The 66,872-nt window shown below is 39.1% G+C and overlaps 1 protein-coding gene across 5 annotated transcripts; it reads right to left on the reverse strand.

Annotated features, from left to right (window-relative positions):
- Positions 1-549: 549 nt before the first annotated feature.
- On the reverse strand, positions 550-45,744 carry LOC140917763 (phosphatidylinositol-binding clathrin assembly protein). Of its 5 annotated transcripts, none has more exons than XM_073361251.2 (21): positions 45,236-45,744; positions 32,917-33,059; positions 29,951-30,026; positions 28,863-28,965; positions 28,583-28,676; positions 28,344-28,455; positions 26,874-26,980; positions 26,202-26,243; positions 20,974-21,059; positions 18,299-18,422; positions 16,211-16,347; positions 15,568-15,671; positions 14,265-14,411; positions 11,676-11,786; positions 10,539-10,655; positions 10,400-10,430; positions 9,394-9,514; positions 4,136-4,159; positions 3,933-3,989; positions 3,549-3,656; positions 550-2,574 (listed from the first exon to the last, which is right to left on the reverse strand). In XM_073361251.2, the coding sequence occupies exons 1-21, from the start codon at positions 45,363-45,365 to the stop codon at positions 2,560-2,562; spliced, it is 1,989 nt and encodes a 662-aa protein (XP_073217352.1). In that variant the 5' UTR covers positions 45,366-45,744; the 3' UTR covers positions 550-2,559. The 5 variants fall into 5 exon arrangements, with proteins under 5 accessions (XP_073217352.1, XP_073217350.1, XP_073217351.1 ...); XM_073361249.2 differs by having other exon boundaries at positions 14,265-14,456; XM_073361250.2 differs by lacking the exon at positions 4,136-4,159 and having other exon boundaries at positions 14,265-14,456.
- Between the last annotated feature and the right edge of the window lie 21,128 nt (positions 45,745-66,872).

Below are 66,872 nucleotides of genomic sequence, written 5' to 3' on the forward strand. Positions count from 1 at the left end.
CTATTTTTGACTGCAGGAAGTACAGAACAAGTACATTCTAGCTAATGAGAATGTAGCTCTTCAATAAATTTACAGTGAATGTATGCTGTCTGCCTGTTAATTCATTTGAATAATTTAAAATGAATCGTAAGAGGGATATAATTTAAAATGGATTTGAACAGTACTACAAAATAATCTGCTACAGGAAAAAAAGTCTTGATATTTACTTTACAGTGCAAGACAATACCTGTTCAAAACCTCTGAGGATTAACATTACTGCTTAACTATTTTAAAAAACACATACTAGTCTATCACAGGTACTGATCTAAACTGGATTTAAGACAGAAGAATTTGTTGGAAGCAAGATCTTTAAAGGCTGAGTAAACTCAATAGAATTCATCCCTATATCAAATAAAGTTTGAAACATTATGACTCACTTCAAGTTATGGGTATGTTTCCCCAGCATGTGGAGGGCCACTCTGTGCACTGGAGAATTCACTGGCTTAAAACTAATTATACAATATTTTTGGTCAACCCAGGAAGAGGGGATTAAAGCCAAAAGCCTTTAAATTCAAATTTCAATATTTAATCATTGTATGTTAGTCCAGTTTATATCTTTGCCAATACATGTCCAGAATTTTGGCTTAATACATCTGTTCCATTTGCAACATTTAATTTCACAGAAAGTTAGTGGTTACAAATTTCAAATACATGTGTCAAAAGGACTTAAAAATTCTCATTTCGTTTGACAAAAAGTATATTTCTTTTATGAAATAAGTATATTTCCCCTTACACTCTTGGCACAAAATTAACAAACAAAAAGATACCTAGAGAAAAGGGTATTATAGAATTTAAGTGCTGTATTTCAAAGGTTTGCTCTAGAAGAATTTGGCAAGATTACTAAATGACATGTTGGCATCTGTAAATTACCCTTAATGATATTATTGCTAACGTAACAGCCCCAAGACAAGACAGTCACTACTATACTGATGTAAATAACAAGGACGCTTATTTTCCTTTTATGATGACCCAGTTTAAGATTATCCCACAGTGAGATTTAAATGATATAATAGCACTTTTCCCTTTTCTTCTATTCTCCCACTAAAGTTCTGGAAACATGTTCTGAATTGTATGTATGTCAAATTATATACTTTTTTCATGTTATCATTTTTATTCTTCAGGTGTTCGAAGATATGAAAGATCAGGCTGTATTTTTTAATCCAACATTCTAAGGTATTTTTATGGAATATTTTATTCAATAAATATGAAAGTGAAACTTTAATTTTTGAAATCATTTTTGCATATGCGTAGCTAAACTGCAGTAATATTTTTCATAGATTAGATAATGGTTTGCAAGATTTTTATTGTAAAAGAAATGTATGTACATTTCTTAAGCAATACAGGATTTCTATTTTGAAAATTCAACAGAAAAACAAACTGCAGCATTAAAGAAATGTACTTAAAAGCTAACACATTTACACATTTAAAAATAATTACTTTTTTGCAATTTGTAAGGACTGGATTTGTTGAACAAGTGGCAAAAGCTATAGTCAAGGGCTGGACAATATCTTGAATATAATTCCTAGTCCGAAAAGATTTTTTTTTTTTTTTTTAAAACTGCCAAACTACTCAAACGTGGACATTTCTCCTCTTTAGTGGTCAGCAACAAGGTTTGCTAATCCCTCCAATTTGCTGCTGCTGGATGTGTCTGCAGTTCTACTGTGACATAAAGGCAACTCCTGCTAGAGCTAAGAACGACGCTGCTATGTGCACAAAAGATACTGTAAGGAAGTGCAGCTATCACTTGGAAGCTGCACATGCTATTCTGTAACATACTACTATCTTCTCCTGCTTGGAGACAGATCTCAAGCCTATGCCAAAGTCTGAATCTCTTAGTTGACAATATAACACACTGTCATAATGCCAATGGACCAGTTTTCCATTAATTGTTTTTATATATAGTTAGTTGATTCACAGCATTTAAAACTCACAGTATAAAATTTGTGAATTATAAGAAGCTATTCTAATATGAGAAAGCTGTCTGATTTCACACAATATTGGCTTTATATGATAATACAAGCATTACTCTATCAGAGTACTTTATTAGAGCATATGAAAGTTTTATTGCTCAACTTCATTTGAGTTGTGCCTTGATTACAACAGCCACACAGTTTAGGGAGAAAATAAAATAAATAGAAATATTATGCCCTCAGTCAACTTTCTACAGGCCATCTGTTGATGAATAAAGTTGCAAAGCTATTATGTAAGTAAGCCCCTCTTCAGAAGGTATAGGTCCTTAAAGTCAGATTCTTCTCGTCTTCTAAAATGACCTTTAGCTTCAAAGATTTTGGTTTTCTACTGAAGCTAGTCATACAGTCTAAAACCAATGAACAAACATGATTCCATACCATAGTGACTGTTATAAACAAGAATCCCTAAAGCATTGCAATTAGAAGTAATTTTATATTACACAGGGAAAGTGGATGCCCTGCTGAAGACTGCACTGTGAGAACACTGAATTTTCAATCTCTTCTTTTTACCAGTATTTGGTCGTCAATGTATCTTGCTGCTTTGGCTGCTCTACATAAACTGTATCTGTAAGACAGAAATTAAAGTTTAAGTCTGTTTACTCAATGCACTATTTCTACAGAATAATGAATCAATTCACGTATTTACAAGCAGAACAGTTAACTTGGTTACTTGACAACCGGGATTTATTTGGGGGGGTGAGGTAGAAGACAGTGCACTACTTATTTGGTTTCTTATGGAGAGTTATTTAAAATCACAAAACGCAAACATTTAGGGTTATGATACAAATAGATGGAGTTAAATTCACAGCTGAGCATGAATATATGTTATCCCAATGGAGCACATAAATTAATGAGAATCTTCTCCCCACATAAAATGTGGTCTTTATACATTTTATCATTCCAACTGTGGGCCCAAACCAGCAGAAGACATCAATTCATTGCCTGCTGTGTTGTGTAAGGCTGAACTCATCCAGGGAACGACTGGCTGGCTAGTCCTAGAAGCCAAACACTGCCCTCACATCTCACCTACGCCTGAAGTTTCTAGGCAAGGATTTTCACAGCAAAGTTGACCAGTAACCTGTGCTCAGTTGTTCTCCATTCATTTACCTCCTCCCTTTCTTCCCCTCCAGGCTGTAGTGCCTACAACGAGTTGCTACACAGATGAGAGTAACCCGTACAAGCATGGAAATAGATGGCTGTAGCCCTAATGAGTTCAGAATTGCAACACTGGTTGGGAAGGAAGAAAGTCCAGTTTTACTTAGCATTGTATTATTTAAGGTATCCTTTTAGATCGCAGTGTTAAATCTTTATGGCAATTTTTTTCTGAACAGCATTAAACCTTGGAGACCTATACAATATGAACAAAAGCTGGACTTGCCTTTTTTAAAGGCACACTAGGAGGTCATCGGTGTACGCTGGGATAGTTCACTGAAGTGCATTATTTTTTTTTTAATCATTCCCTTACTCCCCAAGACTGGAACTTTTCCTTAATCTTTTAAGTTCACATTGAAAAAAATAATTAAAAAAAAAAGTGTTTACCTGTGTTCCAGGGACAGGCGCAAAGGGATTAGTTGGCCGGAGACCTGGCTGTGTATAAATCATTGGCTGGGGTGCCATTAAAGGAGCAGCACCAATCTGAGGAGGTACCTGTAAGGTATAGAGAAAGACAGGGAAAGAGTTAATCAAAGAAGTATTTTAAACTCAAATTAATCTTGGAAACTTCATATTTAATATTTTGTGCTGTATGTTATATACTGGAAATCAGCACAACAGAACTAACAGGTATGTAGTCTCAGGTCTTTTAGTTGGTTTATGCTCCTTTCTTTACACAAACAAATTAGCATATTAAAACATGGCAAACAATTAAAATATACAATAACATTTACAAAAGTGTGAAAATACAGTTAACAATGAACTCCTTACCATTCCATACACAGGCACTTGAGGTGTAGTCACTGGGTAGGTCATTGGAGCAGGTACCTTTAATAGCAAGAAGAAAAATAATGCTTGAAATTATCTAAAATACAGTTCTACTAGTAACATTTAGTAAGGGACTTTACAAAATATAAAGGTATATTTTGTAAAGTACTTAAAATAGGTTACAAGTTTACAAGAAAGTAACTTACATATCCAGGATAATGTACTCCATTCTGGCATACCAAAAAGGAATAAGGACAGAAAATTATTGAAGTGGTACTGAAACCAGACAACTTAACCCAGGAATGGGTTATGATATAGTACTGAAATTTAGCTATCTCCATGCTTTTCATTGTGAATAGAATATAGTCTTTAACTAGAATGGATAAATGTACAAACAATATAATGCAGTGTGCTATAAAAGCAAAAGCAGCTAATTCAACAGGCTGTACCATGTAACTTGGATAGAATTTTTCTTTTCTAACATGCAAAGAATAACTAGTTTCAGGCTAATAACAGAGGCCATATTTGAAACCTTTATTTGCTTTTCAGACCTTAAGGAAACAGGCACAGTATAGTTATTTTAGGAGAAGAGGAGGAGAACAGAAGAGAGCAAGAAAGGCTCGATCACTCATGAAAAGCAGTGAGGAATGGAGAGGAAGGGATGCTCAAGTAGCATAAAAGATTCTTAGCCTAAAGACAGCTTCCATATGTTTTCTGCCCTACAATAAGGAACCAGGTGTCTGAAGTGAGCCCAGAGACTGAAGAGCAGGAGCAAGGGGAAGAGGAAATCAGTGCCAGGAACAACCATCTAGGGATTCATTTCTACACAGGGCTACATCCATGGTCTTGTGGTCCCATTGTGACCTAATGGGAAGTGTGCACACTATTAACAGTTGTTAAGTTATAGTGGATATTAAAATCACTACTAGAAGATTCCATCTGCATGACAGATATGAAAGAGTATGTGTTTTGTACATGGGCTTGGGGAACACACAGTAGCTCTCCAAATCCCCTTGGCCATTTGATAGGTTTTGATTGTTTTACTTACTAAAATAAACATTCTAGTTCTACTTCTTTAACCAGGGCAGCTATTTCAAGGATACAATTAGCACATTTGTATGCAAGGGTAGGAAGATATTCTGTGTTCCTAAAATGTTCAGGACAAGAATGAATAAATCCAAGAACATTTCCCATTATTGGTTCTACAACAATCAGGCTTTTGCAGATTTTAATAGATCCATAGCATCTTTCCATATCTTTTGTTGAACATCCAGAATATTGACAGGAAGTTATTACTGAGAATGACGAAGATGCTTAGAACTATTCCTTGAATTTTTGGGGGTTGCTTTATGGAATGTTTAACTCAGGACTTTCCACTTACTGTTCAGTTCTGGCATAGCTATTTTGCCTCAGCCACTGGATGATTTACAGTCCGTCACAAAGCTTGACCAGATTTAGGCTGGGCATAACAAACCATAAACCGACAAAAATTGGCATTTGCTCATCTTTCCAAGAGTATAATCTATGTATTAAAGGCAAGAGGCATAAAATACATAAACCCAAGAACATTTTCCTTAATACCCAAACCCCCCAAAACAGCTTAAGGCACACAAGTTTCAGAAGTATTTAAATAAATAAGGAACCTTGAAGATGGGAGTTAGGCCCTTTTGAAAATTTTATCCAAGACCTGGAATTGTATTTTTTCTATACAGGCTAAGTATTTCAAATACTCAATAAAAAGAACTTTAAATGATACATTAAAAACATAGAAATGTACTAAATGAAGCAGTGAACTGTCAAATCCCCCTCTCCCAATCTACCCTTGCCGCAATGTCTCTTGCATACTCTCAAGGGATTTGTTGAAACTCAGAAGTTATGTTTCTAAACCATGGATGCAACAGAAACAGATGACAAGTTTAATTAAAGATCAGTCCTAACTATTTAATTGTTCCCTTCATTTTATTAGTTTGTCTAAACAAGGAGGGATAGATATAACCTATGGGTGCTTCCCGCTCTTCGTCTATTGGTTTAACATAGTTGTAACTGAATATTTCAATTTATAATTATTTGGGATTTATTTCTGGCAGTCATATTTCCTCAGTGGTGAGTCAGCTTATTGCCATGTGAGAAACATTTCTAGTATTTATCTGAATAATTAATGCATCCTAGACAACAATAAGTTTCATTACTGAAGTGCTTTGAGATGGTTTAATAAGACAGAGTGCTATACCAAGAACTACACAAAGACGACTATAAAATGCAAAGTATTATCAGCAATGAAGTAGTTAAACAGCCCTGTTGAAGCCTGACAGGGACAAAACAAGTGGGAATGGCAATTATTACATGTGAGATGTGTCCTCTCAGGATTCAGCAGCAAGATGGACTAGGTCCCTTCTTAACAAACCTAACTATCCCGTGAGATATGTTTTACCTTAAGACAACTGTACCCTCTCCAAAAAGCAAACAAACATTGTTAATTTCTGTCCTTCTCAAAAATGAAAAACTGGAATCTAGATTTTTTTTTTTTAAATGCCCTTAAATGTAAGTTTTTCAATGGTATGCAGGCAGGCATACTAAAATCAATAGCTAATATTCCTGCAAGTCATAGAATCATAGGACTGGAAAGGACCTCGAGAGATCTAGTGAAGTCCCCTGTACTCATGACAGGATTAAAATTATCATCTAGACATCCCTAGGCATGTCTCTAACCTGTTCTTAAAAATCTCCAATGATGGAGACTGCACAACCTCCCTAGGCAATTTATTCCAGTGCTTAACCACCCTGACAGTTAGGAAGTTTTTCCTAATATGTCCAAGCTTAACTGCTCTTGCTGCAATTTAAGCCCATTGCTTCTTGTCCTATCCCTACAGGTTAAGGAGAACAATTTTTCTCCCTCTTCCTTGTCACAATGTACTTTTATGTACTTGAAAACTTGTGTTCCCTCTCAGTCTCCTCTTCTCTTTATGAACAAACCCAGTTTTTTCAATTTTACTTCAGATGTAGGGCCCTACTAATTGCATGGCTGTGAAAACCATGTCACAGACACACAAAATCAACCCTACCCTGTGCAATCTGAGCTCTCCTGCTGCTCGGAGCCCAGCTCTAACCTGCTAATGCGGCCATGCTAGAGAAAGACAGGAGTTGTCCTTCCCCTGCATGGCTGCTCTTGGTGGGTAGATCAGACCCACCTCCAGAGGAAGTGCAAAAATGAGGGTGGTATACCCTCACTTCCACGCTGCAGCAGTTCAGGAGCTGGCCTCCAGGCTTCAGTTCCCCCCCGCAACTTCCTCCTGCAGCTCTAGGTCCAGGCACGGCTTCCTCCTGCAATGGCTTCTGCCGGGCTGGGGGCTTTTGCACCTGACGGCTGAAGCTGGGGCAGCCCGGGCTCTGAAGCTTCACCACTACCCCTCCAACTGAGGATCAGGGCTCCCCCCTTCCAGCCAGAGCTCGGGGCTTCCGCCTCCGTCCTCCTGCCAGGGCTCCAGGCAGCCTGAGCTCAAAAGCTTCTTCCTCTGCGGCACATACCAGGGCTCATGGGGAACTCGTAGGAGCTTCTGCCCCTGGGGCACCCATTTTTCCTGAGGGACCCCCAAATGTGGCACCCAGAACTGGATACAATACTCCAGTTGAGGTCTTATCAGCGTGGAGTAGAGCAGAAGAATTACTTCTCATGTCTTGCTTCCAACACTCCTGCTAATACATCCCAGAATGAGGTTTGCTTTTTTTGCAACAGTGTTACACTGTTGACTCATTTAGCTTGTGATCCATTATGACCCCCCAGATCCCTTTCGGAAGTACTCCATCCTAGACAGTCATTTCCCATTTTGTATGTGTGCAACTGATTGTTCCTTCCTAATTGGAGTATTTTGCATTTGTCCTTATTGAATTTCATCGTATTTACTTCAGACAATTTCTCCAGTTTGTCCAGATCATTTTGAATTTTCATCCTATCCTCCAAAGCACTTGCAACCCCGCCCAGCTTGGTATCATCCACAAACTTTATAAGTGTACTCTTTATGCCATTATCTAAATCACTGATGAAGATATTGAATAGAGCCAGATCTAGAACTGATCCCTGATCCCAGAACAGATCCAGAACTGATCCCTTGATATGCCCTTCCAGCTTTGACTGTGAACCACTGATAACTACTCTCTGGGAATGGTTTTCCAGCCAGCTATGCACCCACCCTATAGTGGTTCCATCTAGGTTGGATTTCCTGAGTCTGTTTATGAGAAGGTCATGTGAGAGTATCAAAAGCCTTACTAAAGTCAAGATATACCACATATACCATTTCCCCTAACCACAAGGCTTGTTACCCTGTCAAATCATAGAATATCAGAGTTGGAAGGGACCTCAGGAGATCATCTGGTCCAACCCCCTGCTCAAAGCAGGCACAATTCCCAATCCCCCCCCGCCGATGGCCCCCTCAAGGATTGAACTCACAACCCTGGGTTTAGCAGGCCAATGCTCCAACCACTAAGCTATCCTCCCCCGCCCCCAAAGAAAGCTATTAGGTTGGTTTGACACAATTTGTTCTTGACAAATCCATGCTGACTGTTACTTATCACCCTATTATCTTCTAAGTTTCTGCGAATAGATGGCTTATTTATTTGCTCCATTATCTTTCCGGGTACTGAAGTTAAGCTGACTGGTCTGTAATTCCCTGGGTTGTCCTTATTTCCCTTTTTATAGATTGGCACTATATTTGCCCTTTTCCAATTCTTTGGAACCTTGCCCATCTTCCATGACTATTCAAAGAGAATCGCTAATGGCTCAGATAACTCTTAAGTCAGCAAGTTGAGTATTCCATGATGTATTTCATCAGGCCCTGGCGACAGGAAGACATCTAACTTGTCTAAATAATTTTGAACTTGTTCTTTCCCTATTTCAGCCTCTGATCCTACCTCATTTTCATTGGTATTCACTATATTAGATGTCCAATCACTACTAAACTTTTAGGTGAAAACGGAAACAAAACATCATTTACAACTTCTGTCATTTTCAGGTATTGTTTTTCCCCTTGTCATTGAGTCTTGACAAATACACTCCCCACTGGCAATTAGAAGACTTTTCCTGGTGAACAGGGAACTTGCTCACCAGTTTCTTTTGCTGCAAAGCTTTTATTTAAGAAAAGCTTCTAGTCCTTATAGACCTTTCATATATTAACAAAGGAAACCAATACAGTGGGTCTTCTTGAATCTGTAGACAATTTAAAAGAACAGAGTTTTAACTGCACAATCCTAGTCTCAGCACAACCCAAAAAACCAGGAGTTTCTGAGGCAGAGGAGAAAAAGTTGACTCCCCTTCAAGTCACTGAGTGTGGAGCTGCTCCATAGGCAATTCTCCCCCTCAATTGGAATAGCCTCTGGTACTTTTTTTAAAAAATTCGTATCAGTGGAAAAGGCAGTGTATTTACTTTCATGGTGCACAATTTGAAGTCAGAAATGGAACACCACCACTTACCATATGTGGAGCAGGAGGAATGGGGGCATGATTCCATGTAGTTGATGTGCTTGTTTTTGCCTGCCAGTTTGTTCCGCCAGTAAGTTTCTTCTCTGTAGGCTGATTCCACTGCATGTCTGACCTAAAAAGAAATTACAGAACTAAGCTTCCCCATAGAGTTAACAGGCTCTTGCATAAAAGTATAACAACTTTGACCGGAAACTGAAAAGAATTTCTATATAAGCAGATAATTAAAAATCAGAGGACATGTAAAACTGAACACTACTACAGATGAAAACTCATGTAGGCACCAGAAATTTACACAGATTCTGATATAGGAAAATCTCATTTCCACTGCTAACTTATTCCAATTGTCACTGATCTGTGTTCTTGCTCTTACGACAGTTTCCACTGCTTTTGGAGCAAGATAAGATGTAAACTTTCTAAACACCATCTAATGCAATGTAGCTCAATGGTTTTTCAGAGAGCATGTTACAGAAAATGATTTGCCAGAGCTATTTATTCAGTGGCTCACTTGTTTCAGATAATGCCTTATCTGACATTAACAAGCAAGGCTGCTCAAATCTCCAAGTCTAATTTAGATACTTAAAAGGATGCCACTGAACCAGTAGGCTACTTCATCCTCATCTTTCTTTTTTCTAAATTCACACAGTATTTTTTTTTTTTTTTTAAAAAAACAAGGACTGGATACATGACAGTTCTCCATCTTACAGTGATTTAATTAATCTTACTATCAAATGCAATTTAGAAACTGTCCATATTATGGTTGAAACCCTATTAGTCACAATTATGTTTGAACATGGTTTTTGATAACAAGATTTCCTGATCAATGTAGATGGTATTCAGAACAAAGACCTTAGTTAACCAAAGATCTTAGTGATGGATCATGTTTCTTAGTCTATAGCATGGTTTTATGACAAGGAATTATTTTAAAAAGAAAACATTACTTTTCACACTGCATAATTTTAAGAGCTTAGTCAAGAGTACAAAAAAGAAAATATCTTACTTTTTGGAAGGGGTTCCTCCAAAGCCAAGATCTGTAACAAAAAAAAGATAACCCCCCCCCAAAAAACATGTTTAATTAGCAAAATATGTTCTCTTTAATAGAGAAGGAAAAATAAGTTTAAAAAAACCCTCACACTTACTTCCTACTAAGTTAGCAAGTGATGAATCAAGGTCATTTGCTAAAATTTTTCCACTCTGCTGATTGATTAGAACGGCTCTCTGACATTGTGTCGGTACTGTTGGTTGTAATACATCCTCTAGAATAAAAACTGAAAACAGAACATAGAAACGATGTCATTAAAACAACCACATTTTGGCTGATACAGAAAACAGACAAACAAAACTTCCATTCTCCAGAAAGCACTATTCTCATATGACACTACCAGTAGTTTGGGTACAATTTTAACACGCCAAAGAGGTATTCAAGGGGTAAGCAAAATTTAGGTTTATTTTTTTTTCCCCCTTGGCATTCTGAATTCTGTGTATAATTCTAATAAAATACTAGAACATGTATGAGTTTCATCTAAAGGGTTACAGGCAGGAATCTTAGAAAGCTCCTACACTAAGATAATTTGATCTCAAAAGATACGTAAGCTGAACCATTCCTGACTTTCAGTGAAAAAAAGCTACCTGACAGAGGAGTGTTACAAAATAATCTAAAAGTGTTCTGTCACAAAAGCATGGCAACATGATACTTCCTTGGGCAAGTTACTATTAATAACTTTTGCATATAAATTGTAAAAAATAACCTCTTCATCTTTCAAGAACATATCAAGCTACTAATGACCAGCAGAAACTGTATTAAAATATTTGCGCACAGAATGTGTTATCCATTATATTACCTTTACCTGGATTTTGGAACTGTTTGCAAGAACTAAATATCATGTCTTATCCCGCAAACACAATAATCATGTTTGAGATAAACATAACATGCTTCAAACAGAACTAACAAGATGACAGCTTTTATGCAACACCACTACAATTCAACTTTAAGTGTTTAAAACAGTTTGATATATAAACTTACCCATTAACAGACATCCAGTGGGCCACAATGGACAATTGCATTTGAGAGGGAGGGGAAAAGAGAAGAGACATTACACAATGTTTTAGACGAATGAAAGCTAGTTAAGTATTCTATTTTTAAAGTAGAACTCAAACAAGCTAGCTATTATGGAAGTGATTATTTATTAAATTACCAAACCCTTGTTCAATTTATAAGTTCAGTTTTGCATTCTCAGAAGTCATCTTAAGTTTGTTAATATAAAGATAGTTTTTACCACTTGTAGTCCTGTACTCATTTGCTGTTGACTTTCCTCCAAATACAGCATCAAAATCCACATTAATTATGGAAGAAGTGGTGCTCTGAGGAGCCGAATGAAGAGGAAATCCTAAAATATAAATTTAAAAATTAGATACACAGTAAAGCCATCTGTACTGTCCAAAAAGTTACCATCAATTGCCAAAGGAAAACACACAAGTGTATGTAGGCTTATGACCACTAAATTCATCTTCATGCAAAAAAGAAAGAAAGGAAATTTAGATTTGAGAAAAGAGAATAACAAAAACCCTGAAAGTTAATTGTTACCACAGACTTGAAATTTTGTTTCAAGAATAAAAAGGAAGAATCCAGTACCTACCAAATATATAGCTAATCTGGAAACCACAATTAATACGCAAAAAGAAAAGGAGGACTTGTGGCACCTTAGAGACTAAAATTTATTTGAGCATAAGCTTTTGTGAGCTACATCCGATGAAGTGTGCTGTAGTTCACGAAAGCTTATGCTCAAATAAATCTGTTAGTCTCTAAGGTGCCACAAGTCCTCCTTTTCTTTTTGTGGATAAGGACTAACACGGCTGCTACTCTGAAACCTGTCAATTAATATGTTCATTCCTGAATTTTAAAGATTGATGTCCAAAGGAATTTTGAGAGAAAGGCAGTAAAAACCAATGAATGCAGAAATGTTCAGATACTTGAACACATCACATAGAGAAAAAAAAATAAACCAGATACTTTCAAATCTAGAAATATAATCAACATTTAAAAAATGAATATTTACTTGCATTACAAGATCTGAAACTAAAATATAATCATTTGGTTGAAATTATGGCAATCCAAAACAGTTTTTAATTAGGACTGTCAATTAATCGCGGTTAACTCACATGATTAACTAAAAAAATTAATCGCGATTAATCGCAGTTTTAATCGTACTGTTAAACGATAGACTATGAAATGAAATTTATTAAATATTTTGGATGTTCTTCTACATTTTCATATATATTGTGTTCCATGTTGTAACTGAAATCAAAGTGTATATTATTTTTATTATAAATATTTGCACCGTAAAAATGATAAAATAGTATTTTTCAATTCACCTCATACAAGTACTGTAGTGCAATCTCTTTGTCATGGAAATGCAACTTACAAATGTCGATTTTTTTTGTTACATAACTGCAATCAAAAACAAAATAATGTAAAACTTCAGAGCCTACATGTCCACTCAGTCCTACTTCTTGTTCAGCTAATCGCTAAGACAAACAAGTTTGTTTACATTTATAGGAGATAATGGTGCCTGCTTCCTATTTACAATGTCACCAGAAAATGAGAACAGGCATTTGCATGGCTCTTTTGTAGCTGGCATTGCAAGGTATTTACATGCCAGATATGCTAAACATTTGTATGCCCCTTCATGGCCACCATTCCAGAGGACATGCTTCCATGCTGATGATGCTCATTAAAAAAAATGTGTTAATTAATTTTGTGACTGAACTCCTTGGGTGAGAATTGTATGTCCCCAGCTCTGTTTTACCTGCATTCTGCCATATATTTCATGTTATTGCAGTCTCGGATGATGACCCAGCACGTTGTTCGTTTTAAGAACACTTTCACTACAGATTTCACAAAACGCAAAGAAGGTACCAATGTGAGATTTCTAAAGACAGCTACAGCACTCGACCCAAGATTTAAGAATCTGAAGTGCCTTCCAAAATCTGAGAGGGACGAGCTGTGGAGCATGTTTTCAGAAGTCTTACTTTAACACTATGATGCAGAAACTACAGAACCCAAAAGCACCAAAACAAGAAAAATCAGCCTTCTGCTGGTGGCATCTGACTCAGATAATGAAAATGAACATGCATCGGTCCACACTGATTTGGATTGTTATCAAGCAGAACCCATTAACAACATGGATGCATGTCCCCTGGAATGGTGGTTGAAGCATGAAGGGACATATGAATCTTTAGCGCATCTGGCACAAACATCTTGCAATGCTGGCTACAACAATGCCATGAAAATGACTGTTCTCACTTTCAGGTGACACTGTAAACAAGAAGCAGGCAGCATTATCTCCTGCAAATGTAAACAAACTTGTTTGTCTGAGAGACTGGCTGAACAAGAAGTAGGACTGAGTGGACTTGCAGGCTCTAAAATTTTATATTGTTTTATTTTGAATGCATTTTTTGTACATAAAATTCTACATTTTTAAGTTCAACTTTCATGATTAAGAGATTGCACTACACTACTTGTATTAGGTGAACTGAAAAATACTATTTCTTTTGTTTTTTTTTTTTACAGAGTAAATACTTGTAATCAAAAAATATAAAGTGAGCACTGTACCCTTTGTATTCTGTGTTGTAACTGAAATCAATATATTTGAAAATGTAGAAAACACCCAAAAATATTTAAATAAATGGTATTCTATTATTATTTAACAATGCTATTAACTACACAATTAAACATGATTTTTTTTTAAATCACTTGACAGACCTATTTTCAATATTAGAATGGATTGGAAACATACGAAGAGTTATGCAACCCAGTTTGCTATCACTATTGTCTCCATTTGGAAAGAAATTAGAGGAGGTTTTACCACTAAACTGTTCCACTGTTTGTTTGGAGGTAAAGGTGGAAGAGACGAAAGGGATAGTAGATTTTACAGCTTCTTCAACTGGCTTCATGTCAAAGATGTCCAGATGGGGTGGAGAACCAACACAACCATTTGAGGACGAGAAAGGACCTTTCAGATATAGCAGTAAGTAATAAAAAAAGGAAAGAAGAGAATCTAGAGTTCAAATAGCACACAGAGAAGCACAGAGATAGTGAACATTACAATATGAAAGTTTCCCAGAACTAGGGCTAAGCAAACTTATTTGAAATGAATTTCTAGCTATAAGTTTTCCCACATGGTGTTCTGCCCAACTCAGACAGTTTTACTGAAACTCATACCAGTTTCCTTGCCTCAAAGGAGAATATTTAATTCTGATGTTTTTCACATCATTCTGTTAAGAAAAAGGACATTTACTCACCTGTGAACAGAATTCCCAGAAGGCATTAACCTATGGACACACATTCCTGGGCCTCCGAACTTGGCAAATGGCACTAGGATCATTCACAACTCCACTGACTAACATACTACCAGTTTTAGTGGTGGCAACATTTCCTTATTTAAGTGTTTATAAAAACTGCATCTTGTTAGTTAACAAATTCTTCCCTCAGGTAATTCAATTACAGTTGTGCGTGTGCAAGTTGAAGTAACTTAAGTTAATGAGAGATGTGCATCCACATGGAAGGACAGAATTTGGCCCTGTGTTTTCCCAGTTAAATTTGCTTGGTTTACCATGAAGTATCAATTTTTACCATCATCAAACATTGCAAAGCCAAGTGCTGTAGCTGCAGTGGAGCAAGCTGTACTCTATTCTACTTCACACATTATCACCAAAACAGTCATCTAAATTTTAATTCCATACTGTGGTTACTATGGATCTACTAGAAGAATGCTCAAGTCCATTGTTTGCAGTAAAAGAATAAAACCAACTCTAGATTTCACATATTTCTTTTCAGAGAAATAATTTTTTTTTTAAGTTTGCAAGTTTAAATGGGAGTTTGTTAACTGTGCTCCAAATCTGTTTTCTGCCTTAACAGAACAACATTTGTAATTTCTCTAAAATACAGAATTCAATGCTTTTTAATGCATTTAAATTTAATGTCAACTCTAAGATGACCAGATTCATCTCTTATCAAGGTAAGTAGTAATATTTGGATTTCTGACAGTTAACTGAACATACAACTTAATCCTTCAACGTGAGTTTTTGTTTTAGTAAGACAACGATAACTGATGAATTCTCAGATACTAAGAATATTATCTATTCTGTTAAACTACAATAGTGACTTACCTCCCCATGCACTGCTTGCTGATGTTGCTATAGCTGGAGTACTCTGTACAGTTGGAACAAATGCAGGTTGAAGATCAAAAAGATCACTGGATAGGTTAGGCATGCTGAAAATAGAGAGAAAAAAATACGAGCTACACAAGTTAATTATAAAGCATCATTTGGTCTGTTATCCAATTTAAATTTCCTGAGCAGATTAAGCAAGAATGGAGTTTGTTTTTTGTTTTAAGTTTCTGCACACACATCCCGATTCCTAGCTAAAAATATGTCCAATATGCATTTAATGCAATTTTTAAAGTATGTGGTATGCACAAAATATTTGTTTGCTACAGCCTCAAAGATTCAATTTCATTTTACTGGACTATTAAAATTACAGAGCAAATACGTATGTTTCCAAGTTTACTTTTCTAGAAGTCATAGCGAAGGTCAAGAATGGTTCTACAGGACATAACTGTTTTTTTTTTTAAATTAAAGTGAAGCATTGCAGTTTGGTATCTAATTGAATATCAAGAAAATCTCAGAGTCAGCCATAAGATTTTGACTCTTGAGAAATATATTCTGTGAAGTTTATCTACGCCTTTCAGTTTTTCAGGCAATTAGCCAATGCAGTGTTTTACACGTGCTTAGGGAAGAAAGTGTCCCTCACCTACTGGTTGTAGGTGCTGGTGCTGCAAAGAGGTCAACAGCTGTAGTGGTATTCACACTTTTCCCTGATAAGGTGCTTGGAGATGCTGATGTAGAAGTGGAATTTGATACCACAGAAATCTCTTTTAACCGCTGCTCCTGAAAGATAAATTAAGAGAGACAAACTAATTAAAATTTAACTGTACTAGAATTTAACTCTTTAATCTTCAAAAGTACTATTTTTTAAGAAGGATTTTTAATAATAAAGGCTTGATTAACACCAATCACACATTCTTTTGGGATGCCCAAGAAACTGAAATATAGCTAGCTGAAATATTAAGGGAAAGAGGTGCTTTCTATGCTTTCTAAAGAGATTCTATTAAAACAATCTCAAAATTATGTTGAAACGTCAAGAATCTGACAAAACGAACAAATGCCAGTATGTTTAGTTTTGAACCTAGCACACCATACTTGGCTCACGCTGTTGGTCCCATAGTACATGCTTATTGTATACTGTGGCATGCATTTATACAGCACCTATCACTGCAGGATATGTATATGCTTTACTTAGCAAATGTTTGTAATGTAAGCAAAGTAAAATGAACTAACTTCTCTTGCAGGGAGGTTCCTAACCTCTGGAACATTACAAACTTTACAGGACCGATGGAAAAACCTTGTCAGTAAAATAAATATTATGGTCCAGGCCAAGCAGGTAGCCAACACTAGACAGAGGTGTATCTTTATAACCTATCCTGTATAGGGTGGAGACAAACTGATTATGAATACACTTCTCCAAAAACTTGTTTGTACTAGACATTTCTGATGACTATCTACTTTAGGTTTTTACACAGCTGTTCATCATTGTTGAATTTGACAGCGTTCAAAGTTCCTAGAAAACTTCATGTAGTCTACCCCTCTTTCCTTTTCCAGACAACAGCTCTGCTTGGGTGCATGTTTGTTTTTAAAATCCTATTTAAGTAAATGGAATTCTATGCAGGTCAATTGGCATTTTGAAAAATAAATGAGAGTTATTTGAAGAAAAAAACCCAAAAACACATTGATAGTACTAGGAGAATTCTAAAAGCCAATTGCCAGCAAAATTTTATTTCTGCATTTAAATTAAGATATCTGCTCCATATCAACAATTTAACCTGCCCCCTTCTCCCATATAAAGGGAAATCTATCCCAGTCAGCCAGCAACCAAGCCTAGACTTCAAATACAGGAAACCAGCCAACAAGTCCTACCAAACTTGATAGCAAATTCCAAGCACAGAGAAGTGCTCCTTTTTTGCCCCCAAGGTTAATTAACATCAATAAGACAGACATGTCCCAAAGATACTCATCAGCTCATTTAATCTCACCAACCACATGTCTATACTAGCCATGTCTCTCTATATTACACCACATTCCCCAGAGGGATCTGCTACAAAAATAGGATTTTGAAGGACTAATGTCCAGTTCTCCAACAATAGTGGGAGGCTGCCCCGGGGGCCTCTGAGCAAGTAACAGAGGGCAAATAAAGGAAGAGAGTCTTTAAGGAACCAAAAGAGAGAGGTGGGAAAGAAAAGAAAAAACAAGCTCATTTTCCTGAGACAGGACACTACTTTAAAAACTGTAATTTAAAAAGGACACAGATGTGCCCCGGGACTGAAAAATAAACTGTGCTGCAAGATCAACTCTTTCCCCTTTCTATATTTTCATGGACAGGGGAGTCGACTATTGTCCTGTCCACACTGCAGCATTATGAGTAGTAATATGGCTGTTGCCCCAGGATTCTTGCTTATGGGGACAGGAATCGGTTTCCTAGAGCTATACTTGCTAAATCATCCTAAATATAAAAACCTATGTGGACAACATGTATTCTGACAAAACGCAAACCCAATCAATTTTAGAAGTATAGGTGAATAAAAAGTGTTCAGATTTTAGTTATCAAGTTATGCAATCACAGTAAGAGCCACCATTTACTGGAAGCTACCATGCACATTTAGGGGAAATCCTGGTCCCACTGAAGTCAGTGGAAGTTTCCACTGACTTCAATGGGGCCAGGATTCCACACACAAAATATTTAAGCATCGGGTCTTGGAACACCAATCCTTAAAAGATAGAATACCTTAAGTGCTTGCAGTCTAGCTTGTTCTTCCTCCAAAGCTTGCTGTTTCTCTTTCTCATCCATTTTGCTAAATGACATTCCTGTGTTGGCAAGTGTGGAAACAGCACTGGATAGGGTGCTTGCTCTAAAATAAAGTTTCATCAGAGAATGATTTTTTTAAATTGTGACCTTTCATTTGCATCCAAAAGGCACCTGAAATGCTTCATAGATAGTATGCTATTTGTCTCTGGACTCAGCACTAAATACAATCACCTTTTGGTGAGGAAAAACAGCAAAACACATAATACTATACATTTTGGGGCAAGGGTAGAGAAGGGGACAAGTGTAGAATTAATTGTTCTTCCATAGTTTCAGCTGAAGAGATATCAGATCAATAATCAGGTACAGAATTTCATATAGATGTTTGTGATTCTGCCACACAATTTATGTACCTGTCGTAAATATGATATTTTAAATAAGTGGAACAAAATTCCAAATGGCATACATAAACAGGTATGTGTTAGTATTTTATACTGACATGGGAAACAGCACTTTTAAATCTGTAAGGATCTATCTAGCTCACATGCATGCACACACACTTGATGCTGTAGAGCCAAATCCTCCCAGCTACTTGTTAAAAACTGATGTAAGAGGCTCAAGTGATGACTCTGCCGCAATGCAGAAGCGTGGTTTTCTGCTAAATATGCACATTTACGTTGATTTCATCTCTCAAAAAAGGGGTATGCCAAAAAAGGGTGTTTTGTCCAACTATCACAAACACTGATTGTACATATTGTTGCATATTTTGGTGAAGGAACTAAAACAATACCCAGCTCTTCCTCACCTCATCGTTCAAGTGACAATACATCTTTCACTAGGAAGAATAAATGGACTTGCCATCATCCCATCCAAAAAGCACACCTTGGTAAGGAGCCAAATGGGGACAGTGGTATGAAACACCATAACATGCCCCATTTTAAGGTGGGAAGGTAGTCAGCCATTCAAAATTCTATTAGCATGATTTTTCTGCCATATATGTAGCAAGTATGGCTTGCCTATCTGTGCAGCAAAAGCAACATGGCATTCCTGATTAGTGGCTGTTCTATGAAGGCTGGTTACCGGGGATTAGCACAGTAAAAGTTGGTGACATAGGCCAAAAGTGCTAATATCTTCAACAGATTGGGTCTAATAACTTGCTGCTTGGACTGGGAAGTGTATCCCATGATGGGGTCCTTATATTTCTTAATTATCATGATGGATACTATACAGAAGGAGTATTGCCAGGTCCTGAACCAGTCTTATCTAATACTCAACAAGAAGGACAATGATTGTGATGTCATGAATAAATATTACTTAACACTTAGCATTTTGCATGCTCAAAGCACTGTACAAATATTAGGTAGTCACAATACCCTGTAAGATACGACTGCTGATTTTGCAAGTTGCAAAGTAACGTGTTCAAGGCTATAGAACAAGTCAGTGGCAGAATTTGGATTAGAGCTCAGGACATCTTGATTCCTGTTCTCTCCAAATTCAAGAAAAAAAGAAGGGAAGAAAAAAAATAGAATTAAGGGATGTTACAGATCAAATAAGAAAAGACTCCTTACCTGTGTTTAACACCCCTTAAAGACTACTGAAATTAAAAATCTTTACAAATCTATTTTTGTTCTTCATTCATCATGAACAATTAAAACAGAATAATCTGCTTCAGTTTCTGATTCTGCACATTAAGACAATTCCACAGGGTTTCTGCTGCCAACATTGAGGAGGAACATTCAAAAACTCCAAGGTGGTGGTGGTTTTTTTAATTGAAAAAATATGTATCTAATTTTCCTAATATTGGGTTTCTAAACAAAACTACATGAAACTCCTTAGGATACTAGGAAATATTTCACCACCCACTATAAGTTTCTCTGAAGAAATTTTCAGTACCAAGCATAAAGGAAGTAACAGTTCAGAAACCTCTAAGAACTTATTTTAAGCAACCACAATGCCACAAGAGAGCAAAATAAATAAGTACGGTAGTAGGGTAATCCATATTTTGGGGTTAAGGAATTTACACAGTAACGTTAATTGACACAACTAATACATCTTTAGAAGAACTTTTATTCTGCAATATACACACCAGAGAGTAAGCATTGAAGGCATATGTGTACTTTAAAAGCCAGTTAAATTCTTAAAAAGAAAAGGAGTACTTGTGGCACCTTAGAGATTAACAAATTTATTAGAGCATAAGCTTTCGTGAGCTACAGCTCACTTCATCGGATGCATTCAGTGGAAAAACTCTTGTGACTTGTCAGACTACTTTAACAGATAAGGTAAAAATATTTTGAGGAAAGCTACTACATGTGGCCTCAGCTCAGCACTTCGCTATTACAGTTGTATGTGTTAAAATGCACAGTTTAACAAGGAGTTTGGTGACACAAAGATAAGCATGTAGGTGAAGTCATGTGTTTTTGTCACTAGATAAGAACATTTAATGTACATTCAAGTGATATCCTCTAACAGAATAACACTATTAATAAAAAACTTTTAGTCTATGCTTTCCACACTTACTAGAAAAGGAAAACAAATGGTTTCCTTTCACTTACTTCTAGAGTATCTCAAGGAAGACCTCAAACTTACCAATGCTCAAAATACCTCAATACAAAGAGAATTAAAATTTAAGACATCTTTGTGATCCACCTGATGCTTACCTGCTGGCAGCTGAGACTTCTTTTGTTTTTTTCCCCTCTAGAGAAGCCAAATGCTGCTCCAATGCCTCAAGCAAGCTGCTGGGTGCCTAAAGTTAAAGTTCTTGTAAAACATCTGCTTGATAACAATGCATTATCATCATCTTGTGTACAGATTAACTCCCCCATCCACCAACTAAACAATTATGCATTTCTTTTTAGATCATGCAAATCGAGTTCAAGTGTAAGATTCATTTTTTGGCAATATCCCCTTTTCAATCAAAATATGCAAACATGATCACTAAACGCTGGTCTACGAAAAGAGAAAAGTTCCCCCAAACTGGGCATGTGTATAGAAGCAAAGATTGGAATTTTCTGGCAACAGCATTAGTTGTGCTAAGCACTTGAGTAACAAGGCAGGTCAGTTAATTATACTCAGCTCTAATTACCACTCCCCAAAACTGTGAGAGCACTTACAGAAAGTGTTAATTCTCTAGCGACAGTAGCAAAAAGGCAGGATATACTTTAATTTGTCTGAAATCCATAAACAAATTTAAATCAGATGATGAATCCTTACAACCAAAAGCCCCCAGTGTGAGCAAATGCAATTATCTCAGTACAATGCGGAACTAACTACCTTTCAGAAACTAAAGTAAGATCCACTTAACCACTTTACTGGTAGCATCAAAATAGTTTTACTGCACTCACACTAACAGACTATTAATTGCTATTCCTTTACCACTGATCATATCTTTATGGAAAGTTAACATTCACTCCCTCTTTTCTCAGATCCATCTGTGAACTAAATCAACACATGAAACCAGCAGTTCTTATAATCTAGACATGAAAACTGACCATATGGTGATGCTTTTGTCCTGATTGAAAACTATTATACATGAAATGTTCTTAATTTTTTTTTTTAAAAGTAGACTTCTTCAGCATTCTACTATCCCTAGAAAAAAGCTAGGTTTTAAAATTCCATAGAACAGACATTTTAAAAAAGTGAAATAGCTCAACAGTAGACATCAGTAAATGTGTTTAAAATACCGCAAATAAATTTACAAAGTCTTTCTATATCTGGAAACCTTAATCTCTCTCTGAAGTGCTTAAGATTGAGTGAATGAGGCATCTGAACTACTGACAAATGGATGAGCAGAAGCAAGAAGCTAATAAAGTAGAAGAATAAACCACTTCAAACCCAGTGCTGATTTGGTTTTTAGTAAGATGTAGGAAAAAGTAGCCAGCCACTGATTAAAAGCCTTGTCTTTTGACATTTCCCCTCAGCACTGACTGAGACACAGTTTAACACCTTTAACAATGTTTCAGATGATCCTATTTGTGGCTAGGTAGGATCCTAGCCTTTTTGAACACCTCCTTGAAAATAAACCTGCCTTTAAGGGCAGGGCTGCTAGTCTGGCTTTGGAGAGAGCATTTTCTCTCCACTGTTTTACCTGTAGGACTCTCTACTGTCAATGCAGCCACAGTTCCATATATTGACCGGATTATAATAGACATAGACTCTCATAAACAAGAGAGCAAGTCCAGAAATGGGGGTTTCTTGGCCAGTTACAAGTCCTCATCTTTGGTCTCTAGAGATTTGATGGCCACTTCCACAGCTGCCTATGAAGTATATACCAATAAATCGTTGAGAGGAACTAACAAGTGTCTAGACTGGTACAGAAGATAGACAGAACATGTTTCTGATGGTCCACTTAGACCAGGCAAAGAGAAATAAACTATTTCAAGTTTCAGAGTAGCAGCCGTGTTGGTCTGTAGCTGCAAAAAGAAAAGGAGTACTTGTGGCACCTTAGAGACTAAAATTTATTTGAGCATAAGCATAAACTATTTCAAGAAATCCAGATTTCTAAAATGGTGTTAATACAATCTATATTCATCATGGAAAGCAGGTTTTACTCATGTTGCCTGAACATGATTTTTAAAGGCAGGTTTACCTACAGGACAGGATTTCCATAGAAATACTTTGTAAAGAAAGTCTTCTTGTAACTGCTTTGTTTGATTTTCCTTCTGCCTGTTTACTGGTAGGTGTGCTGCTGTTCTCTTTTGACCTAATACCATGTTAGTATCGGATTCTCTAAATAGAAATTAGCAGTTGTATAGCATCCTCCCCCTCCTCCCACAAATTCCCGCCACCCTCACAATGGAAGATGCCCTTCTAAGAAAAACAGATGAAACCCACACCCCCTACAGATGTCCCTCTGGAAGTCTACCAGACATGCTAAACACACATACTGGTGGTAGGGGATTTGAGCATCAGAAACATAAGCAAGTGCAAACACCTACAAGGTGTTAGACTATTTGATATCACAATTCATTATGACAGTCTTTTAGAAGGAATCACCTACAGTGATGGATCATTTTGATACAGGACAGCTAAGGTTAACGTGGCAAAAAAGTAATATTGAAAATCTGGTAGAACCGTATAATACAATCATGGAAAAAAGCCTTGCTGAAATGGTAGCAAGGTTAAAAGTATTCTTCCTGCTATCGTTTTGTACTAGAAAGGACACACTGAGAATGAACATACAATTGGTTAAAACTAAGTTTTGGAAAAGCAGGCAAGTGCTGAGGAACATACAATTGAACTATTCTCTTTGGGACAACAGATGCACATATGAAACTGTCTCACAGTAGGGCTAAGACAATGATGGGTACATGGTGGGGTGGGGTAGGAGTAGCAATCCTTAAATTTCAGCGAAGAGAGAGGAATACATCCATTACAAATAAAATCTACAATATACCTGTGGAAGTAGCCTAAAGCAAAATGTGAGAGTTGGAATATCTGGTACTGGGAAACAACCAAGACATCTGGCATTTCCAAAATATACTGGAAGAAGAAAACCCAATTTTCTGCCAGAGTGGTGTTTTAGCCAAAGTGAAAGGTGTAGAGATGTGGGGGAAGAGGGGAGAAAGGGACAGAATAAAATATTCTATTTAGACTATCAAAAGAAAATTATGAGTACAGGTGACCACAACACAGAACATATGGGGGTAGGATTCCTGCCTCCCAAACAGATAAATGAGGATAAAATTGAAATGTTATTGCAGATCAGGGAGGCAATAAGATTTACTAGAAAAGTAATAACGGTCGAGTTCAGCTTCCAAAATATAAATGGTTAAAAGTTTCTTATGGACATTGCTGGGAAAAGATACCCGGGGTGCCTATCTCAGAACAAGAAAGAGTAAGAACAACATGGTCAAACAGCAGGTATAAGAATTGGAGACAAAGACACAAAATATCAAAAAGTGGTAGAGCAGAACTTCAGTGGGTAAAATGTAGATTAAAGGCCAAAATTTTATCTCAGCCTAACTAGATCACCATTTTTCTTGGTACAAGTAATTTAGATTACTTAAACATAACAGTACCCTCAAATGAAGGATTTAAGTGATCTAAATTTGGACAGCAAAACTGAATGAGTAAAAATGGAGGCTATGTTTTGAAAGTTTGGTACTAACAAAGCTTAAAGGCCATGTAAACAAATAGCTAAAAATGACTCAAAAATGTACGATGGAGTTCTATTAGAGAGTCCATGAATTCACTAGGGAATAAAGGTGTAACGCTGTCAGAGGCAAAGGTATCAGCGATACGAGGTGCTAAAGCACACAAGAAAACTGCAATATCTCACTGGGACTATATGGTAGTCACTTGAGAGTTCTAAAGTAAGTGAACTACTAAGAAAAATACTAGAAACATGTATGATTTAACAGTAGCTGACCTTTTTAAAGGTTAAGTTTGGCCAATACTTTACTCATCAGTTTTTGAAGGAGTTAATCTAGAGGAGGGGGAAAGTGGTAAGGGAACAAAATTAGATTATGACAATTTATTTGGGTTAGTCAAGACTAGGGAAGACTTTGAAGAACACTAGAATAAACTAACAATACAAGTTAACTGAACAAATGATGGCAAAGAAAACTCAGTGTTGACAATTACAAGATACAAGTACTGCACGGAACAAACTATTCAGTCAATAGATTTTTAGTCTTAAACTTTATTAAAGGGATTTCAGCATATTGCTGAAAATCCACTGAAAATATGCTTTGAACATGCAATGACAAGCTAAAGATACTCCTTAAGATAGTAGGGTATTAAGAAGTGAACAGAGTGTAATACAGAAAATAATCTACTGTGCCCACAGATTATACATCTTCATCTTGGTGACTGTATTCATATTTGGTCTCTTTATTACAAACAAAGAAATAGCAAAGTCCCCAAAAAGGGTAATTAATATTAACAACATTCATAGGGGTGGGAAATTTTCACAAAGAAAGATTAGAGACTAGTCCTATTTAGTTTGTAAAAGCAATGAGTACAAGATCAGATGGAGGTATACTATACAAAGCAATGAATGGCATAAAGACAGACAGTTGGGTGCTGTAATAACACTTTCCATAATAAAATGAAACTGTGTGTTCTTATATGGATGGTCAGTGTTCCTCTAAACTGATTATACACATTGTTTCCATCTGTACTGTCCCTACTCCAGTTCATCAAGACACCTAGAATCAACCTAGCTTATTCTGCCTTGTAAATTATCCTCACCACCCGATTTCCCAGTGTCTCCCATCATTTAAGTTGTTTGGGACAGGGACTTTATTTGTGCGCATATCTTACAGTGCTGAGCATATAGCTGGTGCCAATATAAATATCAGTAGACCTACACTGTCATCTTTGTGGACTTTGGAAAAGCTTCCATAGCTGAATAACAAAGCTTAAGATACAGGTATGTACTGCTGTGTAACTCTGAATGAAACTTGAATGGAGTTACAGAGAAGCAGCCATGTTAGTCTGTATTCGCAAAAAGAAAAGGAGTACTAGTGGCACCTTAGAGACTAATTTTCACAAAGAAAGACAAATTGGTTAGTCTCTAAGGTGCCACTAGTACTCCTTTTGAATGGAGTTGAGTGTCGTCGTCCCCCAAGATGTGGCACAGTATGCATGTGTACTTAAGAGACAGATTCACAAAGGATTCAAAGGAAAAACCTGTGTTTTAGTAAAAATACCCGTATAAGCCAGATAAACTTCACTGCTTTAAAACAGAACTCTTATTTAAACAATTGCAGAACTGTTTAAGAACTGTGTACATGTATTAATCTATGGAAAAAGTGAACATGTATATTTCCATATATAAATATATGGAAGAGAATATATTCTCAGGATGAATATGATACACATTAACCATTAAAACACAAAGGACAAAAGAACTGGGTTAAATTAATATGAAATGTACACTGACCTGAGTAAGATCTGGAATGTCACCCTGATCAATTCCAACTTGCTGGGTTCACAAAAAAGGGGGGAAAAAAAAAAGTACATTACTACATGCAGCGGCAATGAAAAGAAAAACTGTGGGGTCTGAATGTTACACAGAAGCTAAGGTATCAAAAGGGACATGTATAACTTTCTGAACTGGTACATGGTTCATGCCAATTCTAACAGACTAGTTCTAAGCTAGAATTTCAGTGTATATATCAAACAAGCTCAAATCATATTTCTATTTGGACTATTTCATGCAAAGATGCTAAGATTCACTGTAAGAGCTGGAAATAACAGCTTGCTTGAATTTATGCTCTGTTTTGAGCAGAAATATCAAAGGAATACTTTATAAATATTTATAATCATCATCAAGCCCAATCATTTTCATGTACTAATCAATGTGTAAAAGAAGATTCTCAGTAGCACTTTAGACAGAAAGGTTTATTGTATTGTTAGCAGTCTTTAGGCAAAGAAAGGTGCCTTAAAAATACCACTCAATATAAAAAAGCATTTCAGTGACATTCAGATTCAGCAACCTACAGAACTTTTATTTTGCACAGCAAATCACAAACATTAGACTGTTTGTGATGGGACTATTGTACCAGTACAGATAGCTAAATTACACCCTTTTAATACATGTAAGTTTATTTACCTCTGCTACTTTGAGGAATTCTGACAATTTGGTCATTCTGGCTAGGAACTTTTTGTAAATATCCAAACCTTCTTTGCACTGGTTCTTCTTCATATCAAAATACTTTTCTGAAGAGTGAAAAAAGGACATTTGTAAAAAAAAGATACAAAAAACCTCTCACACTAATGCAAGAGATTTAAAAAGATACAACACTGCAAACAATAACTTTAGATAATATCTCCTCTCCCTAAAATGAACGAATATAGAAAGCCATGTTACTTTTAAGAGTAATGTGTTTGGGACTACTCCATAGTCTCCATATTTACAATGAGTTTGTTGATTTCAGCAAGTTATAACTTGGTGGACAGTTGTAGTCAGCCTGAATGTAAAATGTTTAATCTGTTTTTAAATTCTTTGTCAGCCACGCAGGACTTCATTTTGAAGAAAAATGTTTGCAAAAAGTCCGTCCATGAGGTGCACTCAACCACTAGTAATGTAGTAGCTGACTTCAGTAAATTAAAAATGCACCATGAGTATTACCTATTTTAAAGCATTTTAAAACTACACATCAACATCTCAATACTACGCATTTGTGGTTTGTAAATGGAAACATAGAATCTGAAGGAGGCATTTAAGATGAAAACTCAACTTCCACATGTATCCAACTCTAACTTGTCAATATTAATGTACAGAATCCTTATGGGTAAACCTGTCAAACAGGAATAGCATTTGCAGCCTTTTGAGTACTGAGTTTTATTTTTCATACTCTGAAACTTGTAGATTTTAATGCATCAATAAAATGAATGACACTGGCAGATTTAATGGAGAGTGAAAGCTGAATCGAAAGATTATTAAATAAATTCTTTTACTGCTTTACTATCTTTGTGTAAGATTCTCAATTTCCTCCCCCATAGTTAGTCTTGAAGGCACAATCCACTTAAAAACCATATCCGACATATGTTAACCATAGCCAAGAACTCAGCAAGGTAGAACTCTACAATCTGTACAAGACCATAAACACCAGTTAAAGTTGATAAAACAAAAACATAGGAAACCCAACAATGTGCACTCTATATTCAACGTGTAGGCCCAGTAAACCCAGTACAGGCCAACCTACTTTAGAGCCTTAACCCCCCACCCCACACATATACATTACGGTGTACTTACAGGCTAAATTGTTTTCTAACCTGGTTATGAGGAACATTCAAGACACATTTCTGGTATTTCTAAAATGGAAATATCGGCAAGAATAACTCAGATTTACACTTGAAAAATAATAAGGCCTATATATCAATGCCTTTAAGGCCAATCCTGCTGTCACTGACACCAATGATAAAAATTACCACTGACTTCAACAGAAGCAGGATCTGGCCCTTAATTTGTTAGGCTATTAAACAGACTCAATTTGTCTTTAAATTTCTATTTCTCCCTGACTGTCTCCCCCAAAGATTCAAGAACATATGCACACATACACACACCAGTTCCACATACCTAATAGGTTAATAATCCCCTCATTATAGGCTGCAAAAAGCCTAATGGAATCTTTAAAGAGAAGCATGAAGGCAGCATTTATTACACCATTGGTTAATTCATTTGGATTTGCCTGTGTAGAAAGTGAAGAGATAGAGTAGATTAAAAGTATTGGTGGAGAGAAAAATACCAATAAATTTCTTCCCATATCCAGTAAATAAAGTATTTTAACAATGAAATACAACTTAGAATGTGCTTACATCAAAATCAAGGAGTGCATCAAGCTGGTTCTGAATAATTGGAAGGGTTTTTAGAAGCTTTTCAGTATTCATAGTTCTCATCACTCCATCTATCCTACAATGTGTAAAATGGCAAATTTATATATGTACACGTGACCTAGAACATATGATGACTTGATATGTTTAGTACTCTGTATTTAACTACAGTTTAAAAGGCAGCAAAGTTCTATGGCAAGCATATATATGACTATTATTAACCTCTTAGATCTGAAATGAAAAGCAAAAGGAGAATATTTCTTACCCTCTTTTCATTTTGGTGAAGTCAACTGCTACAAGTCTGTAAGAAAGTGCTTTTTCATTCAAGTATTTGCTATATCGCCTAATGAAGGTAGACATATCATAGCCTGAAAATTAAATGTTTACTAGTTAGACATTTCAAAGAGGAGTATCATCTATCTATTTTGTAATCATTTTTCAGTACTATTCTGTAATGTGTGTCATTGAGTTCTCTCACTATACAAATTGTGTGCAGTGTTCACTTGCAGAGCCCCTAAAGCCTTCCTCCATATTTTTCTCTTCATTATTTGCACCAGCCTTGAGGCACAGTGCTGCCACCATCTTCCCAAGTGATGACAATTCCACAGAAGTTATCTGGACTTTGTTAATGCCTCACCTAACAGGAGGAGAGGCTACCGTTTGCAACCATGAGGCACTCTTATTCTTATAGTGTACAGCTCACTGGAAACAGAATCAGTCAAATGCTGAAGACTAAAGATGGGAACTACTGAACTCCAGCTACTGTAAAAAAGGATGCTCTAAAAAAAAAAAAAAAATACTAAATATATATATTTTTGCCATCCCACAAACTACCTCTAACACCTTTCACAGATCTGCATGAAAGTCTTTCATTAATCACTAGTGAAGTGTTCTAATGACCATTTAATGAAGCTTGAGAATTAATATTACCCCCCACCTCCATTATGGAATGCAGCCAAATGAAAGATTAATCCAGTGCTCATGTGTTAAGTTATGGCTTTTTAAAAAGACATGTAACTGTAACCACATTTCTAGTTCTCACCTGTGTAACTTTCAGCCATACCATAATTTTCCCTGCCTCCTTTGCTTACTGTCATCCCTTTGCACTGCATAATATAAAATAAACCCCCTTCATGGATATATCATTTTCTGTTAAACGCCAATGACTTACAATCACTACTAATGCAGAGCTAGAAAAATACATGTATTTAAGGCCTTAAAGCAAAAAATCCCCCCCAAAAAACTACATAACAGAACAATTGTTTTTTTATTTTGTTGCTTTGCCAACCTTCTCTTGAAAAGGTAATACTTTACTGTTTGCAACTTAGTTTTCACAAAGAAAAAGACTCTTACCCTGCATGGCACTTTTGTCCAGGTAGTTGTTTAGATTGAACAATGTATTTCGGGATGCAAGATACTGGATAAAGCGCTGATGAAGGGGAAAAAATTTCTTGAAAATTACTTTTTCTTCATCAAATGTAATACATTTAAGAATTAGATTACAACACAACTGCACATAACTCGGGTATTTCAGAGGCAGGTTTACCATTATCTACAATGTACGAATTAGTCGCAACAAAAACAATTCACCAAAACTTAGTAAACTAATGTGAATTAAATACATTAAATTTCATAACTGAGTGTTTGGCAGAGGAAATTTGTTCAGTCTGAAGAAAAGCACTCCACTGTCCACAAATGAAGCTACATTAGCATGGAGGGAGGGACGGAGGGGTGTTACTTACATGCCTTTAAGTAAAAAAGTTTTGTTAATTCTGTAGCTCACAGTAGGGAAATTGAAGAAAAACTATAGGTGCTCTAAAAGTTTCTTCTGTACAACTCTATAACTTCTATGTAATGGTTAAAGAGACACTTTTACAAACTATTTGGAAATGTTTTTTCTACTTTAACATAGCTTTATAAAAACACTGAGACACTGAAGTGTTCAAGTATTTGTATAGTTATTAATGAAATAATTAACTCACCTGGCATTATACTACTTCTAAGTAAGTCTATAGTGTTAGTCTCCTCCTACTACTCAAATATTTGGCTAAAAAGATGATACAAGAAAGAGGAGACTAAATCTATAGCTTGACTTATGTTACTTAAAAGGAAACTGCTTCATGAACAATTTAAGTTTCTCTGCCACTTTCAATACATATTATTATGCATACAATCATGTCTTCCTACTACTCAGACGATAAATTAGAACTTATCTTTTCAGGGAAAAAAAAATATTGTCACCACAGTTACAGGGCTAACTGCACCTCTGACCTCTACCGAGTTTGAGCAGCTCCCCCTCAGGTTAAAGCTGCATGCCTTCACTTCTCTCAGGGTGGAATCCTGCAACCCCCTGGGTCTTGGGCTATAGCATGTTGCCTACCAACAATGACTACTTCGAAGGCCCACCCGAGTTTGGTACCTGTAAGTCTGCCTTTCAGGAACTGTGACCAGTAGGCCTAGTTGGGAATTTTTCAATAAAACAGGTTTTTGTCTGAAGAGTCCAATTTGTCAAAACTGAAACTTTACCTGGGAACATACCAGATTCAACAAAACTTCCACAGGGAAAGGTTTCTCAGGTTCAGTATGGCATATCTGGTCAAAACCAGAGACACAACCCACCCCAGAATGTGAGGGACCAAGGACCTGAACCTGAGTCCCTCACATCCTAACTGTCCTAACCACCAGGCTGCTATTCTGGGGTGAGATGGTTGTCTGTCTGTCTGTCTGTCTCTCTGACCCAATGAATATTTTTTTATACACACTAAGTTTCAAAAGACAGACACAGACTCTATAGCCTGGTGGCAAGGGCACTCACCGGGGATGTCGGAGACCCAAGTTCAAGTCATTAATCTGAATCAGGTGAATACCCTCAGTGTCAAGCTATCCTGGGGTGTGTGTGTCTTGTTTTTCCACCAAAAAAAACTTTGAAAGATCTTGGTTTCATCCCAATGCAGAACAGGGAAGTTTTAGAAATCTCAAACATGATCACAGAAGAGGAAAAGTATTTCCCACCCAGCTTCAGTGACCAGTGACTAACACAGTAACCAGGCAGCTTTTTTAATACACACTGTTTTTATCCTAACAGTAGGAATACAGCAAAGCAAAGAGGAAACAGATTTGAAAACGATGGAACAGTCTATATGCATGTCTATCTTAGATAAAATAGGAAGGCCTAACGCTTCAGACCCTCCCACAGGGTCTGTGGCTGTGTCAGGCTGTTCTTTGTGAACAGCTCCCTTATGACAATCTCCCTCACTATGGACAGAGAGAAAGTTTTGAACTATTTATCACCCTTTTGATCTGTTCCTTTTCAGCCTTGGCTGAGTAACTGCGTAACTTGGCAGTAACCTGGAAGTAGCATCTTCACAGATAATAGCTCAACAGTGATCTTAACGTCCTGAATTGTTTACAGGTGGTGTTTTATTTGGAGCCACTGTCTGCCCTTACTCTATTTCCAAACAGGCTAGTATAACTAAACCAACATATGCATATAATAAATTAATTCAATACAGTCAATATTCCATGACCTGAAGAAGAGGAGCTCTGTGTAAGCCAGAAAGTTTCTCTCTTCCAACAACAAATATTACTGCACCCACCATGCCTCTCTAAAGTCACGGTCATACACTGCCCATTTCAAGACCCTGGTCAGACCCCTTGCAGATCAGGTCCACATCCTTCACAGTGGTTCTTTAACGTTTACATTTAAAGCAAAAGATAAAACTTTCTTACAGATATACTTTGCCTCAGCCACAATTCTGCATTCATATGCGCAACAGACAACTTATAATAAGAATGGGGACACACACTTGGATATTTGAGATGACCATCTCTATTATCTGACATAAAAGGTTGACTGTTTAGGCTTTGTTGGAAGGTTGAGAAATTGTGTACAATTAAAGATGAAATTTCTAATGTCACACTGTGGTCTGGGAAAGAAAATCTGTCCGATCACTTACTACACCACAAAGTTTTTAAAATAAGTTTTGCTGATCTTTTGTTTTTAAACTGAACTAAACATAGGTGGTAAATGAATGGCAATAGTAGTTTAGGAAGGAAAGTTAATGGAAAAGAGGCATGACATGGATTTAGATATCTACTGAGTGTAGTTTGCAATTAACTGACTTTCTAATGAGTGATGAATAGCACTTCACTAATTTTCTATCACAAAGGTAACTTACAACCAATAATGATAGAAAAATTAAGTGTGTGTGTGTGTGTATATATTTTGAAGTTCACAGCTCACAACTATTTCTTCATGGCATTCTGATTTTTTCAGAGATGCCCCCATAATATAACTATCACAAAGTAATCAGTCTTACCTCATTTCCATACATCATGAGGTGGTGTGTTGTAATTAGAGCTTTGAACACTACGACCCAGCTACTGTTAACAGTCCTCTCAAAAAGTGTGTCTGCCAGCTGTGGAATATTCACATTCATCTCATTTGTGCACTGGATTAGATCTAAATTTAAAAAATGCAAAGCATTATGTTTAGTTAGACATTCAAAGATGTGACAGAAATAAGTTTCACAGGCTGAACATGTAACATGAATGTTAACTGCTTTATACAGGACTCCATACCATTTGAAAGCTTTAACCCGATGCATTAACAATTATATTTCCTTTTGGAGTTGCAAACCACAAACAGCCTGCCATCTCTTGCTTTATTTCCTTAATAGCAGTTTTACAGAAAAATAAATGAAAACTAAACTAAAATGTGGAACTGAATTCCTTATTCTAAGCTTCTCTACTCAAGTAGATATCAATTTACTAGCTTAGAAGTGCTCTAAAAGTTTTGAATAGAAAAAAGGAAAAAATCCTTACATATATGACAATTCAAAAACTATATTAAGATAGAGTAAAATATATTATAGGGATGCTGCAATTATTCTCAAAAGCAAGCATTACAAATTCAGAGTTAAGGTTAATATAAGTTTAAAAAAATGGAAATACAAAGTTAGGGCCACTCACACAATCTTAATTTCACCCTCTAGTGAACACCATGCAATAACCACATGATTAAAGGTATTAGTGAGCTCAGATTTTTAATAAAACACAAGATTCCCCCACCCCTCCTGGTGACATTATAAAATATTTATATTAAATCCAAACTTTAATCCTAGGGTTCCCCCCTATGAGATTTTAAATCTTCGAAAATAGGAATCTACCAATGTATGTAACAAAAGATGCTTGGACCACTAAAAAATGGTGATACCTCAAGTGTTCCGTCACTTGTATACCCATGTCCATTATGCATACGATAAAAAATTTGTATAACTTGCCATCACAATGGTATTTCTTATTTCATTACTTCCCCAATAAAAGTTACTTGAATGCCTTAATCTGTGTTCTTCAAACTCAGATAACAGCTTTATGCTTTGGTACACAAAATAAAATCCATCTTCTAGCAAGTGGCAATAATAATGAAATGAAAATCAATGGTACTTAGGAACTTTTAAAATGTGCATCCATTATCTTTTATTCCAGAAATGGAGCTCAATACCAATGTAAGATACTAAGAATAAAAACTGCTATAGTTCTCTCTAGTAAACACTGACAGGATGATAAGTAAAAGGCAACATGGATTTGTCAAGAACAAATGACAAACCAACCTAAATTTCTTCTTTGATAGGGTTACTGGCCCAGTGGACAGGGGGAAAACAGTACACAGTATATATTCAATTTAGTAAGGCTTTTGACATGGTCCCATATGATGCTTTCATAAGCAAACTAGTGAAATGTGGTTTAAATGAAATTACTGTCAGGTGGGTGCACAACTGGTTGAAAAACCGTGCTCAAATGGTTATGAATGGTTTGCTGTCAAAATGGGAGGCTGTATCCACGTGGTCGCATAGGTGGATGTCCTGGGTCCAATGCTATTCAATATTTTCATTAATGACTTGGAGAATGAAGTGGAGAATATACTTATAAAATCTGTAGATGACACCAACTTGGAAGGGTTGCAAGTACTTTGGGGGACAGTGTTACAATTCAAAATGACCTTGACAAATTGGAGAATTGGTCTGAAATCATCAAGAGGAAATTCATTTAAGATAAGTGCAGAGTACTACATTTAAGAGAGAAAAAACAAACGCCCAACTACAAAATGGGGAATAATTAGCTAGAAAGCAGTACTCTAGAGAGGGTCTTGGCGGTTCACAGCGGATCACCAACTGAATGAGCCAACAATCTGATGCAGTTGCAAAAAAAAAAAAAAAAAAAGCTAATATTCTGGGGTCTTTTAACTGGAGTCTCATGTAAGACACAGGAGGCAACTGTCCTGCTCTATTCAGCACTGGTGAGACCTCACCTGGACTACTGTGTCCAGTTCTGGGCACCAAACTTTAGGAAAGATGTGGACAAACTGGACAGAAGCCAGAGGAGAGCAACAAAAGTGATAAAGTGTTTAGAAAAACCTGACTCGAGGAAACGTTAAAAAGACTGGACAAGCATAGTTCTGAGAACAGAAGACTGAGAGGGGGCACCCTATAAGTCTTGAAATATGTAAAGGACTGTTATAAAGAAGTGAGTGATCAGTTGTTCTCCACATCTAATAAAGCTAGGACAAGAAGTAATTGGCTTAATCTGCAGCAAGAGAGATTTAGGTTAGATATCAAAAAAAACTTTCTAACTATAAGGATAATTAAGCTCTGGAGTAGGTTACTAAGGGAGGTTGTGGAATCTGCAGCACTGTCTAACCAGTTATTAAAAAGCTCCAAACACCTGTCAAGGGTGGTCTAGGTATATTTGGTCCTGCCTCAGCACAGTGGCTGGACTAGATGAACTCTCAAGGTCCCTTCCAACCTTCTATGGTGAGTAACCAGCCACACTTTTGAACAAGTCAGGCATCCTGCAAACCTATCACCTTGGGATGCATTTTCATCACAGTGGTGACTAAGGATACAATAGTACTTTTCATGTGATCAGGGATCTTAGGAGTGAAATCGTAGACCCAATAAAGTTAACAGCAAAACTGAGTTATGGCTACTCAGGAATCTTACATGATCAAACCAAGGGTACAATCTTAGACCCAATGAAGGCAGCGGGAGTTGATTTAACTGAGATTAAGCCCTTAGCTTCCAAGTTCTGGCTGAACTAGAATTTATACATCATTCTATCTACCAAAATTTGTCTTACACATTCATTTTCTAGACAATTCCACTTTCAGGTTCTCATACCCTGCAATCCGGACACTGTAGTATTGTTTTAGATGACAATCGAGGAATGTTTTTTTTAGAAATCTTTCTACTGGAATATTTAATAAAAAGGGAGCTCATAGAAATATTCAGTGTGCTTTACAGGCTAAAAACTTGCTTTCTCTAAACTTAAATTTGACAGGAAAAGTCGCTTTAATAAGATTTTAAAAACACTATAGTGTACAAATAATAATGAGTAATTATTTAAGATTAGATTAATTCCACAGCTATGTTTATTCTTCTATGCAATATGTTGTAACCAAAAAACAAACCTGTGACTACTGTAGCTCACTTTTTTTTAGATCTCTAAATTCAAGGTATTAATTGTCTTAGTTACACATTAGCCAGATTCTGCTGTCCTTTAGCTGAACTCCTGCTGCTCTAGCCTAGTTATAATTGTGAAACATTAGTTATCTTCCACTAGGTAGCTGGTAAATACTTTTTTAAAAGAGCTACTGCGGTTTTCATGATTTTAAAAAATTAACTGACGTCTTCCAGAATAGATGGGTCTCTAAAAACGTTATTTTCAGGGAAATGTTAAATAGTTGAAAGGGGAAAAAAAAAACTAGAAGAGAAAAAAATTACTACCAAAACCACACCTCAGCTTGTGCAGGCCTGTGATAGTTGACTATTGTGTTAACATACTCTACATGTCATCACCCACCTACCTCTAACAGTTGGTGAGTATGCATTCACAGTGAGACAAACCAACAGGTAGACAATTCTAATATAGGAGTAAAGATTATAAATGTTGTAGATTACAAAAGGAATTAAACACATTGGGTAAAAGATGTTAGTTCTCCAGTATCACTTTTCATTTATATAGCACCTTTCATCTCAGAATGTTTTACAAACCACAAAGGCATCACTTCCACCAAGAGTGAAATGCTATTTCTGGAATGGAATTTAGAAACTGTTATTACAGCAACACTGAACAGTTTTAGACTGGAAAAATACCATAGCCCATCAAAATTGAAGGGGAATAACAGATAGTTTGAAAATTAACCACACTAGAATTTGGCCAGGACACCAAGATTAGCACCATATAACGAGAGCCATTGGATATTTAATGGCCTAGAAAACATTCAGGACATCCATTTTAGATCTGAAATATCAGCACATCTCATTTGAAATCAGACAGCTACTCAGTGAATAACAAACACTACTTCCTGACAAACATAGGGTTTTCATTAGAGATGCACACTAGAGTGGTGTAAATTGTAGAGCACTCTAACTGCCCTGCATAGACCATGCTGACATGGTCTGAAGGGTTCCTAGTGTGCACTGAAGGGAAGTAGTACTGTTTCAAATGTTATTACATCACTGCGTTCTAGGTATCTTTCAGAGCATGCCAGCGGAGTCTACACAGGACAGTTAGAGAGCTCTACAATTTGCCCCTTTCTGGTGCATGTTGCTACATCATGTAGACAAGACCAAAAGCACTACCACACTCAAGTTAAGGCTTTGGGGGTACGGCTGCATGTGAAGTTAATTCAGCTGATAGGGACCTGTGCCAAGCTGTAAGTGGCCACTCTGCAAAGCCCTACTTGAATTACTGGGGCCACATTGGTGCTGTTCTCACCATTGGTGCGGACTTCTGAGGGCACATTCCATTGTTCTTAGCACTGCAGTAAGCTGAGCCACTGATTTTTTTCCCAGTGAATTGAGAGAGTTTGTCCTTCTGGGCACACAGTGGAATTCTGGGAAGGCACTAGAGGACTATCAGCACTAGAGCGGTTTAGCCTGCATCCTCTCAGTAAAGTGGCCAAGTCATCAGCCTAAGCGTAAGCAGCACTTGGGTCGGGACTGACCAGCTACCTTGGGTGTAACTCACCACTATTTTCAGACCAGCTGGGTGTGTCCATGTGGACAGAACTCGATTAGTACAAGTCTGAATTAATTTTGAAGAGAAGACATCCCTGTGTGGGGGGATGGGACTCAACATATGGGCAACCCTTGAGTTGTAATTATAGTTACCTCTGTAACAAAGACCTGAACAAAGTTTGTGTGGTTCATGGGCTTAACAGTGCTGCTATACAAAGAGACATTTTCTTCTTAATTCTCTCTTTCTAGGGGCTGGGAGTAGAGTGAAGGTTGTCAAACTTTAGACATTTCAGGGTTGAAGGCACGAAGCATGAATAGGAGAAAGGGATCCTCATAGCTCCTAGGAATTGCAGGATCATGGACAACTAACTAAAGGCAAACTATTGAGTATTTCATCTGTGTTACCATCAAAAGAAGTTAGAGAAGTTTAAACAAATGCAGAATAAATGCAAACTGCTGCTTTTTACATTTTAAATATCAGGAACAGCACAGCCTCAGTTCCCACTTCAACTATGTTTGCTCTAAAAATGCAAGTGAATCAGGAGATCTAGTTACATACGTTTGTCCCCTAACCTGGTTATAATTATACACACACAAAAATACTTCAAAAAGAACATTATCAAAGTTGCAAAGCCAAGCCACTCAAAAGTTAGGAAGTGCCAGATTTAAAGTTGTCTGCGTAACCTTAATTCAGTCTCCTTGTGCACGTGAATTATGATGCAGTCTTTAGCTACATGATCATATGTTACTTTTCCCACCTAATCCAGCTCATTCACTGCATGTGACAGCCCATTCTCCAATGATCAATCAAGTGTTGTGCAGCAAAGAGTTGTTTGGAGGACCTCTGCCTTATTTGTTGCAGAAATTGAAAGATGCATAGTGAATGAGGCTGGGGACTGCAGGAAGAGATGACAACCTCACAGCTAAGGCAATGTTGAACGTTGCTCTGGAGAATGGGATTCTTTCTATCCCTGCCTCTGCCACAGAGTTCCTTTTCAAAGGTGGCTGTAGTTGTGTTCTTCATTTTCTCAGTGCCCAACTTGATAATCTGATCTTCAGAAACGCCAAGCACTTAGAGCAGCAACTGATGTCAATGTGAGCTGTGCTTTGAACATATAAATAACTAGATAATGTTAAACAAACTGAAAAAATCAAGGCCTAGGCATTTCAAATTTGGCACCTAAAACACTGAACATATTTATTATTTATATTACCATAGCACCTAGGAATCCTAATCATGGCCCAGGACCCCATTGAGCTAGGTTCTGTATAAATACAGGACAAAATGGTTCCTGCCTCAAAGAGTTTATAATCCAAGATGTTAATCTCATGGCCCCTCAGTTCCCAATCTGTAAAATAGGGATAATATTTCCTCATCTCACAAGGGCATTGTGAAAATAAATTCATTAATATTTGTGAAGCACTTTGATACCTTTGTGATGAATAGCATAAACCATGAGGAAGTTAACAATTCTATCTTCAGAGCAGGATTTGAATAGTGTGTTGTAAATAAGGCACGGGGCCACACACTGAACAGCGAAAATAAAACAAAATATTGAATAGATGCTAATTCAATGACTACCATCCATCCTGTGAGCTGAATGAGGCATGTGTCTTATGGAAAAATTAGTATGTTATGTCATTTTTTAATCCATTTGATCAATGTTTTAAGAAACTAAAATGTTATCAGGTTGATTAGTTCCTCTAAGTTTGAATACCTTGCAATGAAGGAGTTAGCCAAATAAGTGCTCTATGCCATTTTATAATTCACATTCACATCAAAGTGACATGAAAAGTTATTTTTGAATTAAGCACTGAATCTAGTTATTGAATAGATATATCGAGCTTACTTTAAGAATTACAAAACTAAAAAAGAGAAACAAAATTAAGAAAGTGAACCGATGTGATCAAAAAAGTCTGACCACATGAAAGTTTGATCATTTATAACTTATCCATACCAAAAAAGTTTTAAAATCAGTTACGAACAAAGATTTTCTATTTTAATAAACTTAAAGAAAATTTGTTGGTATGTAAGGTTTACATAAAAAAGCATTAGTGCTCTCTTCAACTTGGCCTGTGATGACAATGCAATATTCTGAGTAATCAGGTCTATAAAAAACAAAATCATAATGAACTGCAAATTCACAACTTTGTGTTAAAGACTGCCCATTAAAATGACTGGTTTCAAAAAGCTCACAAGTTTATCACTAAAATGATCAGTTTTAAGAAAGTCAGAGTAATATATTCTCTGCAATTAAAATCTTTTAGACAAATCAATTTTGCCAATTAAGAAAATTGTTTCAAAAAGCCTTAAAAAGTAGAGTTCAACTGTTGCACAGACAATCGTTATCTCTTGTCCCCTCACCAACTGTTGACCAACCTGAAAGCATAACTGACTGGAAAGCTTTCCAATCAATAGGAGATGCAAAACAGAAGTTAAACAAGAGCCTGTCAGTCTTCACTGAAGTTCTCTTTATTAAACCGTTCAGGACACAAACTATATTTGCTCAGTTTTTGTTCCACCTTCTTAGAAATGGTCACTCCAAACTCTTTAATAAAATGAGTTGAAAGACTTTTTTTTCACTACAGATTTTTTAAATCCCTTTCAAATCTGTGGCTGAACTTTTGTAACATTTTTACTGCATTCGAAACATCAAGATATTTCACTGTATATGTATGCGTTATTCCTGTCTCTACTAGTAGTACACTGCCACAAAGTTCAATCTGTTCACTATTCTGTTTCGATACATTGATACAGAATAGGTTCTACTCTTAAAAACTGGAAGTTGGTGAAGGAAACAATTTTCACAGTTTCAAATGACTTCACATTACATACAACACTATCTCACCTCCCTCCTTAGAGTTCAGGTAAAATCAGGATTAATCTAATAAACTGAACCATAAAAAGTTTCAGAGTAACAGCCATGTTAGTCTGTATTCACAAAAAGAAAAGGAGTATTTGTGGCACCTTAGAGACTAACCAATTTATTTGAGCATAAGCTTTCGTGAGCTACAGCTCATTTCATCGGATGCATACTGTGGAAAATACAGAAGATGTTTTTACACACACAGACCATGAAAAATGGGTGTTTATCACTACAAAAGGTTTTCTCTCCCCCCCACCCCACTCTCCTGCTGGTAATAGCTATAACTATAAATAACTATAAAAGCCACTAGGTATTTTTATGCCACCTCACAAATTAGTCTGGTCATAAATATGACAATCTTCTTAAAAGCAAATAAACTATCAAGTTAAATATTGTGATATTTATATTTCAGTTATAAAAATTGAAACAGAGCATTTCCCCCCTCCTCACAAGTCTAAACCAGTGACCTATGTAATGAATATCACTATCTATCCTACATTTAGGGTGGGATTGTCAAAAGCACTCAGCATTGATTTGTTAGGACAAAGTTGAGCGGTTTTTGAAGTCTCACCCCTAGTTTCCAATCTTTACCTCTTTAGACAAAGTCCACTGAAACGCATACCAAAATTAGCAGGCCTGATGCCATAAACACTTTAACCCACTGCAGTTTTGATGCAATCACCTTCAATATTTATTATTACATACACTAACTATTTTAAAAGAACATTAAGGTTGCAGAGTGAAACACTCAAAACTTAGAAAATATCAATGAAAGATGTCCATTGAACCTCTTCCATGGATTGGAAACTAGAATACACAGACATAAAATCTTCCATTAAAAACTCTTTGATTTACCTTCCCCCATCCTTCTTGAAAGATTATGTGAGGTTGGGGGGTCTGACAAGAATATCCCTTTGCCCTTGTGTTAACTATCTCAGGGCCCAGCCCCACCCCATGTACAAAAATGAAATTAAAGCATAGCTGTGTGCACATGTAGAAATGACAACACACACCCTTTATGAGTAAATGCTGAGGATCAATAAAGAAGGTATTATAGACTGGTGCAAAAATACTGGACTGTGACACCATAGGCAGGACAAAAGAGCATTTAAAAATGGGTGCTGTCTCAACATGAACCAAAATTGGATTACATATTTAATTGTCACTATTACATACATATTATACTGCACAGTCATCTTCTACTCACATGACAAAAAAATTACACCCTCTTCTCTTATGCCAAAATGAATTTCAGAAAAAACCAGAAATGCCCAAGAATACGGATATGCAAAGAACACACTAAAATATATTGTAAAAGTAAAAAAAGCTTGGCATACAAGATAAGAAATAATCCAAGTTAACTGAGACCCACCAGAATACTTCTACTGAGATGAGAACATATTTGTATACAAAGATATATTTTGATGTTATAATTTTTCCCCTGGTTACAGGCTATTAGTATGGGAAAACTGTATACTTTATCGGCTGCTGAGCCTAATATGGGTCACTCACGTAAAACAGTGGTATCAGCATGCATCTCGAAGTGTCAAGGTATTGAACATTTTAAGAAAAACAATAGTGAGTAAAAGTGGGTTTAACAGTTCCTTTGAAGCATGAAACAGAAAATATTGGACTTTTCCTCCCTACATACTCTAATTTGTTACCACTGGGTTGCGCAACAGTGTGACTGCAATCAGATCTAGGCAGATGGACCATTCTGCTTGCACAGAGTCCCAATGAGTCAGAGGGTCTACACAGCATACAAATCTGCCTGTGCAGATTGGGCTGCGGGATCAGGGCCTAATTTTGCAATGTATAGTACAATTTTCACTAGCTTTGCTATTGCAGTGCTATTCCCCATTCCTCCGTGACATTTAAAACTTGTATATTCTCACAGATTGTAAATTTTAACTGTTTGATTAATCAGCAGTGGTAAATATTTTGCAACTTTTCCCCTCAAGTATGTCCTGACTTCTGTATACTTAAAAAAAGGAAAAAAAAATCTTGGCTTTGATCATGTTTCTTTAAATTTCTATTTGAGTCAAATAATTTAATGTCATTTGAATCCCAGGTAAATCCTACCAATCAAATATTTAAATCAGTTTTCTTGGGCTAAAACTTTGCCTACTATATAAGTTCCTAGCCTTAATACAAGTTTTATTTATTTTTTAAAAACTAGTTTTAGGTCAGTTTATTTTCTCCCCAGTGCGTTAGTGGCAGAGTTTATATTACCAAGCAAGTGATCTGTTCTGAAAACAAAGAAGCAGGGATTGTGAAGTCAGCAGACACAGAACATTCGACCCACTGGATAAGATGCATGCTAAAGACAGAGCCAACAAGGAAAGAGGTGTGCATGTAAGAGGGTGATTCTGTTCTACTTTAAAAAGAAAAGATATCTAATCCTACCCAAGTACTGCAACATAAAATTGGGGGGTGGGAAGAGAAGCTGGAGAATAAAGTAAGTGGGGAAGTTACGAGAATCTCAATGTTCCACTGGGAATGCAGAATTACCACCATAAAAGTTATTTTACTTTGGTCTAATATCTTAACATTATGAAAAATAGAGCAACTGATTTCCTTTTGGGACATTGTGACCTACATTAAAAATGGAATATTTCCATTCACACAGCTCTGATTCCTTGACTTAACAAAAATTAACAAAGATTAATTACGCGACCATACTGTTCAGCAGCCCAACAGAAACACAGTCAAAGCTCCATAGCACTATGCAACTGCTTACATATACACACATCATATGTGTAGGTCTTTGCCTATGACAATGTTTTCTTAACATTAAGTACTTTTCTTACTATTTAAATGTGAGTGTATTTGGAGATATTTAGGATTAGTTTGCGGAAGAGCACTGAGGCTGGACATAGTCCCAGACAACTGTAGAAACCCTCAACAGGCATATACTAGTCCTGGATTCATTTTTGAGCAGCAACGAGGAGAACCACAGTAATTTTCACTTTAACCAAAGCCCTATTTCTGCTTTGTTCTGTGCAGGAAATATATTTACCACACTTCTAAGAAACATACTTTATGGATGTTTCAGCTATATGATCATATATTTTAACATCCTACCTGCTTATGTGATGATTGCTCTCTTGACCAACATACCAGGGATTGAACCAGGGACCTCCAGACCTAAAAGCATGAGCTGCCAGCATAAGCTAAAGAACCAAGGATGTCTCCATAGCTTATAGGTGTAATAACTCATAACCTTTGTGGATCTGCACAGAGGGAAAGCTGTCACACATACTCCCCGCCCCAAGTTCTGTATACCTGTGATCCAAATGCTCAGTAAAAGTTTAAGCCTAGCCTCTGAAAAACAGCTAGGGTGTATTACACCATGATGACTTCTGTGAAAAATTCCAATGAATAAGACATTGTCACTAAAGTCTACATTACAACCACTCCCAGGATCTCCTCATTTCTCATATGCAGTCCGAATTATGCTTTTTTATTTGTTCTTAATACCAGAAAAATCAGAGAAAAATAAATGTCAAACCTTGGAATTCTTTCTACACAAATCCCTGTAGAACACGGATACCTCTAAATAGAGGTCTGGATCAAATGACAGCCAAAAGAATCTGATGAACACAATACAATCTCAAAAGAAAAGGAGGATTTGTGGCACCTTAGAGACTAACAAATTTATTTGGGCATAAGCTTTCGTGAGCTACAGCTCACTTCTTTGGATGCATTCAGTGGACAATACAGTGGGGAGAACGGAATGCATCCGATGAAGCGAGCTGTAGCTCACAAAAGCTTATGCTCAAATAAATCTGTTAGTCTCTAAGGTGCCACAAGTCCTCCTTTTCATTTTGCGGATACAACACAGCTGCTACTCTGAATACAATCTCAGTGGAAGTTACTGTGGTGGCAAGTTGAAGACAGAATGTCAGGCAACTTACATTTCCTCATTTTGTGAGTTACATCAGACTGGGTTTTATTTTAGGTGATGCACTCAATGCACTAATCAAGTCAACAGCTGAAACCTTCAGATAACTAAGAACCTCACTCTCACCATTTTTTATCTTCCTGTTACGTTACAATTTATGGGTTTCAGGTTTACCTCTCAACTTCAATCTACCACAGGCAGCAGAAAATGAAAAAGAAAAAAAATCTGGTATATTAGAAATAAAATACCCAGGAAAGTGGCTATTAAAGGTTAGGTACTTCATCATTTTGAAGGGCCTCCATACAGTACCCCTGGTACCATATTCATCTGCTTTCTCTCTGAAAAGTCATCCTATTTCCTACACAGCAAGAGCAGTGCCTACAAGTCTCATGCTGGGCAGGAACAGGGGAGTTGAACAGCATCACTAATTACAAACAATTGTCTCCGCGCAGTAACACCCAGGTGTGTTTTTTGGAGACGTTTCCAAGCGCCCTTGCTTGCAGAGGGTAGAATCTCAACCTCCCGAAACGGTCACGGCTTCAGGTAGCCCTTCTAAGGCGCTGGGGCGGCACAGTCACCTCCTCCCGCCTCTCTCCTCCGCCCCATTACCGCAGGGGCGACAGAGAGCGAAGCGATGTGGTTTCTAAAGGGCGCTCCTAACAGGCAGAGCAGGTGACTGACAGGAATCGTGAGTCCTATTCCTGGCGCGGCGCTGCCGCTGCGGGCCCCGAGGGCAGGCATTTCACCTGGGCTTACTCAGCGGCCATAGCGGGGGGAGTCGCGATGCTCCCCCGCCCCGGGCCTGCGGAGGCGGCGCTGGGCCCGGCGGGCGACAGGGGATACTCACAGTCCAGGTGCTTCTTCTTGGGCCCCATGACTTCGTGGGTCGTCGCCTTGCAGACGGCTTTGGAGATGGCTGACCCGGTGACACTGTGCTGGGCGGCCGCGATGCGGTCGGTGATCGACTGGCCCGACATCTTCCGCTCCGCCGGCCCCCCTCACCAGCCTGGGGTCCCCGCGGCCTGCCCCCCCACCCCCGAGCAGGCGGCCGAGGACGGGAGAGACGGGACTGACACCCGCCGGGAACCAACCAACCAACCCGCCCGCCCGCAGCCTGGGAATCAAGGGCCCCTGCGGCCCCTGCTGTGCGCCGGGGGGCCAGCAAGCCGCTACGGCCCCAGGGTAGCCCAGCCCCCGGCCGCCTTCCCTGGGGTGCTCGCAGGGCCCGGGCCGAACTGCTCTCTGGAGGGGGTGGGGGGCTCTCTCCGCCGCGCGCCCCGCTTGGTCTCCTGGGCTCCGCTCCGGCTTTCCCTTTCACATTTCCACTCCCCGTCCCAGACAAAATGGCGGCGGCTCCGCCTCGGTGGCGGAATCACGTGACCTGGCGGCTGCCCCGCCCCCCACTCCGCCCTCGTTAAGGTGGAGCCGGCCACCCGCCCTAGAGTGGTGCTGGGCCCCGCCCCCACTGCCGCCAAAATACACCCGAAATCCGGCTGGTCTCGGTGCTCTCAGAGAGCCCCTCAATAAACCCCTGCCCGTCTCAGGGAGCTCCCCCCCGCCCCAGCCAGATCCCTAGCTGGCTGGTGGGGGGGCTCAGGGAGTCCCCCCCACCAAGAAATACCCCAAATCCGAGCTCCCCCTCAGGGACAAGCACTGTAGCATATGATAGTTTTAAATTCACCTTGGCCTCCCACTTGCCTTCCTCCCCATTTCCTGGCCAGAACAGCAGGAAAGGGGGGGGGAGGTGTTCCCTGCCTATTTCCTTGCCCTGCAAAGCTTTTCCAGGAGAGGAAATGTGATTGCATTTTGTTATGCATTGAGCCAGGGGGTGGCCTTTTATGGCCCGAAAACATGCACACGTTCAATAAAACAGTTCATTTTCTGGGAGACAGAGTCATAGGTGCAACATCTGCTTAAAAAATTGTCCAGGCAAGTGCTGTTGAACTAGACATGAGTCTTTGTAAAGGGATCCTGAAGTGGGTGTGCTACTCATCTTGTTTTTTTGGAGGACCTATTAGATTTTGAAGAGTCATGCACAATTAAAAAAAAGCCAAACAAACATCCCCCAAGCCCCAGGAATGGATCAAGATATGAATCATACAGCCTGAATTGTAGTTTCAGACTGCCTCACTACATCAGGAAGTTATGAAATGATGCCAGCCACAATGTGGCATGAAGATGTTGCAATGCAATGTTCGCTGTGTTGCACTTAGTGGTCCTCCAGAGAAACTTAGGAAAGAGGGAAAGGCTCCTCCAAGAAAAAAAAATTGTTGTCATTTTTCTTGGCCCTCTTGGCGGCTGTCCTCGTCTGATTCTTGCGCCTCATGCGTTAAAAAAAGAAAGAAAAAACTGCTTGTTGCTATTCTGTTTTTCTGCTGGGGATAAGAGAAGTATTACAAAATACCAGTAAAAGTACAATTGTGCATTGTCAAAGTGATGGAAGATATGACCTAATATAGGTCGTATTTGCATCTCTAGTTTCTGTGGTAAAGGTCTCTCAGCTACATCTGGGCAACACCATTGGCTTCAGTGGAATTGCGCTGATAACAAAAGGGGAAACTTTGGCTTGAACAGCTGGCTCCCTTGCTCGGCTGTTCCCGGTGATCCTAGTCTCTGTATGATCAAATATAGTAAGAGCTTCATGAGTGATTCTCTCACAGAGGCCATAAATTGAGTCATGGAGATTGAAAACCTTTCTTTAAGCACAGTGGAAGCTATCTGACATTGGTTTGATTATGAGGATGTGTCCTGTTTCTTTAAAATTGTAACTGGAAGCCAAACAGGATGGGAGCTGGGGATAGATCTCATCAGAAGGGAGGAAAAAGGGTACGTACATTCAGTTCTTTGCTGAGACAGCCAGCAAGGGGAGAGTGGTGACTGACTGTCAAGTGTGATGGTGTTTTTTTGTGATATGGACACCTGTCCATTAGGAGCTAGACTGTGTCCAACGACACATTTCAGATGTGCTGTCAAACAACCATCAATCAGATGGTGATGATATTTGGCCACTGGATTTAAACAGTCTAGAAATGTAGACTGTGTAACTCATTAGCAAGTCCTTGATCCATCCACTCCTGCTGTCTTTATGCTGGCTGGTCAGCGGGCTAAAATAGTGCAGGGGGTTGAGTGGAACTGTAAAAGTGAGTCAGGGCCTTCTCCTACTTGGAATAATTTTATAGCTGAAATTCACTAGTCTGGTTTGTGGGGTTTGGATCAATTCCCATAGGTCAGTTGGTTGTGATTTTGAAAGACTGTCTTAGACACTCTCCTGTCTGTATTCATAAAAAATGGCAGCTCTTGGAATAAGACAAGAGAGCAGAAGCAGCTCTTTGAAGAAAATCTCTTATTGAGAGTCTGCTCCTCCCACTCCAATGGTAGTTAGTCACAAAACTCCCATTTACTTCAATGGGAGTGGAAGTCGGCCCCTAGAGCAAAATGAGTAATTTACCTTTGTAACCCTTCTGCCTGTCAGAGTTGGCAGCAACAAGGGCCAGGTTCAGTATCTAGGGGTTCCATTCCAATAACACAATGCAAAACCGGCTCGAGCCCCCGCCCAGTGACCTGGGACAAATATATACCACCCCCCGCTGGGCACCTCCAAGAGGCAATACTTCCCCTCTCGCAAGCACATAGTCTGAGTGTAGCAAAAAGCCTTTTAATAACAGAGAGAAACAATGTGGCATTATGTTGGGGAAACACCACCAACAGGATTCATAACACAACCCATGAGCAAAACCCACCCCAAGCAAATTGGGGCATGTCCTTTCCCTTGGGTTCTTGGGTCCAGCAACCCAAAATCACCCAAAGTCCCAAAAGTCCAACGACCCAAAAGTCTCTGTCCTTGGTCAGGGTGGCCCCAGAGTTCAAAAGTTTATCTGCAGAGTTTTACCTCCCAACCCTGGGTGGAGATTGGAGGGAGGGGTTAAGGGGCACCTTACATAGTCCAACACTGATGGCCCCACCTCTCCATGGGGCTCCGCTCTGCTCGCCATCCCGCAAACTGCTGTACTCCACCAGCTGCTCCGCTCCGCTCACTGTCCCGCAAACTGCTCTACCATATAACTTCAGGCTCCCCCACTACCTAACACAACACTCAGTGATTCCAGCTCTTTTGTGATTTCAGCTTGTAGTAGGGGAACCTCAGTGCTGGTGCACCATTAGCCTAAAGTGAACTCAGCTCAGCAGCCTGTAACTAGCCTCCTAATGGAATCAAAATTAGCTCTGATATTCCACAGTGGAGAGAGGAGGAAGTGCAATTAGCACGTAAGGCCCTCACCAGGAGGCCCATACCACCACGTATTAAAACCTGTTCCCAGCTTCTCTCAATTCACAGAGTTTTGGAACCCATGTCCCTTGCCTAGCGAGTGCTACTTAGTTGATGGCGAGTCCCTCCATCATAAAAAAAGGCCAAGTACAGTTCCACTGTCCTTGATTCCCATAATCAGGGTAATAACAATTTATTCTTCCTGCCCCAATAACAGAGACACTGGGGATCCCACAGCAGCCAAGTGACTATTTGGGCAGCTATGGACTCATTCTAGGCGGGGTGGGTGTGCCTATGCAAATGAGGTCAGCCCCTGAAGTTCTTTTCCACAACTTGCCACACCTCACCACCAGATGTCAGGGTGGAGCTCATCCTAACTCTGCTTACACCTTTTTTGGCCAGTTTACTGAGTGGAAAAAGATACTTTTTGCTTTTACAAAGAAATCAGACTGTAGCGCATTGCTGCAAATTGCTCATCACAGCAGAAGTGCAGCAGAAGACAAAAAGAATTTTAAATTCTGACTTTTGGCTGAGTGGGACAGCCTTCCTCCCTGAAAACAAATTCTTATTGCTGTATTCTCTGCTACTCTATGTGTTAATCCAAACATATGTTGTGACTGACAGATATGGCAATTTCCTGCAATATAATTGAAAGCCCTTATTGTATTAAGTTTATGTATCATTGTGAGCTGGGATTGTCTGTAACTTCTCTAGGGGGAAGATGTGACAGATGTGAGACTTGGGAGTTCAAAAGACTATAGTGAAAATATGCCAGACAAGTATGGACTTTTGGGACAATAACTATTAAGTTGATTTCCCGAGAGAGAGGTTAATCAAATCCCCCACTCTAGGTACGCAAAAACCCAGCCTTTTGAAGCTATGCCCTGAGGAGAAGCTATGTCTGTTGATTACCTGTTACACAAGGCCAAGATCAAAGGCCCAAGCTGTATAAAAAATTGACTGATTGGCTTGATCTCAGTTCTGGATCTAAGACAGATATGAATGTGTAACCATCGGGAAAACCCAGTTGTTGGTTTTGAAGGACTGAAACCTACCAAAGCCCTAGGTTGGAGTTAGGTTGACCTTTGATAAGGATTTTAGCATGTGTGTGGGTTCTTTTATTGCTTTAATGTGTTTTCTCTATCTTGCTTTTACCTTAAGAATAAATGTGCTTGCTTAGAAGGAGCTGTGTGGTAATTTATAACTGAGGACAATACTCTCCTCATTGCCTTTGGAGAGAAACCACAGTGCAGCCTTGTAGGCAGTCAGGTTTGCTGGGGATATCACAGGGTAAACCAGGGAGCTGTACAGCCTTAATATGCCTGGTCAAGAAGGAGCAAGATGTGGGTCTCTGCACAGGAAAGGTGTCAGCTAGGAGCCAGAAATTAAAGTGGGTGCTCTTAGTGGACCATAGTGGGGGGAATACAGGTACAGTTACCCTGAAACTGTGACAGTGACATGATAGTTATTTATGCTGTAGTAAAATTCCCAAAATGTGGCATTCCTCTGAGTCCCATGGTGACTAGATGTGATTGGCCCACCAGGAATTGTTATTTGTTTTTCAATAGCACCTTGAGGCTCCAGTCAGTCTTGGGGCTGTATTATATTAGACTCTTCGAACACCTCAGCCCCTGTCCTGAAGTTTACATTCGAAATAAGGCTCACCAGAATGACTATTTTGAAAACACTTATGTATTTGTCTATAAAATAATCCATACATAGCACATTGTCAAAGATGCATGACAGTGCAGCAGAGATATTAGCAGTCCTGTGATCCAACACACCTGTGGGGAGAAAGTGTTCCAACTCTTCTCTAAGGAAAAAAATACAACTCCTGACATAGGTGAAAGATTCATATAACCCAAGGGCATAAATGCACTAAAACATGATCACTGCTATTAGTAATGACAAACACTTCCTGCAGTTAAAAAAAAAATTAAGAAATCTTTATTAGTCCCTTTGGCAACTGGCAATCTCAAGCTGCCTCAGTTTTGCCTTGAGACTGGTAATGCTGAGAAAACGCTTGAATCATCAAGGCCTGACATCAAAACTTCACCAGAAGAGAAGCTGAAGCGATTAAACAAACATTCTAAATATTTCTAACTCTTACTAAGATAATACTTGAGTCATCTTGTTCTGTGTGCTTGTATAACTCTTGTTCCACTTTCACCACTGAATTATGCTGGTGCATTGAAAGGAAAGACTCCTTAGTATGTTATACTACTCTAGGTGCATTTTCTTTTTTCCCCTTGTATTTCTTAGCTTCTGCATTTATTTGTCCAGCATAGTGTGTGTGTGTGTGTTTTAAAGAATACAGGTTTTAAATTATGCTAATGAATTATTATTGAGTATTAAATCACACGACTGCTTTATAAAGGAAAGGGTGGTAACTGTTTAAAAAAAAAATCATGTAAGGGAAACTAACCAGATTCAACTCTGAACATGTTTGGCACGTTCAATGGTACCTTTGGGCATGAAAAGGAATGGAGGAACTGGCCTTGATGAGCAAGTGAGACTATAAATAGAAAAGGTGTGATGACAACAGCATGACTTGATCTGTAATCCATTGATCCCAAGATGCATTTCTACATCTCTGGCACAATGCAGACACTTTGCTAATAAACTGGAGATATTTGAATGGGTGAAATTCTATATCTGTGGGATCACATAAGGAAAAAGGTGAACAAAGTTACAAGATACCAAAAGGGCAGAGTGTGACATGGTGAACTCATCATAATTAAGGACATTCCAACTAACTGTAATGAAGGGAAATGTTTGACAGCCTTCAATGCATTATGATAAAGAAGAATATTTTTAAAAGTGTGTGTGAGAGTGTCTGTGTGTGTGTGTGTGTTGTGGGCAGAAGGGCACATTATGCTACCATGAGAAAGAATTTTAGTTAAGTGCAGATTTCTGTGAAGTCTGAGGGAAATCATGCCAGAGCACACACACACACACATAAAACCTACTTTCAGTCAAAAACTTGATGTCAGTCCCTCACAATCCTCATGGTTGAAAAGAATTCCTCAGAGGAAAAATTGCTGTTGCTGAGCTTGAACCCCTTATGAAATCACTGCAATACTCTAGTAATGGCCCAAAATACTGAGGGTGAAATACATGGTTTGTGTACCACTAAGCCTCACCAGACCCTACTGAGATGGGACAAAACCTTTTATCCAGCTCCCCTGAACATTGGTGGTTCAAATCCCAATCACCCATGTTTCAGGGGTTGTGTTTGCAATCAAACGCAAAACCTGGTGTCTTTGGCTCTATTTAGTTTTAAAGAACTTAGAACATCTAAAATGTCTGTGGTACTTCCAATGCACAGCAGTATGTGGGTAGTACTTGGTAGGCCGCATATTAACTTTCTCAGTATCTGTCCCATGAGGACAAATCACGCTTCACACACTCATTACTTAGACAAAACTCTCATTGACAAACAATGGAAGTTTTTTCTTGGTGTGGATCTCAAGAATTGTCCATAGTTTTGCAGTTGGGAATATTCAGTATCACAGAATTCTATGGGTTCAGCCCTTGCAAGTATTATTGCTGCAATCTGTAAAGCAATTTGCTGACACATTTTTAAGAAAAGAAATTAAAAAATGTAGTTAAGCCATGCTTGCAAATATCATAGAAAAAAAGAAGGGAGCCTCTTCTTGGCTCTCCAGCTATGGATGCTGTTTTATAGTTCTTTGCTTCAAATTGAACTTGTTTCTTGAGGATTTTTTAGTGCCACAATACACACTAGATAGAAATTCAGTATAGTTTCTAAAATGCATCCAGGTAAGGAAAGGTATTTTAAAGACTTTACAAGGAAGGCCACCACAAGATGTGATTGCATAGAGTTTATAAGAACATCACACAGCAAAAGTAAATGGATTAATTTTCTATCAGGACTGTGTTTTACTTAAGGAGGGAGAAAACATCTGTTCAAAGGGAGAGTGATTTAGCCTTCAGTTGCTGATTAGCAGGTCAGCACTGCCTCTATGGAAACAGAGAGGAGCAACTCACAAAACTGCTAACAACAACAAAAAGGAGTATCTTATTAAAGTCAGCTTGGAGAGATCCTAGGAATTACAAACCATCAAACCTTACTTCACTACCGAATAAAGTGATTGAAACAATAATTAGTTGGAATGATAAAGCTTGTATGAACGTGATAGGATAGCAACAAATCAGCATGGCCTCTGTAAAGGGAAATGTTGTCTCTCTAAATAAACAGAATTCTTTGAGCATGTTGGCAAAATAGCAGCTAACAAAGCCAAACTGGTTGATATAACTCATTTGGATTTCCAAAAGAGGCTTCACAAGAGGCTTTTAGGGACATTTTTATGTACTCACAGGACCATGCTCTTTACAGAGTCATTCAGCTTAACTACCCCTTTGAGATGGGGACGTTCTCACCACACAGAACACTTCGTTTATTAGTACCAGATAGCCTCCACCTGCACATCCTTCTTGTGCTCTTTTATCCAGTCTTCTGGTTTATGGGCTCATTAGCTACCCATCCCAATCTGATCTGGTGATCAGGAAATCTTCTCCTTATTCAGGCTCTCCCCTGGGGCCAAACTGGTTAAAAAGTGACCAGTGTGCTGGTTCAGTTGCCGATTCCCAGCACTCCATCACAGACAGTCAGAGATAGTTGATATTTATTATAAAAATATGTAATGTGTTACAAACAGATGCATCCCTCTGCCCCACCCTTCTTATGTTCTTCGTTTTATTAGATTATGTAAGCTCTTCGGGGCAAGGTCTGTGTCTTCCAGTGCATTCAGCCAGTGCCTAGCACATTGTGGACACCACCAGAAATAAAAGTAATAAAAATGGTGATGTCAGTGAACCAGTTAGTAACAGTAAATACAATGTAACGGCAGATTTCTCAGTGTAAAGCAAGAGCAATTTGATTCATTCTCTGTGTGATAACATTCTGTCTCTTTTTCTTGGGGGGGAACCCAATGTGATTAGTTTTACAGTAAAAACAATCCAAACTGACACTTGTTGTACCTTGTTTTTTTACTTAGAGTGAGCTTTGGTTTTGATGCTGAGCGTCAAATGTGTGTAATTCCACGGTACTGATTGATAAAGGAATAATTCCTCTTCTTTTATTAAATGAAAAGACTGCTGCCCCACATGCAGCTTTTGTCACATTAATGCAGGTGTGTGTTTTCTGCATTGACATCAAGGGGACAGACAAACAGACAGGCTCTTCCCCTTTGATGCTACTTTTAAACCAATTAGGGTTCTGTTCCACACACTCATCTTGGATCCATTTACAAACGAGAAAACATACTCTCCTATATATTGAATAGAAACTATTGTTTTATGTAATGTAGAGTTTAGCCTATAACGTGTATTTATGGTATCGGCTCTCTTTGTAGTATTCACAGAACACTGAACATGCAGCTGCATATGACATGGATTGGTTAGTGAAAGATGCTTCAAATGGCATTCTGTTCCAACACCTCCTGACCTCATTTCATCAAGAGTAGCAGAGTCACCCTTCACAGGTTCCCTCTTGAACTAGTGTGTCTTTCACGCTCTACTGGATATTTATAGCAATGGGGAAAGTAGCAGCATGTTAGAATGAGGAGGTAAACAATTGAATAGTACATTTAATAAAAAGTCAAAATAAATACTAACTGTAAAAGATTAAGAATGAGTGGATCTTGAATGGGAGTCAGTACCTCTTCCTGAGTCTGCAGCTGAACTTGGATTAAAATTGATGCCACTGTCATATCTGCTAGGTCAGCATTTCTCAAATGCAGCCACCAGCGGCTTTTCTTTTGGCCACAGCCTCCTGGGCTGAGGGGGCAGCGGGGGAGAGGGAAGTAGAATCATAGAACTGGAAGGGACCTCGAGAGGTCATCTAGTCCAGTTCCCTGCACTCAAGGCAGGACTAAGTATTATCTAGACCATCCCTGACAGGTGTTTGTCCAACCTGCTCTTAAAAATCTCCAACGATGGAGATTCCACAACCTCCCTAGGCAATTTATTCCACTGCTTAACCACTTTGACAGGAAGTTTTTCCGAATGTCCAACCTAAACCACCCTTGCTGCAATTTAAGCCCATTGTGTTGTGTTCTATCCTCAGAGGTTAAGAAGAACATTTTTTCTCCCTCCTCTTTGTAACAACCTTTTATGTACTTGAAAACTGTTATCATGTCCTCACTCAGTCTTCTCTTCTCCAGATTGAAAAAATTAGGTTTGTTTAATCTTCCCTCATAGGTCATGTTTTCTAGACCTTTAATCATTTTTGTTGCTCTTCTCTGGACTTTCTCCAATTTGTCCATGTCTTTCCTGAAATGTGGCACCCAGAACTGGACACAAAACTCCAGCTGAGACCTAATCAGCGCAGAGTAGAGCGGAAGAATTACTTCTCGTGTCTTGCTTACAATACTCCTGCTAATACATCCCAGAATGATGTTTGCTTTTTTTTGCAACAGCATTACACTGTTGACTCATATTTAGCGTGTGATCACATCCCCTTCTGCAGTACTCCTTCCTAGGCAGTCACTTCCCATTTTGTATGTGTGCAACTGATTGTTCCTTCCAAAGTGGAGTACTTCATATTTGTCCTTATTGAATTTCATCCTATTTACTTCAGACCAATTCTCCAGAAGATCATTTTGAATTTTCATCCTATCCTCCAAAGCACTTGCAACCCTTCCCAGCTTGGTATCATCCGCAAACTTTATAAGCATACTCTCTATGCCATTATCTAAATCATTGATGAAGATATTGAACAGAACCGGACCCAGAACGAATCCCTGCAGGACCCCACTCATTATGCCCTTCCAACGTGACTGTGAACCACTGATAACTACTCTCTGGGAATGATTTTCCAACCAGTTATGCACCCACCTTATAGTAGCTCTATCTAGGTTGTATTTCCCTACTTTGTTTATGAGAAGGTCATGCGAGAAAATATCAAAAGCCTTACTAAAGTCAAGATATACCACATCTACCACTTCCCACATTGTTACTTTGTCAAAGAAAGCTATCAGGTTGGTTTGACACGATTTGTTCTTGACAAATCTATGCTGACTGTTATTTATCACCTTATTATCTTCGAAGTGTTTGCAAATTGATTGCTTAATTATTTGCTCCATTATCTTCCCGGGTACAGAAGTTAAGCTGACTGGTCTGTCATTCTCCGGGTTGTCCTTATTTCCCTTTCTATAGATGGGCACCATATTTGCCCTTTTCCAGTCTTCTGGAATGTCTCCCATTTTCCATGCCTTTCTAAAGATAATTGCTAATGGCTCAGATATCTCCTCCAGCTCTTTGAGTATTCTAGGATGCATTTAATCAGGCCATGATGATTTGAAGACATCTAACTTGTCTATTTTTGACTTGTTCTTTCCCTATTTTAGACTCTGATCCTACCTCATTTTCACTGGCAGTCATTATGTTAGATGTCCAATCGCCACCAACCTTCTTGGTGAAAACCGAAACAAAGAAGTCATTAAGCACCTCTGCCACTCCCACTCCCTCTTGCTCCTGGATGGCCTGCTTTGGTGTTGGTTGCTGGGGCCGTCAGCAGGTGTTGGGCTCTGCCACTCTCTGGAGACACCTGGGGCACAACACTGGAGTAGCAGGCACGCAGTGGGTTCTCCATTTACCCAGGGACGGTGGGGCTCAGGCTTTGGGGTTCAGCCCTGGGGTGGCAGGCTCTGGCTGCGGGGCTTCAGGCTCCAGTCCCGGTCTCTGGGGCTGTGTGGCAGCAGGCCTCAGACTCCAGTGGCGGGGCTTCAGACTCTAGCTCCCCACTGCCATCCTTAGTGCCTCCCCCCATCCAAGGCTTAATTTGGCCCCAGGCTTGCCAGGGCTGAGTAAGTCTGCGATGAAAAGTGATACTTGTATGTTTGTTAATATCACTTTTCACAACACATTTACTAGCTAGCAACAAATAAATTACAATGATTTGGACGTGTCCATGTGCATATTGATTTGTTTTTCCTAAAGCTAATTAAGTATTTTAGGAAAAAGTGTGAGAACAGCCACCAGCAAGAGTTGGTGGCCGCACTCTGAGGCCACCAAACAATTTGTCTTGAGAACCCCTGTTCTCGGTCCAGTCCTTTGATATTTCTCTGCAATTTACTCAGAGCTGATGGATTCTTGGGGATAGAACATAAGGCACAATCCTGAACTGACAGGGTGGATTGACAGTGTGACAGGTTTTTTCCATCTGTAGGATTCTGTGAGACTGTTATAAGTCTGACAGGAATGAAAGTTACATGTTGTGGAAGAAATAGTACCCAGCTTTCCTAACTTGCTGGGGTAGTGGCTGATAATTTAAGCAGAGCAACAGAGATGTGAAGAAACAGAAAACAAAGAAGACAATGTTAGAGACTGAAGATGGGGAGCTATGAAGCATTACTGGCCAGTAGGCACAGGTTATTCTCTTTTCCTGGTGTGCCATGAATCAGCCTCCCCTCTTCATTTAGAGTCTCCCTGCTGCTGAATTGGAGTGGGCAAAGCACGCATTTCTATGCAAATGGTTTCTATAGATTGTGGGCGGGAATGGGAGGGGTGGGGAGCTGCAGGCGAACCACTGCAGTAGAGGAGAATAGGCCAGCCATCTGCACCTGAAGATAGTGGAGAGATGAAGCCAACTGACTTCTCTGAAATATGTGGGGTGGAGAGGCTGCCCCCCACAGAAGATAACAGTGGCCGTAGTACTTTCTGGGGCAGAAGAGGATATTCCCTAGCTTATAGTTTTGTCTGTCTGAGTTTTAGGAGTTGCAGCCTAAAAGTAAAAGCAAGAAGTAGGGGTTACAAATCCCCACGCATCCAAAACGAATAAAATATTCACGTGAACCCCTGTGAAAAGAAGCTGCTGAACTTCCCACAACTCTAAAAGGCACAAAGGAGAGACATAGGCTGGAAAAATGAACTCAACATAGAAAATGATATAGAGAAGAATCAGAAAGAATACAGATAAGAGAAAAGATAAGTAAAATGAACTTACTTAAAGTACATCAGCTGACAGGCATACATACGCTGTCTGACACAGATCACACCCATTCCACCTTAAAAGCCTTTGGGTGTTAGCTGATCAATGTCATACAGATGCTACTCAGCAAAACCTCCAAAACATTAAGGGATGATCGAGAGTACAGTACATTGCACTATAGCTGAGTAGGGTGAGATATTGCTCAGTGTGTTATCTATCCAGGACAAAGTCCTAGAAACATTCTGGTGAACTAAGAGTGAGATTTGCACTAGCATGACCTGAATATCCAGATAGTCAAATACACACGCTTTCTCTTGTTTAGAATTCAAATTGATGTGTTTTAGTTGCCAGCTCACACAGGCCAGTTAGTGAGATATAAAAGTATAAATGGTACCATTGCTTCAGGCAAACAGGAAATGACAATCACTGTTACTAGAAAATTACCTATGCAAACAGCACAAGTGTAAGAATGAAGTATGACCAGTGTAACTTACAGTACTGATCAAGAAAAGGTAATTAGATTTATTATAATTGACACAGCTTGCCATGATGTCAAGTAACTTTTGTTTTAATCTTCCAAGTGTGAAAGAGAAGCAGCTGAAAATTAATGCAAAATTTCATTTCAGAGAATTGTGCAGGGAGCAGGCCAAATTCTCTCACATATACATCTGCAACACCACTGACTTCAGTGGGTTTGTAGTGATGCAGCTGAAAGCAGAATGTTAGCCGAGGAACTTAGGAGGGTTAAAATCCAATGTCAAGGACCATGTTCAGGGCTCAATCCTACAAAGTGCTGATCAGTTTGATCTCAATCCAGCAAAGCACTTAAACACATGTTTTTTCAATAGCAAACATAAAGTTAAAAAAAGGGATGCTTCATTTCCCCCCCATGCTATTGCCACATTCTTCAGTACATCAGGACAGCCAAGGTCACAATTAAAGAGATTCCACCAACTTGAAAAGAAAATTAACTCAGAAGCCCTAGGAAACTACATCAAGGCCCATCTTATTTGCCTTGATAAAATAAAGACTGAGAGATGTTCACTTGCAGTTAACCTATGAACCATGCCTGACTGATCATGGCAATAGTTTTTAAGCATTATTGCCAATAACAGTCAATGCGGAGTTTGGTATGACATGATACAACCATAAGATCTTTCTGTCTCTTATTGATAAGCAACAGCAATTTGCTAACAAGAGGTAATGATGTTCTTTCATTAAGAGCTTTTTCTTTTTTCCTCTAAATGAGCTGATATCAGTGAAACCAAGAGAGAAGTGAGTCTAGTTTCTGAGGCTCAGATCAGGTATTTAGGAACCTAACTTCCTTGATTTCAATGGGAGTTAGGCATCCTAGCACCTTGGAGGATCTAGGCCTAAGTCTTCTGATAGACAAGAGGGTACCAAGATGCTTGTCAAGTCTTTGGGCCAAAGTAAGATGTGCTGTTTAAAGTAGTGTAAGTGTATTTGCTTACACTCAAACTCCCATGTGCATGGGTGCTGACTCTGTGGGTGCTCCGGGGCTGAAGCACCCACAGGGAAAAAGCAGTGGGTGCTGAAAACCCACGGGCAACCACCCTATCAGCTCCCTTCTTCACCCCAGTGCCTCTTGCCTGCTAGTAGGCCCCACCAATTAGCACTTCCTCCTTTCTCCCCATGCCTTCCACCTGCTGCGATCAGCTGTTTCGTGGCATGCAGGAGGCTCTGGGGGGAGGAGTGAGGGTGCGGCACGCTTGGGGGAGGTGCAGAATGGGGCAGGAAGAGGCAGGGTGGGGGCGGGGGCTTGGGCAAAGGGGCAGGAAGAGGTGGGGTGGAGGCGGGGTTTGGGGGAAGCGGTGGGGTGGGGACAGAGCCTGGGGCAGAGCCGGGGGTCAAGCACCTCCTGGCACATTGGAAAGTCAGCCCCTGTGCCCATATGCTCAGTTAGTATAGAACTACTTCCAATTAGTGTAGATCCTATAAGCTATTTACAACCACATACCAATATGTAAATGAGCATAAGGAAGACTAAGAGGCTGTAATTGACATACCAAGGAGCTAAAAGAAGGATTTTACAGAGAGCTAGGAGGGTCTTTACTTTGCACAGTCTTACACCTTATTAGTTGCTTTTCTGGACACATTCTTCTTTTTGGGCCCTCTACAACAATTTTAGCTTGATTAGACTCACCTTTGAACTTGTGCCTTTGTATTTTTGTGTATTGCACACATAGGAAGTAAGCATCACATCAGGAAGTGGTCAAACTATTATGTTACAATTGAGTTGCAAAATATTAACTAGAACAGAAGCCTACTGAACAAGTTGCTGATCTGTCTTGTGATATGGCTTGTTTGGTCTGTCTAGAAAACTTCGCTTGAAAGATGTTGACACAAAGTATTCAGCCTAGCTGAAGACCAAACAACATAGTTAGCATGGAACTAATATATTTTTGCATTAACCCCCCAGTGAAAGTATTTTATCCTGATCCTCATTGCTTGTTTTTGTAGACATTTTTTCACATGGGTTGAAGAGCTTTGAAAGGACATTGGTGCATACATAGTAAAAGCGGCACTTTTGAAAGCACATAGGTGCCTAACTCCGACTGAAATTGTCAAGGTTCCTCCCCCACGCTGAACTCTAGAGTACAGATGTGGGGTCCTGCATGAAAAACCTCCTAAGCTTATCTTTACCAGCTTAGGTCAAAACTTCCCCAAGGTACAAAATATTCCACCCTTTGTCCTTGGATTGGCCGCTACCACCACCAAACTAATACTGGTTACTGGGGAAGAGCTGTTTGGACACGTCTTTCCCCCCAAAATACTTCCCAAAACCTTGCACCCCACTTCCTGGACAAGGTTTGGTAAAAAGCCTCACCAATTTGCCTAGGTGACTACAGACCCAGACCCTTGGATCTTAAGAACAATGAACAATCCTCCCAACACTTGCACCCCCCCTTTCCTGGGAAATGTTGGATAAAAAGCCTCACCAATTTGCATAGGTGACCACAGACCCAAATCCTTGGGTCTGAGAACAATGAAAAAGCATTCAGTTTTCTTACAAGAAGACTTTTAATAAAAATAGAAGTAAATAGAAATAAAGAAATCCCCCCTGTAAAATCAGGATGGTAGATACCTTACAGGGTAATTAGATTCAAAAACATAGAGAACCCCTCTAGGCAAAACCTTAAGTTACAAAAAAGATACACAGACAGAAATAGTTATGCTATTCAGCACAGTTCTTTTCTCAGCCATTTAAAGAAATCATAATCTAACACGTACCTAGCTAGATTACTTACTAAAAGTTTTAAGACTCCATTCCTGGTCTATCCCCGGCAAAGAGAGAATATAGACAGACACACAGATCCTTTGTTTCTCTCCCTTCTCCCAGCTTTTGAAAGTATCTTGTCTCCTCATTGGTCATTTTGGTCAGGTGCCAGCGAGATTACCTTTAGCTTCTTAACCCTTTACAGGTGAGAGGAGCTTTTCCCTGGCCAGGAGGGATTTCAAAGGGGTTTACCCTTCCCTTTATATTTATGACAGAAATCAATGGGAGTTGGTGCCTAGATACCTTTGAAAATCCCATTAGACACCTATCTCTGTCTTTTAAATCTCTTTAAAAATCTGTCCATTAGGAGCCTAAGTTTCTTTGGCTTTCAGTGAGACCTAGGGTCCTCAGTGCACGGGTCATTTTTGAAAATAGCTTACTGTATTTTTAGACTCCAAGATTTTAAGGGGAGGGATTATCCCTTTCTATGTATCCATAAAGCACCTAGCATATTTTGCGTGCTACTGTAGTATAAACAAACAAATATTATTACTAGTTAAATCAATTCCCCTCAAGCTAGAGCCAGAGAAAAAAGCTAGGCCTTTTAGTTTCTAGACTTTTCTCTGCCCAGGGGATTCCTGGCTTTTGCAGATGTGATGTGAATGGTATGGTACATGCACCTATTCTTCTGTTTATCCTTCCTCTTTTCTTTAAATTACTACATGGTTCTGTCTTTCTAACCCTCTCCCAGTGTAGAGAGGAATGGAGTTTTCTTCCCACCTGTTCCCTAGGGGCATTTCAGATGACAGAGTGGTTCATTGTAGCCACAGCTCAGCAAAAGCTAATAGGAAAAGTTAGCATTTCCCAGTGAAAAGAGAAAGCCCCATATTCATTTGTATTTCTCCATTTTTTTCAGCCCATGGATGGAGAAACTACTGTACTTGGTGAGGAAATAGCAGTGGCTTCTTCTCCCCATCTTGATTCAGAGAATCTGGAGCTGGTCTTCAGCCACTCTCTAAAAATGACTGGGATTAGGTGAGAACCAACCCAGCTGTAGCTTGTGTGAAGAGTAACAGGTACAGCAACAGCCAACCAAGTGGACCCGAGAGGGCTCGGGAAGTCTGCTGCATAAAACAGACTTATAGCAACAACCTAGGGTCCATCTCAAGCAGGAAAAAGGACAGGTTGTGGGGAAAGTACCAGTAAAGCCTTAGGAGCTGAAGTTACAGCTGTTACCTGTTACACAAGCAAGCAGCAAAAATCTGAAGTAACTGTACTGAAATCAGTGGTGTTATTGCAGATTTACACTGGTGTACAGAGATCAGACTCTGGTCCTGGTTATACTCTGAATTGCGGAAAGCTATAATCCGTCATTATTGTATTTTCCTGTTCATGAATGTTTGCCTTGTATACCTCACCTCGACTTGCTCCGAGCTATCTCTTTGCAAGCTTCCCCCATTGTCTTGCCTGGTAACGCTGACTGCTTACCCATTCTTCTCTGATTGCACAAGTTCCTTGTGCTGACCATGCAGGAAGGGTTTCCTGAGGTAGTGTTTCCTGATGACTTCTTGACTAACTTGTGAGGAAAATCAGCCTAGAGAGTGTGAGGATGACTCTTTCTTTTTTTTTAAATCTTTTTAAAAATTCTCCCTTTCTACTATTTTTGTTCTTCAAAAAACTAATCATGATAGAAATGTGTTTTCTTTTAAAGGCTGCAAATTTGGGTTTTCCCTTTTTTGAGGAGAGAGTAATATACATCAAAAACCCCTATTTGTTTTCTGCTGGGCTGATATTCGCCTTTTAAGAAGTTTTATTTGCCAATGTTCAGCATCTTGTGTTTTTGGGGTTTTTTATTATTAATTAATTTATTATTATTATTATTATTATTTATTATTTGAACAAGGGTTTTGATTATTAGAAATATGGATAGTTAGGTTTGTGATGACCGGGAGAAACACATTGTGAATTGCTTGGTGGGTGTGAAGGTTGTGGAGCTCTCGAGACGTCTAAACAAACTTATGTGCTGTGCCGGGGGCGGAGCCAGTGGATGTGGTACATATAGGTCCCAGTGACATAGGGAAAAGTAGGAGAGAGGTCCTGGAGGCCAAATTTAGGTGGCTAGGTAAGAGATTAAAGTCTTAGGACCTCCATGATAGCATTAACTGAAATGGGTCCAGTTCCAGGTGCAGGACCAGTTAGACAGGCAGAACTGCAGGGTCTCAATTTGTGGATGAGATGATGGTGTAGGGAGGAGGGCTTTAGATTTATTAGGAACTAAAGAACCTTTTGGGAAAGAAGGAGACTATACAGGAAGGTTGGGGTCCACTTAAACCAAAACAGAACCAGATTGCTGGCATGTAAAATTAAAAAAGTTTGTAGAAGAGTTATTTAACTAAGGGCTGGAGGAAAGCTGACAGGTGCAGAGGAGCACATGGGGAGGATCTATTAATGGGGATTCTCTGTATCCTAAACAGGAGAGGATAGAAGCAGATAAAGTACAGGTAAGAGTTAAAGAGAAACTGTCAAGTGAAAAAGAGTCCCATTCAATTACATCACATGGGGGTTAGACTAGGTGACCCTTGTGGTCCCTTCTGACCCTATGATTCTATGAAGGCAGACAGCTAAATACTGACAAATGTTGTAAGTACTTGTGTAGAAATGCAAGAAGTATAAATACTTGACTCTCTGGTATTAAATGAGGCTATTGATATAATAGGCATCACAGAATCTTGGTGGAACCGTGATAATCAATGGGACATGAGAATACCAGGGTATAAAATATATAGGAATGAAAGAGTAGGTCGTACTGGTGGGGGTGTGGCACTATATGTGAAAGAAAGCACAGTGTCAAATATAGTAAAAATCTTAAATGACTCAAACTGTACCAGAGAATCTCCAAGGATAGAAATTGCATGCTTGAATAATAAGGATATAGCAATAGGAATATACTACTGGCCACCTGACCAGGATGATGATAGTGATTGTGAAATGCTTAGGGAGATTAGAGAGGCTACAAAAACAGAAAACCCTGGAATAATGGGGGATTTCTACTATTCTCATATTGACTGGGAACATGTCACCTCAGAATGAGATGCAGAGATAAAATTTCTAGACTCCATTAATGACTTCTTCTTGGAGCAGCTAGTCCTGGAACCCACAAGGGAAGAGGCAATTCTTGATTTAGTCCTAAGTGGTGCACAGGATCTGGTCCAAGACGTGAATACAGCTGAACTGCTCAGTAATAGCAATCAGAATGGAATTAAATTTAACATTCTTGTAGGGTGAAAATAAAAGAAACCCACCACAGTAGCATTTAACTTCAAAAAGGGGAACTACACAAAAATGAGGAGGCTAGTTAAACAGAAATTAAAAGGAACAGTCACAAGACTTAAATGCCTGCAGGCTTCTTTAAAACACCATAATAGAGGCTCAAACTCCATGTATACCTCAAATTTAAAAAAAAGTAATAGGACCAAAAAACACCACCATAGCTAAACAACAGAGTAAAAGAGGCAGTTAGAGACAAAAAGGCATCTTTAAAATTGGAAGTCAAATCCTACTGAAGAAAACTGAAAGGAGCTTAAACGCTGGCAAGTCAAGTGTAAAGGTATAATTAGGCAGGCCAAAAAAGAATTTGAAGCACAACTAGCAAAGGACACAAAAGCTAACAAAAATTTTTTTAAAAGTAGATCAGGTGCAGGAAGCCTGCCAAACAATCAGTGGGGCCATTGCTTGATTGAGGTGCTGAAGAAGCACTCAAGGAAGACAAAGCTATTGCAGAGAAGCCACATTGATTATTTGTATCAGTCTTCACTGCAGAGGATGTGAGGGAGATTCCCACACCCGAGCCAGTCTTTTGAGGTGACAAATCTGAGGAACGGTCCCAGATTGAGATGTCAATAGAGGTGGTTTTGGAAAAAAAATGATAAATTAAAGTCACCAGGACCAGATGGTATTCACCCAAGAATTCTGAAGGATCTCAAATATGAAATTTTAGAACTACTAACTAGTATGTAACCTATTGCTCTCTACCAGGTGAGTGGTGGAAAGCTAATATAATGACAAAGTTTAAAAAAGGCTCCAGAGGTGAGCCTGGCAATTACAGGCAGATAAGCCTAACTTCAGCACCAGGCAAATTAGCTGAAACTAGTAAAGAACAGAATTATCACACACATAAATGAACATAATATGTTGGGGAAGAGTCAACACAGCTTTTGCAAAGGGAAATCATGCCTAACTCATCCGCTGGAATACTTTGAGAGTGTCAACAAACATGTGCTCACGGGTGATCCAGTGGATATAGTGTACTTGGATTTTCAGAAAGCCTTTAACACGGTCTCTCACCAAAGGCTCTTCAGCAACATAGGCAGTCATGAGATAAAAGAGAAGGTCCTCTCATGGATCAGTAAAAGATAGGAAACAAAGGGGAGGAATAAATCGTCAGTTTTCGCAGCATAGACATAAACAGCCTGGTCCCCAGAGGATCTGTACCAGGGCCAATGCTGTTCAACATCGTCATAAATGATCTAGAAAAAGGGGAAAACAGTGAGGCAAAGTTTGCAATGTTGATAAATGCAAAGTAATGCGCATTGGAAACATAACCCCAACTATTCATACAAAATGATGGTGTGCAAATTAGCTGTTACCACTCAGATAAAGAGATCACAGCCTCAGTTATGGAGAGCTCTCTGAAAATATCTGCTCAACATGCAGTGGCAGTCAAAAAAAGCTAACAGAATGTTAGGAACCATTAGGAAAGGAAGAGTTAATAAGACAGAAAATATCCTAATGTCACTGCATAAATCCATGCGCACACCTTGAATACTGCATGCAGTTCTGGTCGCCCCATCTCAAGACAGATATTAGAATTGAAAAAGTACAGAGAAGGGCAAAAAAGAAAATCATTAGGAGTATGGAACAAATTCCATATGAGGCAAGGTTAAAAAGACAGGATTGTTTAGCTTAGAAAAGAGCCCACGAAAGGGCGATATGCTAGAGCAGGGATGGGGAACCTTTTTTCTATCGGGGCGATTGACCCACAGGAAAATCAGTTGCAGGCCACACACAGCCCCGTGGAGGGGGCGGGCATGGAGGCTTGGGGCTTCCCCCTGCAGCGGGGCAAGCAGGTGCTCATGGCTCCGTGCAGAGGCTCGGGGCTTCTCCTAGGCTCTGGGGTGGGGCCAGAAATGAGGGTTTCAGGGTGTGGAAGGGGGCTCCGGGCTGGGGCAGAGGGGTTTGAAGTGTGGAAGTGGGCTCAGGGCTGTGAGTTGGGGGCTGAGGTGTAGAAGGGGGTTGGGGTACACCGGGAGGGAGTTAGGGTGTGGGAGGGGGTGCCAACTTGGGGCAGAGGGTTGGAATGCAGGAGGGGGTTCAGGGTGTGGGCTCCGGCCGGGCTGTGCTTACCTCCGGTGGCTCCCGGTCGGCGGTGCAGCCGGGCTAAGGCAGGCTCCCTGCCTGCCCTGACTCTGCGCTGTTCCCAGAAGCAGCCGGCATGTCTGGCCCCTGGGTGGAGGGGACAGGCCGCGGTTCCTGGCCAATGGGAGCTGCAGAGCTGGCGCTGCGGGCAGCATGCAGAGCTTCCCTGATTGCCCCTCTGCCTAGGAGCCTCAGGGACGTGCTGGCGAGCTGGCCCTTATGGCTCTAGCCCGATGGGGGGTGGGGACACTGAGACTTGGGGCTTTCAGCCCATGGTGTGGAGACTTGCTGTGGGCCAGATGAAATGAAGCAGTGTGCCAGATTCGGCCCTCAGACTGGAGGTTCCCTACCCCTGTGCTAGAGGTCTATACAATCATGGAAGGTTTTGAGAACCTGAATAAGAAAATACTATTTACTTCTTCACATAACCAGGGATCACTCAAAGAAATAGGCAGTAGGTTTAAAACAAACATAAGGAAGTACTTTGCCCAATGCACAGTTAACCTATGGAACTCATTGCCAGGGGATGGTGTGAAGGCAAAAGTATAACTGGGTAAAAAAGAATTGGATAAATTCATTAATATAGATCCATCAATGGCTATTAGCCAAGA

Source organism: Lepidochelys kempii, chromosome 9, assembly GCF_965140285.1.
Source record: "Lepidochelys kempii isolate rLepKem1 chromosome 9, rLepKem1.hap1, whole genome shotgun sequence".
Lineage (NCBI taxonomy): Eukaryota > Metazoa > Chordata > Testudines > Cheloniidae > Lepidochelys > Lepidochelys kempii.

What these genes read in the sequence shown, in the direction of transcription:
- LOC140917763 (XM_073361249.2), bottom strand. Translation starts at nt 45,365, where the DNA reads ATGTCGGGCCAGTCGATCACCGACCGCATCGCGGCCGCCCAGCACAGT. An exon ending in TCATGATGTATGGAAATGAG is followed by an intron (nt 30,027 to 32,916) that starts GTAAGACTGATT and finishes CCCCTTCATCAG; the next exon opens with CGCTTTATCCAGTATCTTGC. An exon ending in CTAGACTGCAAGCACTTAAG is followed by an intron (nt 16,348 to 18,298) that starts GTATTCTATCTT and finishes TTTATCTTTCAG; the next exon opens with GAGCAGCGGTTAAAAGAGAT.